This window comes from Lepeophtheirus salmonis, chromosome 13 (genome assembly GCF_016086655.4).
Source record: "Lepeophtheirus salmonis chromosome 13, UVic_Lsal_1.4, whole genome shotgun sequence".
Taxonomy (NCBI): Eukaryota; Metazoa; Arthropoda; class Copepoda; order Siphonostomatoida; family Caligidae; genus Lepeophtheirus; species Lepeophtheirus salmonis.
In genome coordinates, this window is record NC_052143.2 from 18,257,933 (window position 1) to 18,330,021 (window position 72,089).

At 32.4% G+C, this 72,089-nt stretch overlaps 1 protein-coding gene across 1 annotated transcript; it reads left to right on the plus strand.

Annotated features, from left to right (window-relative positions):
• Nucleotides 1-20,779: 20,779 nt before the first annotated feature.
• Nucleotides 20,780-39,886, plus strand: LOC121127999 (adipokinetic hormone/corazonin-related peptide receptor variant I). The gene is made up of 3 exons (XM_040723575.2): nt 20,780-21,441; nt 21,727-22,232; nt 38,413-39,886. Exons 1-3 carry the CDS (start codon nt 20,896-20,898, stop codon nt 38,741-38,743), a joined length of 1,383 nt encoding a protein of 460 aa, XP_040579509.2. The 5' UTR covers nt 20,780-20,895; the 3' UTR covers nt 38,744-39,886.
• Nucleotides 39,887-72,089: the final 32,203 nt, after the last annotated feature.

Genomic DNA, 72,089 nt, shown 5'->3' on the forward strand with positions numbered 1-72,089 from the left:
AGATTTGCACTACTTATATACGATTGATAAATATTTTTATTTACATATTGTTTATTGTTTTTATAGTTTTTAGATTGATTATTTATATGTTTATCAATTTGCGTCGGGTTTACCGGACAAATGTAAAAAAATTGTGAGTAAAAAAAGGATTACCTTTATGTAGTTTATTAAAAATATATATATTGCTTTTTGTTCATTTATTTATTTTTAGTTAGAAATGTATTTAAATAAAGATTAAAAGTGTCTAAATAGACAGTTTTAAAAATATATGTATACTTATTTATTTAATCACCTATGTGTAAAAAAATACAAACACATGATCCATAAATAATGTAAAAGGTAGTAAACGTGGACTGATATATCGGATTTAAATCGGAAAACTGATTTTTGGGGAAAAATATCGGTTATCTGTATCATACCGATCTCGGAGAAAATTCATGGAAACTTTGATATTTTATATGTTGCAATCAGAAAAATCGAACGAAAGGAAAATATATTGTTGTAATAAACCAAATACTAACACTTGCATGAATTAATCAGTAAATAGGATGACTAATATTCTTCTATAGTAAGCCTCTTGGTCATAACATTTGGTAAATATCTAAAAAAGTCTTTTAAATTGACAACCATTGGCTATGAAAAATTTGTTTCTCACACGTCCCCCATCTAAATCAAGTATAGCATAATCTAATAAAGGTTTTAACAAGATGACTTAGTAATATTTTCTTAAATTATTACGAATCTAAATTAAACAGTTGGATTTCAAAGCGTTATAAATGTTTGGACAATGGAAAGCTACTAAAAAATGTATAATTTTGTTTTTTGTCTTAAATATTGTATCCTTAGGATATCAATTTGTGACCTAGAGGTACGAAATAACGGATCGGATCGAAAACATTTTTTTATTACATAGAATTTCGTAAGAGTCGTTATTGGTGGCAAAAAATCTACGTCGCTACTATTACTTACGATAAAAAATGCAGAATTTGGATTTGGTTTATTAATTCAAAGGAGTTTTCGGAATGCTTAGGAAGTTAATTGTTCTGTTTTTTTCTTCCTAATTTCTTTTTCTTGTAGGCCAACCGTTGTTTTATTGTCTAGGACACCAATTAACATTTTCCTTTAATTTTTTTGATAAGAAAGGAAGTTTTGTTTCATAACAGGAATTGTTTTAGTTAATTGACATTTACATAATGACATTTTTTTTACATTTACGAGATGAAATATCATATAAAGAATACTATGTACACTAGAATATGTATCTTGAATACATGTAATACTTTCTGATTTTCCACTGTTTTTTTTTGTGTAGACAGTAGGAATTAAAGCTGTTTGGTAGATATCCCCATGACTTTGATACCTAAAATTTTACTTATTTCTTTCACAGTAGGTTCTTTTTTAGTTAAGGATATAGATTCCAACCTTTTATCATAAAATGCAGTTGATCATATCTTGGTAGTTGATTTTTAATAAAGTCACAAACACTTTTAAAAAGAAGAAAATAATATTTTGCACAAGTTGTTGAAGCCATTCTATACTTACACAAATCTTAAAACACTTCATAGTCAATTTTTTAATGGTAACCGGTTTTTATATTGTTGCACCACGTATTGAGAAGGTTTAATGCATTATTTGGAAATTAATAGTATGTTCATCGTTTCATGTTCAAATCATATTCTCTAGTTAACAAAGGATACTAGCTGTTTTTATAATCATTGTCTCATTTTCACTATACTATCTTTATTCATTGTTGGGGTTGTGCAAATATGTTAAACCATTTTTAATAGTCTACAGTCCAATCATTCTCAGATGTGTGTACTTGGAGAATTTCTAATAGGTAGGTGAGATTTAAAAAAATATATATTCATATACAACATAAAAAATTTTACGCTGGGTAGGGAATATGTGGCTGAAAACATATTTTGGAGGGGGTAAGTTAATTAAATAGTTTGAGAACCACTGGTTTAAAATTTTGATATTATTGTACATAAGATACCAATGAGAATACAATAGAATAGTTAATTCCCTTTTAAACTTTAATTTTTCAAATTACCATGCATTGTATACTAAAAAATGAAGTGTAATAAAATAATAAGAGACATTTGATACTTCAATCTCAATTTGGCACCTAAATTAAGATTTTCCAACACATCTGAAATTTGGTGCGTATGCTTATTTTTATACATAGTATTTAAATATAACAAGCCGTATTCGATTTTCTAACTTTTTGGTTGTCAGCCCGCCCTATGCAATATGTTGAAGATAAAAAAGATATTAAGCTAAATTTGGATCAACTTCAATTGATGTTATTTTCCAAATATATATATATTTTGTTGAAATAATTGAGAAATAAATTTTAATGTAAATTTAATAAGCTCAATTTGTTTTTACATAAGAAAATTAACTTGAAGTATAAGGATAGGCTTAGTTTTTTCTTTAAAAATGTAAATTTTAGGGCCGTTGAGCTACTTCTTAATATTTTTCAAAAACTCTTGAAACTTTTTTGAAATGTATGCTGTAAAATTATATCCATTTTTTAATCCAAGCCTTTTCCAAACTTTTCATATAAAATTGATTTTATTGTCAATCTATAAAAACATCCAGGTCGGATGTTTTGAAAATTGTACCAATTGTTATTTTCTGTAAAATTTAAAATATAGTAACTGTTAGGATATAATCTGCTTTTATGATGTGGTCGAGTCTTGAGAAGTTACTCTTCTTTCTAAATTTATTATCTCACAAACTCCACAATTCCACATTCGTAGATATGATGAAAGGAGGACTTCTTACAAAGTTTGCAATGCTTATTTCTTTCATCTGGTCTGTATTTAGTGGGGAAGACTGTAGATATAGAAAGATGATAAATATCTCATCCACTTCTTCCTTGAGGTTTTTAATGGGTTTAACTTTGGCGATTTCCATCCCATTTTCTGGACACCTGAATTTTCCCATCCCACCCTAATGAATTTTTTTGAAGACCAAAAATACCAGAGTGTATAATCTTTTCTTTTCCTCATGCTCCCTTCTGAGTATTCAGGGTATACAGTGCATTATAGAATGGAATGTGTGGGCCCATGCTTATACACATAAATGATTATATTAGATCTTATAAAGTTTATGGGATGAAGCTGTAGTAGGTAACTCCAGAGTGTTGCAACAGTTCATCTTTACTCTTGAAGTGGGCATTAACATTAACAGGTTCTTAAATACCTTAAAGTGGAAGATCCCAGACATGGATACACTCCAAGAGGAATACATACCTCTCAATAAGGCTCCTCTTTGAGTAAAGTAATTTTTTCCGCAAGTTGAAATCTCATATTTCGGGAACAAGTTTTTTTCATCTTTAATAGAAAAATATTACAACAAGACTTCAAAAATTTTAAAGATTTTTTACATTTTTTCAAATTATTAATCATTAAACTATATACAAATATAGTTTGTATTTGTTTTTCTAAATTAACCTAAACATAATTGGATTATCGAATCAATTGTTATTATACACTACAATTATTCATCTTTAAATTATTTCAAAATACCAGTGAATGTTTTGCTAAGCAAACATAAAAACAAGGGGATTATCGGATGAATTTTTATTTCATATTACCATTATTAATGATTAAATTATATCAAAATATAAGTGTATGCTTTACTTAACAAACTTTAATATAATTGGAGAATCGGATGAATAGTTATTGCAAACTACAAATGGTAAATAAAGTTTTCTGTGTCTGTCATAAACTTTTTGTTCATAGAGATGACTTTTGAAAATTCAAGATGGTGTTTCTTGAACATTTTTTTTGTGCAATTTGTTTATCTCTTTACAGTATTCACCTTGTTCATATTCAAGTAAAAGGGAGATTTAATAGAAGTTGTGTCATTATTTATTGAGTGACATCTTCTACGCTGCCTAATGGAAAAAAGTATTCTCGTAGTCAACTAAATTTGAGGGAAATATATGAGGTGGTAGCAGTTTTGCCAATTGATTTATACCTATGTTGCAGACCACCCCGATCTAAGAATCTTAGCTATGGAATTCCTATCTTATACTAGAACTAATATTCTTGGATATGTCAAACATTCCCTGAAAAATGAATGTATGACTCATAATTGACCAAAATCTGCTTAAAAAATATTGGGACGCTTCAAAATACAAAGTGGCTACAAAAAAACATATACGACTTTTTAAAATTTAATAAATAAATCTGTATAGCTAATTATTAAGTGAAAGTATTTATTAAATTTAATAATCAAGATTGAACATAAAATAAGTAATGGAAATTTGAGCCCTCAGCTCAAAGCCTCCCTCTCTTCCTTCTAGGATCCCCGAAAATAACAATCAAAGGGAATTAGAACTGGCGATGAGAGGAGTCTTTTGTCGAAATTTTGTTATGTTGTTCAGAGCAAAACTTTTGAGACTTTTATGGAGGTGTGACAAGGAGCATCATCTTGTTATCGAACATATGCTGTATTTAAAAATTGGTATAAATCCAGGAGTTGGGACTCCCGGAGCACCTGAATGTAGGGAATTGAGCTCATTCTTAGCCCATTGACAGGAAACAAGTGCAGTGGTATGACTTTACCATCTAATGAGACTGCAACCTAAACCATAGCGGAGGCTAGAAACTTGGTAGTACCAAGGCTCCATTCGGGATTTTTTTACTTGTAAGAACGTTCTGAACAGTTCTTTTGGTCACTTCGACGATTTATGCTATTTTCGCGGAATTGTTGGCGTAGAGTTGATCAATAGTTTATTACCTTTGGAGTCATTGCTTCAACATCTTTAGAAAAACTTCCACATATCACACTACTTTTAAAAGCTTGAAATGATCCTAATGACGTTTTTGGATTTGAAGAGTATCAACGATTTTAGATGTAAAAAGCAAACTACTTAACTGGAAACTTTTTTCTAGCCACCCTGTATATTATATGAAGTAAAAACATATATGGAACTTGAGTTATAAACATGAAAGAGACAGTTTATAAATTGTACAAAGTAGAATCTTTTAACATTAGTCTTTGTTATATATGTATATCCATAATTTATCTTCAAAAGCAAGAGCTAAAAAAAGCTTTAAATAACGGGCCAACCGTTATTGTTTACTTATTTTAACACAGACGTATTAAAGACCATGGATTAGGAAACAAGTTTATAACTTATTAATTGAAACCCAAAGAACATATTATAGTCAATGTATTCACCCTCAGAATTTATGGCGAACTCTAGGTTGTAGGTAGATGTTGTTGCATACCCTTCTCATACTCATGGATGTCCAGGCCTTGCTGACAGAGGTATTCAGGCCGTGGTTGCTTTTGTAACGTCTCCTGCAGGACTTGGATTACCCGTGCCAGTATATGGAATAGTCTAAGGGGTTGAGTCTGGGCTCTGCTGGGACAGAAGTCCTTTCCCCAAAAGTTCATGTTAGCCTTGAACCACTCTTGGATTTTATTTACAGTATGGGCAGGTGCTCTGACTTGTTGGAACATCCAAGGATAATTGGCAAGGATGGATTTGCTCCATATGAGAACTTTGGTGTCCAGAATTTTTAACGTACTCCTCAGCTTTCAACTAGTATTCTAAACGGAATCACAAAAAATTCATAGCCTTCCCGTTGGATGTAACCAGTCCTAATATGATCACTGAAACAGGGTGTTTATTGTTGGAGACACGTCAGTACTTCTCTGCTACATCCCAGAATGTCACAACTCGATTATTTTGCCTGTTGAAAACAGAGTAAACAGTAAAGGTCTTCTCATAAAAAAACAACAACTTTTCTGTGTGGTTCTGTCAAAAGAGACCCGAGAATATAAGATGATACTTTCTTTTACCTTTTTTACAGGCGTAGATACCGTTAATAGGGCTTGTTCATGTTTCAGGGTATCTCAGCAATGGAGAACTTTAGCTTTTTCTGGAAGAAGGACTACAGGGGACTACGGATACAGAGGATTTCCGATTTCTTGCCTTGTCCTGGAGAGTGTTTGAGGTCCTCCATACCTTCAACCGCCTTGATACATTGTCAATTGTCTTCCTTGAGGTCCCAGTCTGACACAGGATGGCCTTTTTGGACAATCCCCTGCGGAGGATCGCTGCGACCTCAGTCTTCATCTTGAACTGTGTGTTCAGGGTGGCAATTGGGACAGTGTTTTTTTAGCAATCGACAGTTAAATATATGATCTACAACATTGATCATATGAAAATTGTAAAAAAATGACTCTGAACTTCTCAAAATTTGAATAATAGAAAGAACTAAATTATATCGGTTCACCAGGTATTAAAAATAGCAAAAAAAGAAAAGAACCTTAAATGCTTTTTCTGAAGGCCATGAACTATTAAAGAAATTTTTTTTATTTTAATTTCTTTATTTTGGTTCTTCGATGATATAAATTCAGTCAAAATTCAAAAGCGCCTTTCTAAAATTGTCGACTATATAGAAATGTATGCAATTAAACAACAATTATTTGTTTGACATTTATGTATTATTTTATTCAATGTAACTACCCTCAGCGTCAATCACCTTCACCTGTCCCTGGAGCTCTTGCAGGCAATCTCCACATCCGCAGGTGAGATCCTTGCCCACTTCTTCTTCATGGTTGCCTTCAGGATGTCCACGCTATTATGGTGCTTTCAGCAGACATCCCTTTCCCTAGAAGAAGTAATCCAACGGATTGTAATCTGGGGAATTAGAGGGCCAGGTCTCGGTGACCAGAAATCGTAAAAGTTGGTCCTGATGAACTCTTGGCAAATCTTGGACGTGTGGCAGAGGATAGAGTCCTGTTGCCACGTGTAGGGCTCAGGGACGTTTGCCTTCACCAATAGAAGCACAACGGACCTCAATCACTCCACATACACAGTAGAATCGACATTTTATCTCTTCTTGAAAAAGAATGTTGGCATGACCTTCCCTGTTCTGGTTAGGAAGCCCAAGACCATGATGGAGCTGGAGGTCTTGGACTCGTACACATAGGGGGCATTGTCCTTGAACGTGGAGAGCTATATGTCATTTCGAGAGTTCCTTTTTCCTTCAATAATGAATATTTTCTCATATAAGAAAATGATGGTGTGACCTGCATTGGACGTCTTGAGTCTAGAGAGAAGAGTCATGCAGGAGGCCAACCTGACTTCGTTCTGTTTCTCAGTCACCAGATGACGCACAAACAACTGTTAGGAGGTCATACCAAACTCCCTAATGCCTTTTGGATGGTGCTGTGAGACACACAGTTCCTCCTGGCTAGTGTTGTCTGATTCAAGGATGGATAAGCGGCCACAGTCCTCTGCAGACTTGCCACAAACCTAGGAGTGACTTTACAATCACTTCAGGTACTATGTGGGTATTTTTCCTCCTTTTCCTCATTTTTAAACCAGGTGTAGATGTCTTAGACAGTGCTCCTGGTGTATCCCGTGAGCTTGAGATACTGCTCTATGGCCTGCACGAGTAAGTTCGATGACCATTGATCTTTTGGTTTGCTCCATCAGTCTAAGTGTTTATTTTGAAAAAATTGAAAGAAAACTATTCACAAGGCTTCAACCTCCTAATTGAGACAATCTGATGCTAACTCAATGCAAGGATACCAGTGTTATTATCAATTGAATGTTGTCCGGATTTACCTAGGCAAGCTTATAGCTAGGGATGAATCTTGAATAGAAAGTGAAAGTGACTTTGCATGACGCCGGGAAGAATCGTGCGCGAGAAGAAATATTCAAGTTTCTTTAAAAGAGCTAGGTTTTTTGGACAATACCTTGACATGATCGCCCCCCCTTGACATGGATTCAAGAAGAACTCCACATATTAATGGAACAAAGGAAATGTTTCCCTTATCAGCAAAATCAGCAAATTGACGAAGTTTAGTACACAGACTTGTATAATCTTGATTTTGTGCTTGTTTTATCTTGTTCAACAACATCTCCAGAACAATGCAGCCACTATGGATACTTCAGAGAGTCCACATTTGGGTGTGAGCTCTTGTTGTTTTCCCTCTCCAAAGTGCCCTATACAGGAAAGTCCAGTGGGGTCAAATTTGGTGAATAAGGGGGCTATAATTTGAAAATAGAGACGTTTTTTTTAATAATGCAGTTAGTCAACTAGATAAAAAACAAAACCCAAAGAATATAAATAATTTAAGTACATACACTTTTGAACAATTTTAATAATTGCATTACTTCAATTTTGTATCGTATTTTTTTTTACTGTCCCACCCATTTTGAACTCGTACATATCAATTAAAATGCTTCAAAATACTTTTGTAAATACTACAAAGCAGAAAATAATAATTTTTTACTTCAAAATAATCCGAAAAGCATGAGGTTAGGGTATTGAATATATATATTTTATTATTCTTATGGTAAAAAAATAACATTTTTGTTGGTAATTATTCTTATCTTTTAAATATAAATTATTTTATGTGAATTATTATGTCAGTTTAAACAGCACCTTTCAGTTTTTGATGAGTTTTTGTGTATTGTATAAAATAATTACTTCAATATTAAAATATTTGAGATAACGTTTTACTCCTCAGTCATCATATTGAAAAAAAGAAGATCCCCAGAAATCAAAAGGAAATACTTTTAATCAACAAAGTTAATTAAATTTACTAAGCCCGATTAAAAATGATTATATATAATAACGAAGACTAAACAAGGCATTATCAAGATAAATAAAGAATTGCATTTCTTCCCAGGGCTTTTAAGGTGGAGGCCATCATTAGTGAAGTGCAAGTTATAATTTATTATTCCAGATGTAGTAAAAAACCCATACCAACAAATTTGGAAGGTATAATAGAGAAAGAACTCGATGTTTGACTTAATTTTTCCGACAATAGTCGTTAATTCGGACTTTTGGGTACTAGTATGGAAGAAAAAAAGAACTTTGATTTTTATTGTCGTTTTTCTTATTATTGTTTTTTCATTAACTCATATCAGTTATGTGTAAGGAGTGTGTTATAATAACTTTGAATGTTTGTTTGTGTTTGTTTGTTAGAATTGTAAATAAAGGTATACCTATTGGGCTTTAAAAAATAAAATAAAAATAAATATTGTATTTAATCTGATTAAATGATTATGGAGAATGGGAAAAAATATTGGTGAAAAATGTATATTCAAAAGAAATGCAGTATTTGTATAAATTTTGTGGTATAAATTATCCCAGTTCACTAACAGAGATTTTTTTTGTATACTGGTGGGCTTATGTTTTATATCAATTAATTTCAAAAAGGATATGTACTCTACATAATAAAACTTTTCCCTTCTTTATACAAATAATTGTAGTTGATAACATTATTTAAAACCTTCTTAATAAATTACAGAATTTTTGAATAAGTCCAAATCTAATTAAGTAACTTCCCAAAACATATTTAATACAGGAAAGTTATGATTAATGAAAGATTCACATAGAAGCAAATATATAATATACACATGATACTTAAAGGCTATTTAAGCATCTGGGGAGGAAATATGCCCCAGGGAAATAACAAATAACTTTATATAGATATACATTCCTTCAGTTTTTTTTATAAAAAAAATACATAAATTGAACGAATAATATAACATTTATGTTTGAATATTTTTATTTGAGAATGTTGAGGTTTTGTTGTAGACGCAAAACATTTAAATTATGATGAAATAGATTGTACTTATAAGTTATAATAATGAAATTATGTATTACTTTATATTGATTTCATTTAGATAATTTCTAGGTATACTATGGAATCCAACAGCTCATTATCATTTTCTTAATTGTAAAAATTAAACTACAGACAACAAGATTTTTATGCATTGAAACTTATATAAAATACGCTGCAATTTGATAATGATAAAATTAATTTCCTTTCTGGGGCGGTATAGATTTACTTCGATCTAAATAATATTTTATGTTTCACGTATATTACTTTATTTTTTGAATAGGTCTAATGTTAAGTGTACACAGTACACCCTTTTTGTGTATTCATTAATTGTTCATCACTGATTCTGATAAGTTTTGGTGAGGGTGTTTATTCTAGATAAAAAAACACCTTCGGCTGGAATTTTAGACTTGTGGGAGCACAAAGGCTCATTTAGGAGTCCCATGAAGCTTGAACCTTTTCAAAGTTTCATCAGACTTCATTGGAACATAACTCCAATCACAGTTCACGAATAAAAGAAATATTTACTTTAAAATACTCACAAGAGCACGTGCTTTAGTCTAAAAAATTTTAAGCAATAGTATTTGTGCAAAAAACAACAACATGAAAATATTATTGTGAAATATTAAAATAGCGGCCTAGCCAATCAAAAAGTTCTATTATGCCAATCTTTTGTCAGGAGCTTAACAACTTACACCTTATGAGTACGCAAAAACTTCAAGTATGATATTTATTAAATCATCTTCATTTAGGCCAATAATTAGAATAGGTCATAATAGTAAACTCCTAATGTTTCTTTAAAAAAAAAGGATTTTTTTTCAAAATTATTGAATGTTAATTTTTTGGCATTAGGTACTTTTCTGAACCTCTTTATGGACAATTCCGATCCCTTATTACGTATTTAGGAGTTTCATTAGGAAAAAAAATCGTGTATTTTTTAAAATGTTAAACTTTTTACAAATTACGGATAGGGGAAAAAATAATTAAATTTATCATACATAATAAGTTGTTTATAAATTCAATTTTAAAAAAGTTAGTTAATTTTTCTACTCAGGATTAAATTAATTTCTGGATGGCTCATATTAAGCAATATGATGCCCTTCCTTAGTTAGTTATTTAAAATCAGTCTCTTCGCCCTTCGGCCTCTGATCTCAATCCAACTGCCTCACTGATATATATAAAAAAAATTACGACACTGAAAATAGGATATTTCTAATATTTTACTGGTTCGACTCACATAGGATAATAACTGCGTCCAGTTCCTAACTGACTTTCATATGCTTGTCCTAGAAATTGATGTATATATAAACCAGGGGTCGAGTCTAAGGTTGTGTCTTTTCTAATGGAACCGGGATGGATACTGATGACTCAAACTTCACTCAAAATATATGAACTCGAGTTCAATTATGTCATAAACAATGTTATTCAAAAACATACAAAAATGAAATATTAAGTGAAACAGTTACGTAATGGTTTCAGAATAAACTGTTGAATCCAAATTCTATATTTACAGACTTTTTGAAAGACTCATGATATAATTTAAATGTATGGGTAGATAAAATGCGGTTATTTTTAAATTGTTACTTTCGAGTAGATTTTCTGTAAGGACCTGCAAATTTGTATAATTTGTCGATTAATTTCATATCTTTTTTATTTCATACTTACACTTAAATACCAAAGCAGTTACGATAAATACATACCTAAATCAATATTTTAGTTTAAATTTAAAGCTTCTGGGTATGATTACTTACCAATAACACTCAAATTTACGAGAAATACGTATATATATCTGAGAAAATCAATACTGGAGTAAAAAAATATGGCTTTTATAGTAAATCTAAGGTAATTTATGAAAATACTAAAAAAAAGCCTCAAATTTAACTTTTAGATTGTCTTAAAATCCTTTCGAAAGCATTTAAAAGGTGTTTTTAAATTGACAAAAAATCAAATTAGTCCGTAAAGACAGAATTTTAAAGGAAAGTGGCGTATATATTGTATATAAAATGCTCTCAGCTCCTGAGGATATAACACATCATTATTTGTTATTCTGTTTGATATTAAAGCTTTAAAATTTAGCAAAACAAAATCTAAAGCCTTGGTTTCAGATGACACTCCTCTATTCCTTTTTAAAATCTTGAACAAAATCAAACTTTTGGAAACGTCATCATTTAAGTGACTAATCCTTTAATATTTAGCTTTACCAAGGACTTTAAAATACCCACAGTGAGACAATCCACGAATGTGAGTTCCATGAAAAAATTTGCCCCAACTCTCGCATGGCATAAAATCTTAGTTAGTTCAGTGGAGATATGAAATTGAACAGTAAACTTTCCGCCATTTGTTATTTATCTCAGAGGATTAAATATCATATTTCTTTAGTAATTTTCATTTTAAGATGACAAGTGGAAGGTATAATGTGGGCATTTGCTACTCTCGTAAGTGGAAACTTAAATCTTCTGTGCTCAAATGGTACAAAATTATGATAAATAGTCAGATTTTCATTATTGATTCCACATTCCTCCAGAGATGCAAGATGAAGAAAAAAAAATACTTTTCCCTAAAATTTGCCGGATTATATCTATTAATGAATCTTCTTGATGTAAAGGCTTGGATTACTAGATTATAAATTTTTTTATGAAAATCATTCAGGATATCAACTGTACTTAGTAGAACTTTCCTTTCATAAATTATCCTCTTAATATTAGAGGCTTTATAATTAACCCTCATTGAAAGCAACTTTATTTTTTTATTTTGATCATTTTCCACAATAACTTTCTTTGCCGTATGACTGAGCAAATTCTGAGATTCTGAAGGAGTTCATTGTGTTAGTAATGTAAGTCCATGTGAACAATTAACTTTCCCAAAGAATTCAATCAATTTTTTCTGGATCTATTTTGTTCTTGGGTGGATGAATCTAGAAGGTTAAATCCACCTTAAAAATTTATTTTCTGTCTTCCTCATAATTTTTCTTCACTTATAATATAACTGGGGGAATTTAAAATGTCTAGATTTCGAACCAATTTGGGCTTCAAGCTCCACTAAATAATAGTCTGAAGATGTTTCAGGTATGTAAAAGCTTTTTTCATTTGGGAGAACAAAAAAAGAAGACTAGAGCCAAGTCTATTCCTGATGATTGTTTCCCTCTTCTATAAGAAATATTTTAGTGAGGACTCCATTTCTTTATGCAGTCCATAAGATTGAACCTCAATATTAAATTCGAGTCTTAAAACCCTTGATGGGAAGAAAAATCGACTCACAATTCTTTTGATACAACTGCCATTTTTATCTAATTTTCTCTATATGACACTTCTTCTACGCGAGATAAAACAACATTAATATCTATCTCCTTCATACAGCTCTCTCCTCCCTATAAAAATACTTTGCTTATGAATAAAATTAAGATTATTGGCGAAAATGTGTAATATATAATTAAATAAAAAGAAAAAAAAGAATTTACTTAACCAATTCGAATATTTTACCTTTAAAAAAATATATCTGGTAAGAGCTATCGAAGGAAGAATTTTTACGAAGGAATATGCAATATGGAGTACAGTTTATACAGAATATTTTTGAGATTATTTCTATGTAATATGGTTCACTGGTTGTTTTTGCTCTTTTCAGAATTCTATTAAATATATGTAGTTTACATCGTAGTACTTTTCTGCAAATATACTTTTGAGAATCTAAGTAACTATTTTTCCGCTTTCCCTTGAATATAAAATGTAAAAAAAATAAAAATATCTCATGGTATGATAACTTTTTCTATAGGACGCACTTTAAGTCATTGACTGCTTAATTTTCCAGGGAATTTTCGTTGATTGGTACACCAGGAAATATTTTTTTTATATTACGTTAATAATTTCAGGTTTCTAAAGATTTAACTAGAATTAAAACATATCTGGCTAGCTAGTCTTTCAGCAAGATAGTTTGTATGGGACAGTTGGAGTTACTAAAAGTCATGGAAAAGACTGATAAATACTAAAGGTAGATGAGATTGTCCTGGGAGTCTATTTTTAAAATCCAACGACCTTTTAAATTTTGCTGCAAGATAAAATAGCATAGATGCATTTTATACATGCTTAAGGTCTGACCTACATCGGGCAGGTACTATCCAGGGAGGAAACAATGTTAAATAATTCCATGTTATTAATAAGGACGACAAGGTCGTTACTTGTTATTTACTTCCACTGATAGGTCAGCTTATCTTGCTCCTCCAACACCAATCTTCATGGTAGTAAAAGTTATTTCCAATTACGAAATCAAAACGACGATATTAATTGCTCCAATGTTGAGGACCCATCACTTAGAGTAAGGAAAAGACTGAGAAGAATAAATCCGAACAACAATATTGAGTCCATTTACCCAAAAAATATATTTTGAAAAACCATTTCATAGACTCAGACCAACAATGGCTTCCTTACAGAATATCAATATCCTCCAAGGCTGAGCCTAAAGATAGACTATGTTCCTTATATCCATGAGAGTTTGATAATTCTTCCATCATTTTAATTAGTTTCAAAAAATGATTTTGGTAATAGAAATTTTAAAGAGTTTATTAATAACAGAATACTACCAAACTATACTTGCTCCGATTGGCTCAATACTAAATCCCGGCAATTAGGGACTCATATACGATACAGCGCTTTATAATACAAGAGTTAAACTAATTCCTGTTCCGTGCGATCTACTAAAGTATATATTGATGTATATCAAAAAATTAAATACATTTTTTCTTTACGTCCATACTTACAAACATAATTTATTCGGGACAGTAAAATAACTTGATTATCATAGTGTGTATATAGATATGTAAACATGCCATTTTATCAAACAAAATTTTTTATAAAATATTATGTAAAATGGTTACGTATAAACTATGTGGTTTGTTCCCCTTTTAAAATTAATTTAATTTAAGAAGAAAAGAGTTTATTAGAATATAGTAATATCTAAGTCTAAATAAAATTTTATTAAGTACAGACACTAACTTAAAATTTGTATCAGTCTGTACTTTTTCAATCGTACTAATAAAATTCCATACTTTCTTGCTCGACAGTCTATCTAAATATATGTAGTGCCTCTAGTTTTATTTTTTTCTTGAGTTTACTTCTTTGTAAGTCTGTTTCTTGTCCTTTTTTGTTATTAATTTATCCGTTTACTATACAAAATAAAGCATATTTATTTTTTTGTCATATAAGGGTGAACGAGTTATCTAATGTTGGATTGGTAGGATGTTTTGAAGACATTATATTCATGACTCCGACAAAAATAATTAGAAAGTTTTCTTTTTATAGTTAAATTTATTTAAAACAGGGGTTTCCAAAAATTAAAAAAAATAAAATAAAAACATTTAAACAAAAAACATTTTAAATAATCAATATATCAGTTTGGTGAAATCCACATAAAAAAGTTGTATTTTCAAATTAAAAAAAACTCAGTTCATTTCAATAAAGGTGTGTGTGGGCTTTAATGCCTCGGCCCAGGAGATAATAAGAGGTCTTGATAGGATGAAATTTATTTTGGATGAAGTACAGAGTAGTTACCAACTTGCTAACCTTGGGTAGTTTATATCGTAAATATCCTCTTAAACAATCACTGGAGACATCCCAACATTCTTTATTCGAGTTTAAGTATATAATTAATATAATGGATAAAGTGATTCAAGTGGTTTTTTTTTTGGTTTTTTTTTCAATTTTATGTTGCATCTTGTGCATAAAGATTTTTCTTATTTTTATACTGGCCCATGTCATGTGGAAACTAATTACATAACAGCAAAAGTACAAGTTCAAGTGGACATGGAGTGACAACGTACCATTGCTGGTACTCTGTCAGTTACAGATGACTAAAAAAATTTGGGGTTCAGTTGGAGAAAGGTAAAAAACTCCTGATTGGTGGAAGAGTCGTCAAAAAACATCCGAATGAATTCAGCAAACTGCGCTGTATCACTACGATCCACATACTCATCGTACTGAATAGAGGACCATTTGTACCTATTTGTGTCTAACAACAGCTGTTTTACTGCATCTGCAGGCAGCTCAGACACTTTCCATGCCATGTTATGGGCACAAATCTGTACATCGGGATTAACAGACAAAATTTCCTCCTTATTTTTGAGATCCCTGAACAGTGTTTATTTTTAATATATCGTATAAAGTAAAAAAAAAAGTCAAAATAATAATATAATTACTCTACGTTCAAAATGTGAGGTGCGCCACTATTGAACTTGCTCTTATGAATATAGCTAGAAATATTTGTATGGAAAGTACTTTTGGCGAGCTACTTGGAAAGAGACATGTTGAAAACCCCTGAATGACATTTAATCTAATTCACATGTTAGAAATCTACAAATAGAAGACATCGATATCAACTGCATTTGTATTTTGTTTATATGTGAGGATTCCATTTGGTCTAAATTATGCTAAAAACTCGTTTTAAAGGATGATTGAAAGAGTGTTAGGAAGTATTAATGGACTTCTTTCCTGATATTGTGACATTATTTTGTTTTCCAAGACGGAAAGGGAGAATCATACACTTGTAGATGAGGTTTTAAAGATCTTACAAAGTAATGGATTGAGTTTGAACATTTAAAAAAAGTCACTTTTGCAAATCGGAGGTTGACATTCTTGTCTTCAATGTTTCTGGAAAAGATGTTGAGTCAATAAATGGAAAAATTTCCTAGTTTAAACAGTTTACAAGATCTTAAACTGTGAAAAAATTCAACAAATTGATTGGATTGGCTAATTAATATAGGCAGTTTGTTCCTCGTAAATGTAAATTATAAATTCCATTCTTTAAAGATATTAGCAATAAAATAAAAAAAACTCAAGATTTTTGTTGATACTTGGGATATTGGATCATCAGCTAGAAGAAAGATGTACTTTTTGTCCATTGGCCTTTTATAGTCGAGCATTGTGGAATAGAAAGCTAAAATAATTTGCATTTTCTCGTGATCTTTTACCAGTTAGTGAAGCAATTTGACCTTTTGGTCCCATTATTGAAGGAATACAAATAATGTATTCTACAGATCATAAATCATTTATTACAGCACAATTTGTCAAAGATCAAAAATGGACATTTAAACAAGCAAACATGATGGTGCAACTCTTCTCACGGCGGTTTAATGCAGTTGAAGTAAGACTTTGAGTCAAAGACCCAGTTCCAAGTATGGACCATGGAAAAACAGATCCCACAACGTCTTTGGTGTTGTAATCCATGTAGTAGAGAACTGATATTATAGATTAGGACAGACAATGGTGACTTAAACCAGGTCTATGTTAGAAACCAGCTTACACCTTGTAAGAAGATATTCCTCAGTATTGATGAAGTTCCCCAAGAGAAGGAAGTTACATTGCGACATACCACATCAATTATGTCAAATGAAAATGGGCTTTCAGTGGTACAATTACACAAACTCCTCCTGCTGCCTAACAAATAAGTCTATCTGCAGAAAAAAATAGGGACGAGCACATCATGCTACAGCAAACAGTATATTTGGTTAATGTGTTTATGCTTAGGATATATATATGTAAAATATTGAGGTAAAAAAATTCCAAGTTCAAAAAGATGATTTTTTATAATGATTACATTTGATGTTAAAGAATAATGTTAGTTTTGTCTAGATAAAGAAACTAAGATATGCTATATGAAACATACAACCATAAAATTTGAATATTATGACATAAAATCAACGATTCTAAAGTAAATGTTATTTTAGCATTACTTGTTGGTGTTGTCATACCCACATTTTATCACGATCATTCAAATTGTTCATCTGTTTGGCATATATTTTAGTGAAACAATACACCTGAACCTTCCAGTTGCAAAGAAGCCTCAGGACTGCCATTAATCTCTAGAAAAGTTGCATATACCTTTACAATGCCCTCTAAGTATAATAACAAAAATAGTTCAAGCCATTAAGTTGTGCTGAATAAAGAGGTTCCTTTTGATGGCTAGGGAAGTGGCGGCAGTGTGTTTTTACCCAGGTTTTGGACCAACAGTTCTTTTGAACACCACGGGAGCCAAGGTATATTATGGAATATTATAAGGGGTCTTTAATGCTGAAGGAAACTATGGCGATGGTTAGTTACCCAGCAAGTGGATAAGCAGTTCACTTCCACAACCGTTGTGCTGGGCTGTATTATATTACATTAGAAATGATTCGTGATACTCAGGATAGCGGCGATAATAGGTTTTAATCCCCCTAACTGAACAGCTGTCCACCTGCACAACCTGTTAGCCGAGGTATATTTTACAAAATAAAATAGGGTCTGTCATGACAATTTTTAGTTCCAATAACTTATATATATTTCAATGAAAGTGCACACAATTATCAAATCAAATTATATCATAATCAAATCCTTTATGATCAAATTGCTTGCAATGAATTGTTTAACAATCAAATTATCGGTAATCATTTACCTTAAATTGTAAATTAATGTAAAATGTCCAATACACTGGGAATTAGATAGATGCCCGGGAATTTAGCACTTTGCCCAGTCGAACCAGCATTTTTCAGATTGCCCGATAATTTTGCAAAATACCGAATTTTCGACATTGTCCTTAACATATCAAGTATTGTACCAAATTTGACACAAACAACTTTTTTGGGAAATTTTAGAGTAAATTACTTTTTTAAAAGATAATTTAAAAATCATGTCATTCAAATTTTTTTAGCCCTTAGTATTTTTATTTCTAAACAAATTCCTCCGAAGCTGAGGGACCAATGGATCTTTTGACCCTTTGACTTCAGTGCCAATGTTTCAGATAAATTATACTCCCATCTTTAATAATAATATGTAAATACAGGATCAAATCGAAGAACATTGAAATCGATCGTTGGATCAATGGTAATATTGAATAATTTAGCGTGGAGGAAATATTAGTTGATGTCAAGTCTTGTGATAACAAAATGAGGATATTAAATAGCAAAGGTAGAAACACTTTGATTTTCTAGACTTTACACAATATAATATACTTTTTTCCAACTATTATTTTAGACAATGAGTTGACAAAAAATATATATATATATGCTGCCAGAATGTTAAAATAAAAGAGCCCCAAACTAATTTGGTCATTTTGACAATTTGAACATTCTTTGGGAGAAGAGCAGCTGATATGTCATTGTGTTTTATTAATTTAATTGATGTACATATAATGTTTTTTTAAATCTTTCATAGTGCCCTGCTCCTGAAAAATAGTATCAACTTTTTTGAAGTACAGATACCCTTTATTACTTGTGCAGAAAGAAAAAGAAATAAACATCACATCTTGTATACGAATGCAAAATACTACGGCTGATAACTGATACACTGGCAACAGAATTAGGGAGCATTTTGGGTTTTTTTTGAAATTGAGGATTTATCAAAATTTGCATCAAAAAGTACAATAAACTAGCATTTTGAGGTCGGAAAACTGCATTATTATTTATATACACTCAAACAAATGGACACAAATAATATTTTATTTAAAAACGTTTTATGAATAGCAATAACCTATTCATAAATTTTAATTAACTATAATTTTGAATTTTTTGTATTATTTTATTGCTCATAATTTTATTATCTAATCTATATGTAAATTTATATATTTTTTACTTTACAGGGTACCCCGTCTATTTAATAACCAACATAATTTGTAATGGATTTTCTCCTAAACTAATCATCCAATTTTAATCAAAACAATGCCAAATGACTGGTTAATAGAAAAATATAATTATTGAATATAATAGCCTTCGACGAATATAACGGCCTCGCTTCGACCTCGGAAACTGGAGCATGTCTTGATGAAAGTATCCTTTGAAAGATCCCATAATTTGTCTGAGATCCTGAGCATTAGTCTGGATTTTGTGTTTGAGGTCCAATGAGTGTTGAGGTAAAACAAGCTGTTCCACAAAGTAAAAAAAAAAAAAAAAAATGACAACCACGTAAAATGTTTTCTTTGGAGTGTGCCATGAAGCAATGTCTTTCTGTTACCTCCATACTCTTTTATTTACTTTTTGACTCTCCTTACAAAGGATCTGTCCTTCCTTAAAGAGTTTGGAATCTCAAAATGGTCTTGTCTAGCAGGGATCACAACAAGGACACTCTGCCTTTTCCACGATTGTTGAATAAATACTTTCTTGATCAATGCTATTTTTTATAACTGACGAAAAGACTTCGTGCTCGCAGGCAAAACAACAAACAACGTTTAATCTGCCAGGATGCAGCTATTACATACGCTAAAATACAGTTATTTAACAACGGCTGCAAGCTGTAAAAACAATTTACCCGATTAAATCATTACTGGTTACAAAAACCAAATAGGTATGAAAATATTCATATAAACTATATAGGGATATTACATGAAAATGAATGATATGTTCGAAGGAGTATGGTTGTGTTCGATTACTTTGAGTAGGAATTTTTTGAAAAATTAAGTGATTTTCTTGGCTCAGAATAATTTTTGCAGATAATTCGAACAGGTTATGAATGCTTCTCAAAGGACGAACTTTTGTTGAAAGTGTTTCTGTACGATAAATTAACAACTTTTGGAGAATAACATTCACAATACTTTGAAGATAATTAAAACAATTGGGCAGCATGAACTTTTCATTAAAAATCTTCCTCAACACATTCTGTCAGGATCATTAAAGATGAGTTTGAGCAAAACCAAGAGCAAAGTTGAAGAAACATATCATTAAAACGGCCAAAAAAACGACAAGGTCGTCTAGAGCCATGTTTCTTTTGAATGTGTCCCAGAAACGCCTTCCTTGCCCCCCGATCTGCATGGGCTTGATTTATCAGAAGAAGACTACACCCGTAAGGTTTGAGCGGCCTTCATGAAGAAGGTGGAAGCCGTCATTGAAGCTATGGTACCCATAGTGAATAAAAATGTGGATTTCAGATATAATTCCTAAAAATAAACTTAATTTTGTTCTTTCTGTATTCACGAACAAGTTTTTAATAAAGTTTGAAAAAAACAATCTGCAGTTTAAGCTTAAATTTTACGAATGGGGTACACAAGTAAACATGCAATTACATATTGCTTAACTTTATCGTTTTGTGTTCTGTTTTATTAGTTCATATTAAAAAGTACATTATTTATCTAAAATCGAGTTAAGAGAGGCGCTTATTTGTATATGAAGACGGAAAAGCGGAGAAGAGAAAAAGTGTTTATTCTAAGTAATGAAACTGTCATTGAGAGGTTCTTGAGTATTAAACGTACGAAGAAATGCTTCAACAATTCTATTGAGTTGTCCAAAAGTTTTTAGTTTATTCAAAGCAACATTAAACACGACTTATACTAAAAATGGAGGATTTAAGCACTTTGAACGTAACGACGAGTAAATTATATCATTCAAATTTGTTAAATCAGTCCCTGAATGCGTCTTTGACCAATTTTCAAGAGTTTGTTTTTAATAGAAGACTTCTACTCAATGTAATAGCCTATTGTATCATGTTCATGATCGGAACTGTATCCAACATATCAGTGTTTGTAGCAGCCTATCGAAGAAGTCGAATCGGATCAAGTCAATTCCTTCGAACAAATGTGCACTCCATGGTTTTACATTTAACAGTTGCTGACCTCATTGTCACAATTATTGTGATACCCGTGGAAATATTCTGGAGGATTTCCGTGCAATGGTATATAGGGAACCTTTGTTGTAAGGGCTTCATGTTTCTACGAGCATTTGGATTTTATTTATCTTCTATGACCTTAGTTTGTTTAAGTTTAGATAGATATATAGCTATTTCTCAACCTTTAGCTACACTTGAGCCTCGGAGTAACCGGCTAAGAGGTCGAATCATGCTCCTTTGCGCGTGGATTATTGCTGGATTCTGTGCTTTACCTCAGGCAATATATACACTATACAATCATTCATAAGACTGCTTATACCTATGTTAATGAATTAAAGTTCCTGTTAAAAAGAAACCAAAAAAGGAAGTAAATAAAAAAGTGGAATGGATCGTTTTATTGACAAACTAAATTATAATTTTTTCACATAATTTATCTGAAATTAATACATGTCATTTGATCTTTTATTAAAAAAAAAACCAAAAACTATTCTTCGTACTACTAACAGAAAAGAGTATATAAATAGGCCGGAATGATTTTATAGTGATTTTTTTAATGTTGAAGGTGATTGTATTTCGAGTATTGAAGCATCCCAAACATGCATTTTATCAATGCACATCTATGGACTTCTTTGCTGAGCTGTACAAATCTGCAAATATAACAGAGCCCTTAATTACAACAGAGCAAGCCCAGAATCTATATTCCGTTTTTTTTCTTGGAGTGGTCTATTTTTTCCCTCTTCTTGTCATTATCATTACCTATTACAATGTTTGGAGAAAAGTTCTTGAAAATCCATGCTCTTCAGGTCAAAATACCACTCGACGAATCCCAATGCGCTACACATTTTCTAATAGAAAACAAAGAGTGAGTACTTCTGTTCAACAATCCGGTAACAATACTTACCGAAAAAGAAGCATTGAAAAAGATTTTGCTAATTTCAATGCTGAAACTCAAATTCAAAATGTTGAGAGCGAGAATGAAGATACTTTTATTGAGCTTAAGGTCAAAAGAATAAATCGTAGAAATAGGACCGGTTCGTGTATGCCAAGAAATGGAAGCCATCTTTCCAGGTAGGTTTTCCTTATTAATTGATTATTTCCTTTCCCCTTTAAAGTGTCTAGATACAAACACAAGAAGTAGTGTGTCTTTAAAATGAAGGTGCTAATAGTGTAAGTTTGCTATTTTGAGATCTGGTCAATGTTTTCAAAATCAAAAGATGCATAAATGGGTAGATCTCACAAAAAGTAATAAATATTTCTTTACATTATTTGTTAAATATTCCATCATTATGACTGTAAATCAATGTGAACACAAAATCTTCTTCGGCAAACAGGTACTTGTTACAAATACCTCTGGTCTAAAATACATATACAAAATGTGTTTATGTTTTGTGAACTTTATATAAAAATGCTACTTTGATTGTCGTTCCTATTTTTCATTTTGGAAAATTATAAGCTCCATTTAACAATTTTATTAAGAAATTAAATTTATATCTTCCATATATTTTGTCAATATTGCTGACTTTTCATGATTATAATCATCTCAATGGAATAAAAAAGTGTATTAAATTTGTATTTTACTAGATATTACTCATACCATTGTTTCTTTAAAAAAACAATCATAATTTTACGATGTCCGGTACTTTTGCTTTAAACTATTTGTCCTCAAAACATTCTGCCTCAAGAATATTTTGCCTTTATATATATATTTATATACAAATGAATGAGGTTTTAAAGGTCTTCATTATTGATTATTTCTTTTTGAAATAGATGTTCACTTATAATTTTTTAATTAAAATGTGTCATTTTTATTAAATAAAACGCATAAAATGGCTATATTTTTTTTGTTGAAATAGTGATACAATTATGCTCTTGCCTCATATTGTGCTTGTTCGTCAACCCATGAATATTTTCCCGTATGAATAATCTATTATTCCTTTTGAATTGTTGTGGTGCTTTTTATTATTGTTATTGAACTAATTTTATTACCTATTTTATCTCCGCTTCAATTCGTTACATTAAAACATGAAAAGGAACATCTATTTTAACCAAAAATATACAATAACGACGTATGAATCTCAATTATTTGTATATTAAGGCAAAATGTCCTATGAGAAAATAGTTTATTGCAACATTACGTAGCCCCGTTCTACCCATCATTAATTATTTTTTTCTATATCTTTCTGCAAAATTGTTATAAGGGTAAATAACCCTAGGTAAAATATTTTATGACAAAAGTACCTAGTGCCGTGGTTGCCTTGATCATTTGAAGAATGTTTGGCAGAAGGATAGATAAATTGTCATTATTTTTCATTAGATTAGCGGCGAGTACCTTCGTGATGAGAGGATTTTACTCCAACTCCAACAAGGACTTAAACTTGTAATTCCCCAACACATCCTCAGTCATACTCTTTGCCTTTAAATTACTATTGATTACGTGTTCTCTCCTTAAGAATATAAGAATAATGATAACAGCTTTGGAAGAAGAAAAAAAGCAAGTACAAACAACCTTCTGTTATAATCATATTTTTATCACTAATTTATTCCTGAACCCTCACACCTAAAAGCTGCCTTGTTTTTATATGCCCTTAATAAGATTTAAATGTAAATCTGACACTTGTTTGGTTCTAGTGCAATTTTCTTTATGGACAATTTACCGAATGGGTATTAGTAGGAAAATACTTTATGTATAATGTACTCGTATATGAATATCAAATTAAGTAAATAAACTTATTGCAGTATACTTTATTCTAAAAAGTGAACAGAACAAAGAAGGTAATAACTCTTGGCTCTATAACATCGTAGAAATATTATTTGATCTACGTTACTGTTTCATAAAGAATGCCCTTAGAATAATACCACACCAAAGAACACTAATTATTTTATTTAAATTACCTCTCCTAAAAATGTTCATAAGAACAATATTTATAATAAAAACAAAGTTGAACGGGACTTACATGCATATCTTATAACTATACTAATTTTGACATAATTTATTAGAACTTAGAATATAAATAGCATCCCCTCTTAAATAGTTAAAGCCAATTAGCACAAGATCTACCAATTCTACGTTGATTTTTGTGTCGCTTTACCCCTTAAATGCTTCTGTTGCACATAGTCAACATACAAAACAAAAAAAGGTTTCATATTATATTCAACAAAATTGTGTCCAATTACTACTTCTTTAATATTTGAAAGAGCCCGTTCGAAAAGTGTGATATTAATATTAATATGACGCTGAGTTAGTTATTTTTAAAGTATGTATATTAGGTACAAAATCAAAAATCTATTTTTTTTTCAGTCATATTATTTCTAGCAAACGTTTTTCTCTTTATAAAATTAGTTTCTGTTAAAAAAAAAATATATTAAGGGGCTAATTATACACAGAGTTCGAAATAAAAGTCCATTAATTACTAAATCATTGTTTATCACATGAAGATTATACAAAAACAAAGTTACATAGATAAAATGATTAATAGCGAATGAATTTGCCTGATTTCACGTTTTAAAGTTTGTATTGGTATGCAAAAATTGAAACCAAAGCCTTTGATCAAATCCTAGTAATATGGTTGTTACTATAAATTATCCTAATGATTTATTTGAAATTGTGAAGCAAAATAGGATGAATCCATTTACCATACGCCTAGTAAAAATCCTGGGGGATCTTGTATCCTTCCTGATATCTAAAAAATGTAAAAGCAAAATATATGTTTGGATTTTTATACTCATCATTAATTATGTAAAAAGTGTATTTTGACACAAGTTATTATTCATAGATAAGCATAAAAAAGTAAAATAGTTGATCAGAATAAAAATCTTTGGAATAAAATTTGATAACGGACAAATGATTCAACTAACATTTATACTAAAGTTTATAACTGTATTTATCTTTCATCTCAAAGGGAGGTGGAGGGATTTTTGAATAGTTATTTCCCTTCAATGGCAGATAGATCCATTAGTGTATCATTAGTTGAACAATCGCTTATTTTATAGGAATATTAATTAAAACTACATTGGACATTTAATTATAGTTCAAATTGATATATTCCATATCATTTCAACAAATTTTAATTTTAACTCTAATTTATATTTGTCACCAGAGGGCGTTTCTAGCTTTCATTTTTTAGGGGGGTGCTTGGTCCCAAACATTATCAACACCTTTAAATAATTACTTATAGAAATAGGTTTATTTTATAAATATAATAGCAGAGACTGCCTGCGTTGCAGAGCTGATTTAAAGGGAAATAGAAACAAAGAATGAATGAAAAAAAAGAGAGATAGAGAGATGTAGAAAGATACAGAAGGAGAAAAGACGAATGAACCGATAGAAATAAGGAGAGATAAATAGAAAAAGGGCAAGAAAATGACTTTTTATTTCAGTCAAAAAGAGGAATATTTTTGGTTATTTTATTACTTCTTGCTAAATTTCAGACTGATGTGTTTGACCATTTTGGATTTAATATGGGATAACATAAAAAACAGACTTATAATCATATTTTATATTTGATTAAAAATTGGAGGGTAAATCCACCGAAAAAGGGGAGAAGGAGGGGTCAGTGGAGCTTTAGATGCAAGCGGAGCAGGAGATGTCAGCAGAAGTGGAGATCAGACAATCATCCCCGTTCTCAAGTGCTTATATCTTCGGCAGAGGTGGAGACCTGCGTGGCAATATCCATCACCAGTCTGAACAGTACACCAATGATCTAAAATATCGAGAGGAATTTGATCAATTAGGGACTTATATGTTTCAAAATCAATGAACGACAACATCCCCAATGTGTGATATGCACTGATGTACTGGCACATGAGAGCCTCAAGCCCGCAAAAATGTTCTGAAACTTGAAAACCAAGCATCCGTCACTTGCTGATAAACCATCTAATTTTTTCTGCATAAAGGAGCAAAAGGTAAGAGGCTAGAAGCACGTCCTTACCGACAAAACAATAATCCGAGTCATAGCCCAAGGAGCATCATATGAGGTGGCATATTTAATTGCACAAGCTAAAAAGCAGCACACAATTGGCAAAATTTAATTCAACCTGCTGCTATAGCTTGAGTAGGGCTATTCATGGAGATATATTAGCCTGTGAGCTGGAATCAGTACCACTGTCAAACAGGACTATTGTCCGGTGTATCACAAACATGGCTCAGGACATAATTTGCCCGTTGGTTGACAGGATGAAAGAAGGAAAATATGCTTTACAACTAGATGAATCGAAAGATATATCTAACTTTACCCAGGTACTTATTTTTGTCCGCTACAGCCTTGACAGAAAAATAAATTAGGACATATTGTTTTGCTTCCCGCCTCAGAGAACGTGCATGGTGAGTACATTTTGTAAAGTTTGACAGCAAACTAGGAGAAAAGGGAATATATTGGGAAAATTGCATTGGTATGTGTATGGATGGGGCTTGAGTGATGCTGGAGAAGAAGAAAGGACTTAAAGCAAGAGCACTACAAGTCGCACTACACCTCAAGTTCACAAACTGCATGATTAAAAGGGAATCACTTCCAAGCAAAATCTTTGAACCAGACCTTAAACACGTTCTCGACACTTTGGTTAAAATTGTAAGCTATTGTCCCACCACCTCAAAAATCCTGCATGGATAACAAGGCTGGCGTATTTTTCTGGCATATTTACAAAATTAAATGGACTTAATCCAGCACTGCAAGGTGAACCCACTAACATTTTGTCAATGAATGACAGTATCTGCGTATTCAAGAGGTAACTCTAATGCTGGTGAGTTCGAGTGAGAGTGGGGAATCTAGATATATTTTCTGATTCTTTGCATCTTCTGATTCCATTTGGCTCCATTACTTGTGCAAAAAAAGTTCTCAGAACTTACCAAAATAAAAAATAAATACAGATGGCGGCTAATCGTGAAGGAGGATCAAAGAGTGGCCGTCTCTAAAATATAGTCTAGGATGGACTTGCTCTGCTCCAAGAATATTGCCCATCCATCTTATTAGGAGTCTTTTAGAAATGTAGACAGTAGGCTAAAATGCAATAATAAGGTGTTTGTTTCACGTTGTAAGCGCACAGATCCTGTGTTTGTCAGACAAGACTTACCTGTGTACTTGTTTATAATTGTATGTTCACTTAGCCCTGCCGCTTAAAGTTTCCCTGTTTACTGGTTGTATTTCACTTCACAAATTCTCAGAACTATGTGCCTATTTTAGTCCTGCCCACATATGTGTGTATATGTATGAAATGTATAAAATAAGAAGTACTCTACATATTATGAAATAAATAATACTGTATAGCAGCAGTCTTATAGACTAAAAAGATATAGTTTATTTTACTAAAATATTATAACTAAAAATAAGAGCAGGTCGGGCTGGAGGCGGACATTGAAACTCAGTAGAAACCACCAGTAGCTTCTGTTCTGTTCAAAAAGTTGTGGTGCTGATCTCTGAATAGCTGTAACAAGAGAGCCTCTGTGTTTTCACTGTTTCAACTGTTAAGAAGCAGTCAGTCATTGATAAGCTACTTCACTTGAACGAGCTCTGATCGGTCGAGTGAGTTGAGCCCCTGAACTGTGTGTGTGTGCACTATGTGGGAGAACAGATACATATGCATATATATGGAGGTAAAAAGGGAGGGAACTTATTCCTTTATCAAAAGCGGTAGGATCGAGAAGACTATTCACTCCAAAGTGTCTCAGCGGCCTTGGTATGATCGATATTGAGACACAATGGAGTATCTTATTGCTATTATGGATAAGAGAGGGGAAACTTCGCTTATATTTCCGCGGCAAAGAATAATGCTCTTGGGGAGAAAAATAAATTAAATGTTCAGCATGAAGAGAGATTCAAGGTCTAGTGAGAGTGAGTTTATCCAAATAAAAGTACCTGCAAATGTGAAGACATCTCTTAGATTGAAAACGATAGAAGATGTTTCAAAAACTCAGACTACTCACCCCCTGGTAATTATTGTTAAAAATCAACTTGAAGAATACATTTTCATACCAATTACAAGGCAAGGGAGTCCATATAATATGACGCTCGGACGCTCTGTGTTGATTGCAATCAAGTAAGGACAACATCCTACATTTTCTGGGACTGTGGAACTCTGAGTGTTATCATAGAGAACGTTGGGAAGGGTGTAAGAGAGAAAATAGGGAGATACCCTGATGCAGATGAGCTTTTGTACGGCTTCGAAGGAACCAACTTGGACTCCATTTGGCGTCAAAGGTGATATGAAGGATCCAGAGTCTTATGCCTGCAGTATGCTTCCACTGTGTGCTCCCTTCACCATGAATAGGGGAGTTGGCTCTCGACGAGTTTAAATCAACAAGAATATAGTCAGACTTTGAATTAATTGATTGTAGTGGGAATGTGGTGATTGGAATTGTTAATGTGTTTAATACTAGTGTTTTCTTTTTAAACATTGTGTATTTTTTTTTATTAAATTCATGTATGATGCAAATTGCGATGTGTCAGTTGAAATTATCTTCACTTTTAGTAATTGCTTAGCACAGTGGCCGTTCTGTTTTCGCTTCCATTCTCCTCTTTAGAGGTGTGGTTGGGGGGACAAAGTAAAAAAACATGGTAACCTTGACAATTTGAAGAATGTTTTGGGAAGAGAGAAGCATAGCTGTCATGACGAGGGGGGAGAGGAAATAGACAAGGAGACACAACCAAGAATAATAATGAAAATCCTGTATATTTTTTAGCTCTTCTGTTCTGTTTTTTTGGAATATGTAATCTGCCGAATTTATTTTCGTATTCTCAGCTTTTGTTATAAGTAATAAATCCTTACTGTTGAACTTCTTTCTATGCTACAATTAATTATATTCAAAACCTGATGGAATATTTATTTTTGGATATAGAATAAAAAAAAAATTAGCCTTATGGATTTGTTGTGGGTTATAATTGTAAATCCTTGTTTCTATTTAGAAGCACCGCATATGTCAAAAGAAAATTAAATAAGGGACACCATATGGCTTTTTTCTTTTATTATGACTGTAAAGTTTACAATTTTTCAGTAGGAATAAGTGTGTCTCAGTAGGGCTGATCAAAACAATTATTAAAAGGAATGGACGATAATTCGTTGAAGAATACCAATCCATCCCACACATTTTGGAAAAAAAATACTGCTAGCTTCAATTCTAGTTGACTCACCTCATATTTCATTCTCCCCCTCCTTCCTTGTCATAGCTGATTGTAGCTGATCTAATGAAACGTCATGCGTGGTAAGCTGCTCTCCGCCAAAACATTATTTAAATTGGCAGGGTTATCATATTAATTTTAGATTTCTTTTTTTTCAACATACCAAAATTCCTCGAGTTTAAAAAAAAGAAGAAATATATCTATAAAATTTTAGTAGGAAAATTGAACTAGATGCACACCCCGTAAATTAAGTAAGACCATCAAATAAGTTGAGCACACATAATTAAGTAACTATTTAAATTACTAATAAAATATTACATTTGGTATAATAAATCATGAAATGTTAAGTAATATTTTTTCTATTCACACAAATGTTCAGTACAGTTTCGTATATATCAATGATAGGTTGTAAATTATAGAAAAGGAAGGTCACTCCTCGGGAATTAAATAATAATAGCATAATCTTTAATTCCCAACTCCAATAAAATAGGCTGGCTAAAAAAAAAACACCCGATTTTCATGACCAGCTATGAGCTTTGTTTACTTATTAGTTGTTTGTTTATATATCCAAAGATAATGGCGCCACCTTACGTGTATTATTTTTTCTTACAGCTCTTATATTGTATATATAAAAAAATTATTTATATTTAGGATGGTGACTTTTTAACTTTTAAGCGGCATTTTCTTAGGATACAATTATTTATAAATATGTTTATTACTGATTTTTGTATCACTCAAAAGTTGCATCAAATCTACAAAACGGACGAATATTATCAAAAAGTTCTTGAAAGGTTGATTTTATTAGAAAAAACTAATTTCAGAGTTAGGATTAAGACGTCAAATACTACTATAATTAAATATTGAATACAATTTTTTTTTGAAAAAAGTCATTTTTTTTTACTTGTTGTATATTTCAATCTAAATTCAGAATGTGTTCTATTTGCTTTATTCAAGCAAAATAAGAAGTAAGCTTTGAAACCGATTCTGCATAATCAACCTAAAAAACTAAGTCCACGAGAAACAATGCTGTTATTTTTTCTTACTTTAGATTTACAAAAAATACGTCTTTTTATCTTGCATTGTATCAATAAATATAGATTTGGGTTAAATTCAAACTACAACAAAACCCTGCAGAGTCCCGAAGAATGGTATTATAATTTTTTAAATCTTTTTTTAATTCTTCAGTTGGAGTTGCACTGATTAATTATAAACAAACATTATACTATTATAATGACTCTATCTGATCTAAGAGTTGTCCTTGAAGTACATTTACATTAATTCTTCTTTTTGGACTACCGAGTATTGAACATATGGACGTTGAGTTCAAGAGATTAACTTCTCCCGAGTTTGTTGTCCATTGAGCTACGTTGTTCCATGAAAGTGACATTGTTTTTATAATACCAATGGTGGAATTTAGATAATAAAATAATTTTCAACTAAAACACGTAAATACTAACCTTAGCTGATACTAATACTAATCCAGACTGATCAAATTCAGAATAAACTTTTGGTATTTTATTGTTATAAACTTCAACCTATCATTACTTTGTTAAGTTTTTTTCAACACAAACTCAATTGTGGTAATTAAGGGAGCATATAGATGTGATCCTAAGTCACAAAATTTGAGTTGTACAAAAGGGATGATTAAAAAATGACTCAGAAACGATACAATATTTAATTTTTATTTACTGCTGTATGCCTTTAATTCTCACATTGACCCAAAATTACATCTACAGTTTTAATTATTTTTGGATTTTCCGTTAGTCAACATTCTTATTACTTAAGCAGTTAGTGAACTCGGTAAAAAAAAACCAAATATTTTCACATGATAAACATTTGAACGATTCAAATAATTAAGTTAATTAAATTTTGTATCTTTTTTGCACTATTCCATTAATACTACATTCGAAGTACTTCTATAAATATATGGCGCCTGAAAAAAATAACTTTTTATTATAAAATAATCTTAACAACATGATTTTGGTTTTTCGACATGAATGGTTATTCTTCTGGTAAAAATATTACAAAAAATATTTCTGTAAAATATTTGTTACTGAAAATGCAAATTTTGGAAATCAAATGATTACCTAGTAGATGTTGCTGATGTTGCATGTATAATATAAAATAAAAGCTACAATATTTAATTTGTATTTACTGTTGTATGCCTTTAATTCTCACATTGACCAAAAGAAAAAAATTATGAGAAATCTAAATAAACGATATTGAAGCAAAACAAGTAATCAAATTAATTTAATCTAAAATTTTAAAACCACTGAATATACGAACCTGTCCTAAACGTGACATTTTCAATATAAATAAATAATTGAATATAATCAGATGTAATGTTCAAGTGCAAACTGAAAAGTTAGTTAATTAAAATTTATTGCTGTCTACCGTAGACATACATGTGAAAAGAATATTAAAAAAATAATGAAGTAAAGAACACGACCACACATTTTAGTATTTGTGCTACTACAGTAGATCGTTAATACAACATAGTTAGGCACATAAATTATTATCAACAATTCTCTTCATTTTTAAAAATTTCATAAATTTTAGAACAGGAACTTTTTCATTTTCTTCTTGCATTACTTGATATCTTTCATACGAGAGTGCAGGACGTCTGTTTTTAAGATGGTCTGCACTCTGTGATTCTTCCATACATACATTGCATGTTACATTTTTCAATTTACTCAAGAAGACAAGAAATAGACCGTGGCTTGTGTAAGCTCTGCAGAAGAAACCACGTATTACCTGCTTAATGAAGCTTTTATGTACTCCAACTAACTTTAGGTTTTTATTCATAGAGCTTATTTTTGCTAAGTTATCTCCAAACTCATTTCCTGTCATACCATAATCACTTTTACCATTAAATTATATAATTTTCTCAGTCTTTCCTCTATTCAATATTTGTTTGCACTTTTTGACTTCATCACTTGTAGCAGAGGGATTGAGAATAGCAGCAATTGCTAATTGAATTATAAGGGGTTCTCTTGCTTGAAAAGAGCTTCTACTGGTTGTATGATGGCAGATACTTCTGCTTGAAAGAGCGATGAATTGTTGTTCAACGAGGTTGATGATTGGTTAATTGACATATCATCTCGATTGATAGCCTTTACAGCACCTGTACTGCCTTGTTCATCTTTGGATCAGTCTAGGTGTATGACTGTGTCACGGTTGTCGATCCAGATAACATTGATTTTGATGAAGTCACTTGGTTGATTCAATTTAGCTTGATCAAGTATTTTATGACAGGATAAACAATGCCCATGACGCCTTGGAAGATTACCAACGCTATGCCAGGTGTCTAATAAGAAATGCCATGTTCTACATCTTAACTCTGTTGTTTGTTCTTGTATGTAGAGGTCAAGGGGAGTGACACCCAAAAAAGCGTATTTTCCTGCAGTTGGGGCTAATTAAAGGCTATTAGTCATACACTGGAGTCCCTGTCTTTGAATGGTGTTAAATGTCTGCATTCCACATTTCTTTGCAGTAATGTTGTGTCTCCAAAGAAGACACCCATAGGTGATGATAGGTCTGATCATGGCTTTGTAAAGCTAGAACACTTTACCTGAGGTAAACCCCCACTTTTTCCCCATGATTGGCGTATCTATGTTCCATATATGGGCACTCTTGGATATTTTTTCTTTAAGGAGTTCGGTCCGAATAAGTTTTTTATCAAAAGGCACACACAGGTACTTCATTGGTATGACATAATCCATTATTTTTCCACTAATATATAATATTGGAAATTATTTAGATCTTAATTTGTATACCTTTGCAAAGATTATAGCACTTGATTTTGATGGATTGAAGGTAAGACCATTTTCTCTACCCCTTTCACGAACCTCTATTATTGCTTCCTGCATTGCATTGGCAAGAGTGTAAGGATATTTTCCAGCTATTAGTAGGAGGATATCATCAGCATAGCCTAGAGTTGTGACTGAACCTTCCTTAAACTTGGTCAAAAGGGGGTCATAATAATGTTCGAGACCACGGGAGATAGCATTTTCTCCATGAGGACTACCTTGTGTTGGATGGACATGATTTTTTTTTACCATTTAGTTCATCTGTGACTACTCAATTGTTGAGAAGATATATATACCAAAATATCATGTTCTCTGGTATTTAGCATTCCCATTGCTATGTCTTCTAAGTGAAATTGTATATAGTCAAAAGTACCAATGTAGTCAAAACTTACTACAAGTGTGCATAGTTGATTATAAATGGATTTTTCGATCAAGTCTGTTGCTTGTGACAAGGCCAACTCGGTAGATAGGCCCTTTGTATAGGCATGTTACGAATGAAGTGTCAAAACTACTTCTTCGACTTTTCACTTTACAGTTCCTTTGAAACTCTTAAAGATGTAGTTTGAGAAGGTTTCGTCTCTCGCCCGCTCCTTGATGTGTAGTTAGTGCTGATAATTACTTTGTAAAGTATTAGATGATGTTATACCCAAGAAGTTGCAGTACGACTGGTTTCATTCCATCAGACCCTTAATTCTTGCGTGGTTCAAAGGAGTTCAAATATTCTCCGATCCCACTCACGTCCACAAAGTCAATATCGAAGTTGCTTGCTTGCAACGGTCTATCACAAGTAGTATTGATTCTGGAATCCAGGAGATTTGTAAAGATTCAGCAGGTAATTAAGAGTATCCTCTGTCTGTTTTGAGGAGGAATTAATTTGAGTCAGCAATTGATTTATATACTCTGATTAGTTTGGCAATATCTTTACGAATTTCAGCTTTGCTGCAGGAATGCTTCATAATTCTTTCATCTCTTATATGAATGGCGTACGATACAAATTTTTAGTAGTTACATACTCTTCTCTGTGTGAGTAGAAGTTACGATTTGGTTCAAGTTGGCTAGGCTTTGATCCTACTTTATTTTTTAATTGTGTATCCATTTAGATTAAGACTTTTTGTGTTGTATTGTTACTGAGGTATGGTTTTGTTATTAAAGCTAATGAGGTATTTAGTTTAAGTTTTGAGTTTGCTGCAATGTTAGGTGTTGATGTATGAGCAACTGATCTTTATGATTTAATTGATTGATGTTCTCGTGAAGTTTCTCATTATCAATGGCTACTTTTCTCTTTGCATCATCTCCCTCCGGACTCTATAAAATTATTTTATGCATATCATCAGTCTTCATTGGTTTTTTGAGAGCGTTAGATTTGTTTCTTAGTACTATTTGTCAGTATTCTCTAAAGCCTCTTTCTCGTTCTGAAATCTTACTGGTACCGTCTTGTTCTAACATCCCGAGATTATCATTTAACAGCCTGGTATCGCGTATCTCTTCACTATTCGTCTTCAAACTCCTCTCCATTTTTTTTGGTGAATCAGATATTTCCTTTGAAGCATATGATTACCTATTAGTTTGAGTTTCAAAACTCAGTGATGAAACAATAGCTTCCCCTGATAAAACTCCATATAACACTAGATTGGTATCATGGCCCCTGCCATTTTGATTAAATTCATATACCCAAACCTCTCCCTTGGTTACTTCAGCTACTTCTTGAGCAAAATTGGATGTTGATAATTTACCATTCTTTATTTTTGAGTGGCAATTTACTTCCTTGGTTTTGTACATTCATTGCAGTTTTTCAAATACAATTTTCCTCACTATACATTACAAAGATTTATGACCTATCTTTGATCCTGGTTACATTTGAAAACATTTGCTCTTCAGGTAGTTTCCTTTCTTGTCTATTTTTTCTATTGTTTCATGAACATTTTTAACTGCTATTGATTCTTCTCAATAGTACCAGAATTTCGAGAATGATTTATTCGGTTTCGAAGCCAAGTTCAATTACTATTTGAGCTATTGTCTCCATATATATACTAATGCCATACACCTTTTCTTCTTCCGTTCTACACTGAAAAGTATTGGTTATAAAATATAGATTTAGAATAATAATAAATATATTTATAAATCTCGAGGTGTATAATATCCTTATTCACTAACGGAGGTCTAACCACATGCCAATTTATCTATTTACCCTCCTCTTTATAATTGTTTTAATCGTTGATTTATTCAACTTTAATTGTATTTTGTAAATTATTGCACTATTTAATAAGTAATTACTAAACTTTGGATGTGGGTGAAGTAATTTGTCAAAGGCAAGTAAATTTCCGGTCTTTATCGTGTTTTTTTTTTTGAAAAAAAGTTTTGTAAGTGCAATGGAGATTGCATTGTGCTGATCCACAGTTGAATTCTTACAAATCTTCAAGAGAACATTTCAGGGTCTTTGATTTTTAAAAAAAATCTGATTTATTTTGTTAAAATCCGACTTTTTTGATTAAAATCGATTTTTATGTAGCAAATTTTAACAGCAGTAATACAATATATAATTGTTAATCAATTAACTAGAGCACACATTCTAATGCATGTATTCACACATTCACAACACTAGATACCAGAGGTGAGGAGTCAGAGTCGAACTGTCTGGATTAATATGTGTGGTCTGCAACCTGGAAGAAAATAACACGACAATTGGGGCTGTTGCGGCAAAATTATTCTTTCAAGTAAATTTTAAAATTATATACCTACGTTAGCAAAACTTCCAGTTTGTTCTTGTTCATTTCGGTTCTCACGCCAAATAAAGGATGAGTATAAAGTACTATTCATAGTCCAGTTCCAACCTATAATAATGTATTCCCTTTGAAAAATGATTAACTCAGTGCCTCAGGTCCTGTTGAGTCACACAACAAGAATATCAAAGGTACGAATCAACCCTTCTGGAGGAAAGTATGTTCCAGTTTGGCAATACTGTTTGAAAAATTACATCAAGTAGCCAAATTTTTTCATTTGACACTGTAGACACATCAGGATATCCTCAGATGCTCATAACCTTCTACAACTTGCACAATCTTCTATCAAGAAGTGGGAAAGGTACAAATGCACTATTTCTTATGAAGTTAACATTTGGATAGAGTTACCAAGGCCCATCTTCTTGCTTCTTGCTTGATCCTTCAATGCGGGGGAAGGAATTTAATGAAAAAGAGATAAATATGACAATGGAATACACCAATATGAACTATCCAGCACTTATTCCTATCATCAAAAAGTTCCATTTCAGCTAATTAATGGTGGGAATCTCATGCAAGTTTTATGGGCAATCGCGGCAGTGACATTTTCTCTGCAGTTTATGAACATACGACTGCCATATTCATGTCATCTGGTGTAGTCTTTTCATCATTTGGACTTGTAAATTCTAAGCTGAGCAACCACCATGTTACAGAGAAGGCAGCAAAACATTTTTTTCTTTTCAAGTCCATCAATGGGCACATTTCTAACAACGATAATTATCAATATTTGAAAGTATGTTTTTCCCAATTATTTCAGATGAAGTAATGGTTTTCAATTTTTAATTCATGTCTGTATAAATAAACAAATGACAAGGATACTTCATAAAAATATGTTAGATTCAGTTAGACTCAGAAGAAATGTAACTTAAAAGGACAATATATTTAATTTACAATGAAAGAAGAATAATGTCACTTATGTAAGAAAGCTCAGAAAAAAGTTAAAACAGGCAAAAAATTTAAATTTACAATAAAATAGACATTATTTTAGTTTTATAAGTACACGCAGAAAAAAATTTAGTTAATAAATACAAAATATACTTAATTCATTATCAAAAAATAATCATATCAGTTGTATAAGTCGACAAGGTCATTTTTCTTTTATTATGCTGTATAAAAAAAAATAACCATTGTACATCAAAATGTCTGCTTATTCTTTAAATTTTTCCTAATTTTTTATTTATATATTATAAAAGTATGATTTAAATCATTGTTTTATATAAAATGCCACCATAAATTTAAGATGGATAATACAGCAATATAAAACTTTATTTTCCACTTGGGAGTTATTACATGAATGGAAAAATGTTTATTTAATGGTAATGCCAAGAATTCACATAATCAATACATTTGTAAAACATTCTAGAATGTGTTATTTTTAAATTTGTTAAAATGTCACAAATGTTTGGTCAAAATCTTTTTTTTTCTTTTTTTCTTGCCTTAAAGTTTTGAAAAGTAATAATTTGATATGATTGCTTTCTAGATTCTCGTGAAAATAGTCCAGGATACATCTTTTTATTTTCTATAACTTTTTCAAGATTACGTAACTTACTCTAGGATATATTTACTTATTTTTAATGTGAGTTACATTACAAAATAGTTCAAAGGAAAAGTAATGTTTATATAACATGTTGTATATCCATATTTTCCATCATTTTTCCTGACAAAACATAAAAATTTTCTTGTAATATTTTCATTTTGTTGATTTCTTTAAAGTTTTAGACTATCAATTAGTCCTTTTTGATTAAAAAATTATAATTAGTAAAGTGTAAAAATAAATAATTCAAAGGTAATCATCACGTATGTTTTTATTTTGTTGTGGACGATATATATTTTATTGCTACATAACTTTTTTAAAGCAATATAATTTCTAATATACAAATAACAGTTTCTACACTGTCAATTATTATTATACGATCTACATATTATATATGGTTATTATTTTTTTTCAGTAATATGCGTCTAATAATAAAGTAGCCTCAATATAGATTTTTTTCCAAGTCCAAGTATATTTCAATGGTTGTTATAAGAATTAATTTATGAGTGTGCTCCTTGTTAGGCCTAATAATTTGATTTTCGATCGTTAAATAAAAACAAAACTTTCAGATTTTCTGTATCTGAACAATATTTATTATCATTTTTGTGGTACAATGAAGACAGAGACGTTTAGTATATTCTTGCTCAGAATTGAATAAAACAGACAATGTTGCCTCAGTGGTTTACGTTTTTTTTTTCAACTAAAAATGCTTTGCGTTGATTCAATCTACGTGGCTTTATTTATAATTTGATATCTAAAGTCCATTTTTTTAAATTTTGATCATTATATATAATGAGTTGGTCATATTGACATAAGATTAATAATGAATAAAATCACATTTTCTGAAAAAATACTACTTGATATTGTTATCAACACTTAACTTTGACTATTTTTTTTTAAAATTGTATCGATGAAAATAAATTGATGCTTTATTAATTTTACATATGAAAAAATTAAAGACTCAAAAATAACAGAATGGTAAAGTTTTAGTAAACATTCAATTTTTTTTTTGTTTTTCAGATCCTCAAATGACTTAAACAACAGTTATATTCGTCGTAATAGAAGAAATAGTTTCACAAACTCATCACAAAGCTCCGCCCTCAAAATGAGTTGTATCCATGTTGTTGCTTTTGTTGGATGTTGGACTCCATATTTGATTATGAGCCTTTGGCATGTACTGGATCCAGAGACTGTCAAAGGTGTTTCATCAGAAATACAGGATGTTCTATTTTTAACAGCTGTACTCAACTCCTGCATTAATCCTTTAGTCTATGGAAGCTTTTATTTTAGGATTTTTAATCGTAAGCCTAAAAGAGGAAATGATTCTACTGGAAATATGAGATCTCGTTGAAAATAAAGAAATTATTTAAATCTTTTAATAAAAATGTATTGTTACTACTATTAAGTGTTAATCCTGATTGTTTAATAATAATGAAATTTTATTTTTTTGGATTGTGAAAGATATATTTTAATGATGTTTTCAGTTGATCTAAAGTATAAAATCCCTTACTATTTCTTTATTCTCACATCACCTACATATTAATATTTTTTATATTTATGTAGAAGTTATAAAATATTTACTTGACAATTAAAAGTTTATTTGAAATACTGATATATAGAAGAACATCTTACACTAAGAGGCTTAGTAATATTTTCCACATTTGTTCCGATTATATTTGTAAGTATACTTATTACTAAAGGCTTAAACCAAGTAGCGAAACGTGACCGTTAGCCTGAAGAGATACAATAAGGCGGCATTTTAACCCTTTTTGCAGGATGTTGATTTTTATATGACGTCACTCTGTCATTTTTCTTATTGAATTCGAATAAATATATTAAAGAAAAAATGGATGTAGCACGCCTCACACTCTAAAATTGCTGAGGGGCAATAACAAATTATTTTATTCATTGATTTTTCCTTTTTTGAATTTCCCACCATGGAGAAGAGGCCGGAGCTTTCAAGTATACATCTATGATTAATTGATTGTTATTGTAATTATAAATGTATAATTTAAGATACAGTGGTCAATTAGTGTCGGAGGGGGGAACTTTGACTCGAGACTTTACTTGGACTCCATAGTTTAATTATAAAATATATATTTTTACATTAATGATACTGACAAAAAATTACACAGAATAAACATCATCATCTTTGAACTCGAATAAACACATTAGTGGGTTAAAAAAACTACATATGATAAAAATCTTCTGTTGCTAAGCTTAGTCTGTCTTCCATACCTTGAATGGACATCTTGTAAAAAGTAAAATATATTAGTTAACATCATAACTTCTAATTATATCTCCAAATAATAACTAAACAGTACTTTTAGCAGAAAAAAAAGTTTCTGTGAACCAATACATTTTTCAGCTATTCATCATGTGTGTCCTCGTTTCACTACTTGGTTTAAAGCTTTACTCATAACCAATAATTTCCTGTCATTGTATCATTGCGTGTATATAGTAACAATAAAGCCTTAAAGGTGTGGAAACACAATATGTGGTCTTTGTATTAATCAATTGGACCCATTTGGATCACTTGAGAGTTTACAAGATTTCATGAGCTCTCAATTCTGAGCAGTCCACAGAGTTGTGGCCCAAAACTTACAGTAGCATTTAATTATGATTTTATAACGCAGTCATTTCACAGCCAAAACAAAGAAAAAAAGGTTTTGTTTGTATCCCATGTCTCTAAGTCTAAAGATATAGGAGGGAAAAAAAAGAAAAGAAAAGACAACGCTAATGCGATCTCCTTTGCGCTGGTATCAGTACTGAAAAGGCTGTAAAGACTATTTATATCTCCATCTGGACTGATTATAACATCAAAAAGTACATTCAGCCAAGAAGAACCAACACTTTAGCATTAACAGTGCAGCTAAATTCTGGCCAGGCTTTCGAGTCTGACCTCAACCACCCAGATTTCGCAGTTTCTGGGGGGTTGGAGAAATTTGTCTCTTATACCTCTCATCAATACTAGGATTATCCTTTAGCTACCATAATGACAGTGTGATACACGGACGTATTCAAGAACTGTCAATCTGATCACCGGGGTGTAGAGGCTACTTTGCTTGTGAAGGAGGACATCTTGAATAAAAAATTATAGTTTTGAAATGTACCACTAATTGGTTTTGAGTTGTTGTTTTTCTGGATTCTATAAAAATAATGTTTTTCGTAATTTATACCTATATGGGTCATTCCATGCGAAAATTTTCCCGAGGAAACGGATTTGACTCAAATTTACTATGTGGTATTTTTGATAGTAGACCAGCTTAGAAGTGAAATTTTGGATCTCTAACTCAATTTAACTCTTAGTTATGATGCCATCAAGATAAATAAATTAGTAATTTGATGAGTATTTAATTACCGATATATTGTTAAACAAAGCAATTTTAGTTAAGTATAATACATAATTTAAGGTATGTGTTATTCTATTTCCTTTTCTAAAATATTTTAACCATACGAGGTATTTTCAAAAAGTAAGGTTACTTTGTATTTTTAGGAAGAAATACTAATTTATTCATCAATATTTAGGTTGGTCCATATGTGCCAACACTTTTTTTATGTATAGTTTGTTTGTTAGAGGCATAACAGTTAAAAGTATTTTGTAAAGGGATTTTTTGCTATTGAAAAACATGGATCAAAGAATTTGCATCAAATATTTTGTAAAAAAAATGAAATTAAGAGATCCAATACACTTAAAACATTGACAACGGCATACGGTGAAGCTGTTCTGAGTAAAAAAAATGTTTACAATTGGCGAAATTCTTGGAAGTTGGCCGGGAAGATGCAAATAAAGAGCCTTGTTCTGGACGCCCAAGTACGTCAACAACCGACAACTACCGTGGCGTAGTGTATCAGGAGTTCTTACTATATGGTTGTAAGGTCAATAAAGGTATTATCTTGAAGTTATGTGCCACTTGCAAGAAGTAATACGATCAAAACGTCCGGAATTGTTGAAAATAAGCTGTATATCTACTGTCAATAAATAATACCTTATAATGAATTTGAGTGACATCCCGTTTCTCATGAAAATTTATAGTGGAACGAGGTATATATGTATATTAATATATTCTTCACAAGGAGGTTTGATTGAGTAACTTCATTTGTTTCGATCATATTATGAATGTAATTCACATTGTTTTGTTATCATTACGTGAATATAGTTATAATAAATTCTTAAAAGTTTGGATACAGACAAATAACTACCTTCCGATATTTACATTTATATGCAAATTTAGTTATGACACTTTTTTATTAGCTGCATGAAGTATGGGAAAACTAAAGTCCGAAAATTTAAATTATTGCTTCACGTTTAGTTTCTAGTATTCCAACACATTTTTGAGACGTCAAACTATTGTGTCTTGACAAGGTGTGTAAGACACACTCTATAATAGCAGGGAATCCAGGCCGACCAATAGAAAGACGAGTAATGTGAAGGAATAATACAAAGGTAGATTTATAAGGAACACGTATATATTATCTTCAAATACATCATATAGACAACTCTGACGTCAACAATACTGATAGGGTATTGAAACTATGAATAATAAAATAAGTACCTTACATATATATAATATATCTTAAATATGATTAAATTTGAATAAGAACAATAAGAAAAGAGGGGGGAGAAGAAAAGAAAGATGATATAACTACACTACGTCACCCCCCCCCCAATGGTACCAAATCCATGGAGGTGCTTTACAAAATTATGCTTCATAAATAGAAACCTATTGATCAGCTCTATCCATAACCAGGTGCTGATAAACTATTTAAAATCATTTATACACGGGCACCATATAGACCAAAATTCTTTTATAACAGCAAAGCCATACATTTGATCTCCACCGCCATTCCATGCTTCCAGCAAGGGCACCTTAGAAAGGAGAACACCTCTCATGGAGGTTTTAGGAATAAAATCACCCTGCCCATTCCTGGGACAAATAACAATCTTCTCCAGAGGTGCACATTCACCAACCACTGGGCTGAATAGGAGAGTAGGAGCATCGGAGAATCGAAACACTTTAAGGATCAAATCAACACTCGGTGATGGGGTTTCAGACACACACCTCAAGTTTTGAAATTATTCAGGGTTAACTTGCATTTTTCACGAAGCCCAGACTGAGGTAGAAAACATATTGTTGTGACTTTCGGAGACGGACTAGGAGTCTCTCCTTCGACAAAAAAGGGTTGTCCACTCCAACAAGGTAAGCTTCGGCAACGATCCCACAGCAGAGAGGTCACGTTTCCAGATCCCATCCTTGTCGGTTGACAATGCTGTGACTATAAATATGTAAATTATATTAATAAAGGGGATCCTGGACGACCTAGAAGGAAGAAAGGAAGATGTAGAAACACTACACAAACGAAACCCGCAATCAAATGTATACGATAATTGTTATGAACTAAATGTATCCCAGCTAATGCAAATCAAATAAAGAATATGGTCCCATAACTTTCTGTTGAAAATGCAGTTATTGGTCGAAAAACTTATGGCCTTTGCCATGACTACTTTATATCAGTATATGGGTGCTAAACAATGACAAATTTAAGTGTCCTCAATCAGCGAATGCCCGAGAAATGGAAAAATACTTGAGTGAGGTTTAAATTTTTTTAAAGATTGTTTGTCACTTCGAGACTCGTTGAATCTTGTTATTATGAGCGAAGGGTTTAATTTTGGGAAAAATATGAGTTTTACTTTTTTTGTACGATATATCAAAATAACAAGAATTAAGTATTAAATAATTAAAAGATATGTTGAAAAATATTTCATTAATCAAAAATATGTAGGATTTAAATTTACAGTCGGTAGTTAATTTATTCAACTTTATGTACTTCCATATTACTTACTTATTGAAATAGGAGGTAGAGATTTAAATTCCCAAAAATTTAAGAATAATTCTATATAACAATATATTGCCCAAAATAAATTCAGGATTTCACAAATCTTTTAATCTTAAAACACGTGGTCCATATTAAAGTCAATGATTCAAACCAACAAATTTTATCTTCGAACTTGGCCCTGAGCCTGAAACAGGCCTTGATAATGGAAGCCTGAAAGGGGTCAAAAGTGTTATGTGCACGTTTATTGGAATCTCTCCCGAAGATGCTTAACACATAGGTTGTCAAGGGGATCAGATCCAGCGAGCTATTGGAGACATTTCCTTTGCCCAAAAAATAAAAGTTTTTAAAAATGTTGGTTCTTTCGATATAAATCCAGTTTTAATTACTCAATTTGGACAAACTATACCAATTTAAAATTATAGTACGCTACCAGATCTGTTATTATCAGTTAAAGTTCTCTACTCTAATTATCTATTAAGTTATTTGCATACTTGGGTGTATGACAGAAACGGATGCACTCAACTATGACCGCACTGCGTTCATATACGTGTGGTACCTCTAATCATTATTAATTATTATTATTTTATCATATAACTTTCTGAAGTTTACCAGTTTGTGATGATCTGTTTCTTTATCCTTTTTATTATTAATTTATACATGTACTGCTAATAATAAAGGAGTTGTGATCGAGTGAAGAGGTTATTATTAATATATATTTAATTATGTTCACAAGTGAATTATGAGTTGAGTGTCTTGAAGACTCTTCATACGGAGGATATAGCAAGGACTTTGTATTTTTTCTTAAACGTTTTTGTAAGCTGAATCTGATATAAATCTCAGGATTGCCAAGATATGGAGGTCGAAACTTGTTCTGTATTTTGAATTTCCAACCTGTGCCTATATTGTGACCATTATTAGATAGTTTTCTGTGGAAATTTAAACCTTACACTATTCTTCTTTACATAATATTTATAATAAGTCTGTTTTCCTTCTATTACAATCAGTTAGTATAAACAAATAAATCAACTTATGAGTTTAACAAAAGTATCATTTCGCGTGACTATTTAATCTTTTTAAATATTATTTTAATTGATGGGATGGAGTTGCACAGATCAAGTATACTGGGCCGACCTTTATTATTTACTCATCTCTATTATTCAAATTTTGAGAGGTTAGGAGTCATCTTTTTATAATGTTCTGATGAACAATGTTGTAGAAAACATAATGAGCTGTCGATTCCAAAGAAAAACATTGTAAGAGAAGAGGATAGAGATTGCAGTGCTCCTTTGCGTGAAATTGTTCCGGAAAGACATATCGAGGAGTCGATTGGGGCCGCAAAGAAAATGATTCACAATGCCTCCATGCGGTTTAAAGTCCAAGAGCATACAGGAAGCACTCCGTGTCCGTCAACCGCTTGAAATCATTGCTGGAGTAAAAGCCGATTTCCTCAATTGCTGACATGGCCCCGAAAATGGACAAGTACCCATCAGCGGTGTACATGGCTCTAAAAAAGATAAAAGGAAAGTGGTAGTGGCATATTGCGCGGCCTCTGTTGACAGAAGAGTAGAGAAAAGTCAGTGTGAAGCGAACAAAAAATATCCGGAACCATCTCAAAGAAATCCGTGGACTCGCTGTTGTGATCTTTTCTGATTAGAAGACCTTCACTGTTGATTTTGTCTTCAACAGGCAGAGTTATCACCCTGCTATAATTTTGATGTTAAGGTTGGTAACATACAGCAGGAAGGTCTTAAATCCTGCATGGTTTCCTTTAGGATACAGGCTGGAGACTGATGAGTACGTCAACATTCTATACCCCAAAATTCTCCCATCCAGCAAATCCATTGTTGGCAATTCTCCCTGAGTTTTTCAACATGATGAAACACCTGCCCAGAGAACAAAGAAACCCCAAGACTGGCTTCAAGCAAGTATGAACTTCTGGGCAAAATACTTTTGGCTGCTGGAGAACCCAGACCTCAAACCCCTAGACTATTCCATCTAGGAGTACGTGGAGTACAAGGCCTGCAAGAGACACTGCAACAGCACACACGCCCTGAACAAACATGTTTTTTGGGTTTCAACTCGTAATTAAAAAAACTTTTTTTATCTAATTCAACCAGAATCCTACCACTTTAATTTTTGTGTGCTACATTGCGTAAATACTAACATTGGGATTTAATAGCCTTGCATAGAAAATTAACACTATATTTTCAGTTTTGAAATTTGATTTGAATAACAATTTTTATGTCAAATGAAATATAATATAGAAACTAAAAAGGAAATTTTAGATTTGCTATTCAATCCATCTTGGAGTTTTGTGCTCCTTTGAATGATTAATTTTATCAAAATTCGTTTTGAAGACTCATTTGACGGATTCATGTATTCATAGTTTGATAGCCTTTAAGTTTTGATACAAAAAACTTTCAACAACTTTTTTTATTTTGATATACAAATTATGCTTGACATTATCATTTGATCTTAAATATTTCAAAAATAATTTTTTATGATGTTGGTATAACTTTATTCAGATTAGGATCAAATCGCATTAGAAAAAGGAATATTAAAGTAGTCTATGGGTTTCGGAGATATGAGAGATTTAATTAGTTCATAAGAACAAAATTCAACATAAACCAAATTTTACATTTGATTAGTTGTTTGAGGTATAATCCTGATAAAGTTTTACAAATCCTGTCATTTTCAAGCAATTCACGTGTATATAATAATAGGATTATTGGTATCAATAGGTATATTTAATAAATTATAAACTTTTTTGGGTGTCTTCAAAAACTTTCTTTTTATTGGGGGTGAGGGCAACTTGAGCCCAAAAATAAGGAACTTTCAAAGCTTCTTACAAAATAAAGGGTTTAAATAAATCCTTAGTTGTATTAGTCAAACAAAAAATTGAACAATTACAATCACCTACCATCTTCATAACTAAACAATTTATGCATAATAATTTGTAGATGGAAAGGGTTTTATGTCCAATATAAGATGCTTAATTTGTTCACACATATTTTTTTCCACGAATAATGTTTCTGAGGAGTAATACTTATATAACATCGTCAATCCTTAAATAGTACTCTCAAAGTTTTTTAATTATTAACTTAATAACTTGTTTTCAAAATGTATGGGATTTAAACTATTTATACAACCAATGATCTCATAAAACCATTGTTAAAAATTGAGAAATTATTTAAAACTACACCATTTATCAGAATGTATGTTTATATTACAAATCACAATATTTATGTAACTAATTCATTTTAAATACCTGATTTTGTTAAAATAAATAAAAAAACACTTTACGTGGAATGTCACATAAACAGAGTGTGCAAGCTGTCTGTCCCGCGAAAAGTATTTTTTTCAAACACAATTTTCTCTTCAGCCGGTTATCAGATAAAAATATTAAATTCAAAAAAATAAAATCCAACCTCATTCAATGTCTCTATTTTAGGCCAAAAGGGAAAGCAGGCCTTCACCACTTGGGCCCTTGGTAAAAAAAACCGGACTTTAAAAAACCCGGAATTCCTTCTGGATCTGAGTGATAAGTTTGTCTCTGAGGGTGCAGGGGGTTCGGTTAGTTTGTCGTTAGATCGTGCCTCATACAAAAAAAAAATCTATTGGTTTCATATCAAGTGTGTTTGGAGACCAAAATTTCGTCAAGATGAAGTCCTTAAAATTGTCTAGGAGACATTTGAGATTATTTTTTCGAGGGCTGGTAAGAGCCCAGTACTGATAACATATATAAGGTTTCCATGAATTGTTTTGCAGTTGTTCCAAAACACATCCGAACGCCGTGTCAGAAGCAACGACAGAAATAGCTAAATATGCGCTGGGAATAGGATGTACAAGAAAGGCAGCAGAAGCTAATGCTGACTTAGCATGATTAAACAATTATTTTAACTCCATAGTACGCTCAATCTTGTATTTGATGATAGATTCTTTTGTCCTGGGAGATCTTATTAAGAATTGAAAAAAGGTCATAGAAGTTTAGCCAAACCAGGAATAAATTAATGATAAAATGTTAAAAACCTTATAAATTCTTGGACTTTTGCAAAATTGGACGGAAATGAAAAAAATAGAGTTGGTGTGACCTTGTCGGCGAGAGATGTGATCCCTGATTACTTTATATTATGACCAAGAAAGGCATTTTTTGTTTCGCCTGATTTACATATTGGTAGATTAATGGCTAATTCGTGGTAGTGAAGTCTTTAGAAAAGCATAGTCAAGTGTATTAGATGTTGTTTTTTTAGAAAAAATGCGATTAAGAAGTCGTTTAAAAGAACAAAGATAAAAACATACCAATTTAGAACAAGAGCTATTTGTCTTAGGAATGCCTGTGTAGAATTTTTAAGAGCGAAAAGGATTCTTAAGAATTTGAATTGACCAAAAGGGGTAATGATGGCTGTTTTTGCTATATCAACAGGATATAATGGAATCTTATTATAATCCTTGACTAATTAGACTTTAGAAAAAATTGAACAGCCCACTAAATGAGTTGTAAAATCTTGTATGTTTGGAAGAGGTTATCAATCTGGAACTGGGATGTTATTGAATCTACGAAAATAGAATCAGGGGGCCCAATTGCCATAAGTTTTTGGCTCAATATATCATAAGGATACCCAAGTACTATTTGAACGTTAAACAATGTATTTTGTTCGCATTTGAAGAAATTGTTCCCGCCCTATTTTAATGTCTTGTCGGGAAAGCTGACGAGCCTAAGTAGAAAGAAGTGTTCCAGTTATCTCGATGCTGTGATCAATGCTGTGTTTTGGTTTCTTCGTTGAAAACTCTGGTTAGTAATATCAAAGTTTGACAAAAGTTTGCGGTAATTATGGGAAGCAATGATATCAAACCAAAATGAGGGGATTTTTTAAAGTTATTTAAGTTTTTACAAGAAAATTATGTGAAATTGGAGGCATCAACGAGTCTACGATGGAGAAGGTCAGGATGGAGGGAAAAAGCACGGAGAAAACTGCCCAAACGTGCGGTTGAGATACTCTTGCTTTGATAAATCTCCCAGGAACAATATGGTAGTTAATATTAAGTTTTAGCTGAACGCGTTTGTACGCTGGAATGGATGGGCCATTACTGGCTTTCAGAAAGAAGGATGGTTTTTTATTTATTGACGTATTAGAAGGAATTATACTGATTTCCGTCCTGTATCATCAAGTAAGTTTTTCCGATAAATTTTATCGTAACTTTTATACCAACGGGGAGGAGTTAATCTTTGAGAGCCAATTCCTACTATTTTTGACTGTCTTGGGAGTTTCCCAATTGTTCATGGAGTTTCCATGTAAAAGGAGTCCTGCATCTCCTGGCATTTGTTCCATAATATTGATGTTGATAGCAAGGGGTTTTATTGGTTTTACTTATAGAACTGATATATTTTCCACTCTGCATAATAAAGATCGGCAGGATGTGGTAATTCCTATGGGTCTGTAAAATCATATTGCTTTAGTTGGAGACAGGTTGGAAACGGCGGTGCTGTCAGGAAGAAACCTCTAGATAAATATAAATTCTATCAAGAGATTTATCATTTTTTTTAACAATGCCGATAGGGTACGCTCGTCAGATTTATCCTTAAATATAAATATGCCTATTATATACATATTTGCTCGTTTCACGGTAAAATAATGGTGATAAAAGGTTGGCGACATAATTGTTGAGGAAATACCTTTGTGTTGGAAAGTCATGGTAAATATTTGTTTGTAAATTCATTGTAAAGCAACATCATTTAGCTAAAAGATTTTGATTAATTTCAGGTAAAACATTAACTTTGGTTGCAATTTCAGTTCAATTATATCATATTCAGCCAAGTGAAGGTGAAGGTGAACTATGTACAGGGGCACAATGCAGGTTAAATTCCTCTGCGGCCCCGCATAAAAGACCCTGTCGTATATCCCATTATATATTCTGGCTGGTTTTTTATAGCTCTAAGAAGGATATTTTACACACAAAGATTTATGAAAGATTTTTTTTAAATCATCATTTAATCCACAATACTTTCAGTATGCCCTTTAAATATTACAACAGGTTCAATTTCATTTGTCATTTTCATCAAAGTATTTTCCGTTTTTATTGATATTTACGAATGCAAAATGGATAGAAAAGGTAAAAAAAATGATTTAAAATTTCAATCAAAAAATTATTGAAATTGGTGTAATATATATTATGTAGCAGTACGACGAGCAGTATAAAGCACCGCTTAGTCCCGCAGAAAAAAAATAGAGTTTTTTCTTTAAAAAATTGAGTTTTTAACTTCCCCAAGGAGTATCCTTTCAAACCACCTAATGTAGACTTTGCTACACGGATTTATTATCCCAAAATTAACTTAATTGGAAGCATTTGTCTCGATATTCTCCTCTTATAATAGAGTCCTACGATTATTGTTGTTAAAGTTTTTCTCTCTATTTGCTCTGTCATTTTTAGTCCAAAACCTGATGATACGCTTGTTCCCGATATTGTGAGGCTTTTTAAAACTAACAGATCCATGTGCATGGAAATGGCTAGAGAATGGACCAAAAAATACAGCAGTTAAATCAGTTAAAAAATAGAACAATCTTTTAACGAATGTATTATATACAGACTCACATCCATCATCCAAATATATATATATGTAATAAAAACTAGAAGGTGATTAATGAATTTTTCCTCACTTTGTGTGTTTGAAACAAATAACTAATAAATGGTGAACCTATTCTAAAAATAAATAAAGAAACCCGTTAATTATGAAATTAAATACATTTTATTTTTGGAGATTTTCACTAACTGCGTTATAAAAAAGATTGTTCACTAAAGGTGGGTTAAATACATCTGAGAGTGAGAACAATGTCGGTCAATTTATTTTTCAAATTTCAATGTGTTTTTTCATATTACCAAATAGTATAATTTTGAGTCCTTTTTAAAATCTTGATCTGATCTCCCTTCTACCATGGTCTTGATACAATTTGAAGTTAAGTGGTTTTTTCATACATAATCAACTATATCAACAGCCTTCTGAAAGTATGGCCAATTTTGTGTTTTTTAAGTTATGTTAGATCTTAATATTTCAAAACTAAAGAGCCTCTTACTGTTAACATATATCATCTTCTCATAATTTAAAAAAAAAAATTGGTGAGTAAATTTTTCTATAATCTGCTTACGAATAGAAACTAAATGGAGTTAATAACGCATGTATTTCAATTTATAAAACAGAGCAAAACATAAGGGAGAGTGGATTTGGTAGACAATAAACCCTGGATTTGAGCTTAATTTAAGTATCCTTAATTATTAATTTTTATAAAATTAAAAAGTTTAAATTTTGCTAATATTTTGCTTTTAGTTTATATTAAAATAAAAAAGATGCCCAAATATATATATAGTTGATAGTTATGTGCATATTTTCCCACTTTTGACCTTTGATTGGTCCCAGTATATTCTTAAAGGTACTGTCCCAGACAAACATTGCACTTACTTCACTTATGTTATAAAATTTCAGTATCATATGAGAAAAAACAGAAGGCTATTGTCGTTTTTAAGAAATATATATATCTCTATTTTTTAAAGTGCGTTAATTTTATAATTTAAAAAAAATAGTGAAATTGGGTCAAAATTGAAAAAAATAGAATCAATGAAAACTTTTCTGTATGAATGCCATTTTTGATCTTATAACTAGCAATGGTGTAGTATTCAGAAAATATTACAACTGTTTACATATAGCATGGAGTGTGACTAAGAGCTGGATTATATATAGTGCTTGCTAATGTGTATCTTATACATATTTTTGATCTAGGAAATAACAATGTAGTCGTATTCATAAAATATATCAGGCATTTTACATGTAACATAGAGAGTATTTATGTACAGGGTGCACTGTATATAGTACTCCCTGATGTAAGCCGTATACACCTTTATTAAATAAGAAATAACCTTGTAGCCTTATTAATGGAATATTATACGCGTTTAGATGTAACATCAAGGTTGTATACAGGAAAGACTGCATTTGTTGGTTTAAAAAATTTTACCAACGAACATGGGTAGGTAAAGTACACTCAGTGAGCACTCAATAGACTAAATTACATCTTGGATACTCCATGTCGGATCCCTTCCTGAATAGAGGACGAAATATCACATGTGATAACTTTTTCACATCAGTAAAACTCGCTGGGTCATTATTGTCTAAGAAAAGAAGTATATTTGGTACCATGAATCGAATTCGTTAAAAAGTACCGAAAAGTATAAAAACGAAAAAAACTACCTCTGTATTCTACCATTTTATTCAAAAAAGACAACATGACCCTTACAGTGTATCAAGGAAAATCCGTTAAATTGTTTTAATTATAAGCACTGTTCACAAAAACTTATCTGGAGTGGATAATGTTAATCAAATGACAAGACTATACACAACAAAAGTTAGTTCCAGACGTTGGCCTTGAAAAGTATTTTATAATTTGATTGATTTTGTATTATTAAATAGTATAATTTTGTATCGTGAAGTAAGTGGGTCAAGCATAAGCAAAAGGTAATTTTTTTGGCTTTAATAAAGGAATTGAGCTCCTACAATAGAAGTCAAGAAGAACATTTAGAACAGCCTATTGACGAAAATCTTTAGCCAGAAACCATTGAGTTGTCTGGAAATCGGAAAAGAATAACGTGCCAAATAAGACAATGTAATTTAAATAAAACAAATAATATACTATATATGTAAAAAGTACTTATGTGGTAAATGTACTAATAATGTACACAACCTCGTTATATGTAAAAACTGTTAAATTATGGACAATATAAAATTGAAATAAATAAATATATACACTAGTTACTATTGATAACTTATCAAAAGTTATCATGAAACACCAAAACAGATTTATAGGTCAAAATGACCTCTTCGTAGTTGAAGGGGGTATACAGGGTGTCCACGATAAATTGGAACTATCTTAAAATTCAACCTGCTTGATAAAAATGGAATTTTGAGTGTATTTGTTAATATGAAAAAGTTCGACATGATATTAAACAATAATTTATTCAATATGTCCTCCCTCAGCAGCCACCATCTTCTCCATCCTACCCCGAAAGGATTTGCATGCCCTGATGACTTCTGCGGAATCGACAGCATTTCACTCCCTCGTAATGGAGCCCTTCAGGGCCGCGATGCTCTTGTGGCTGACCTTGCACACCTCCCTCTCCAACTTCCCCTACCAGTAGTAATCACACGGATTGAGGTCGGGTGAGTTGGAGGGCCAGGTGTTGCGATCCCAGAAAGTGATGTCGTGGGAGTTGAAAAGGTTAGTGGTCCTCATGGCGATGTGTGCGGGCGCTGAGTCTTGTTGGAATATGAACTCCCTCCCAGCGGCCGTATCCTTCATCCAGGGGATGACGAACTCCTCCATGACTTCGCAGTACCTTATTGCGTTAACCCTTTCCTTCGGATTGAAGAAGAAAGGAGGCATCACCTCGCCGGTGCTGCAGATGACACCCAGGGTCATCTCAGAGGCCAGGAACTTTGTGGTGAAGACCGCAGGGACCTCTTCTCTCTCCTTGGTAAGCCACCTATCATTCTGGACGTTGTAAATTCTGCCCACAGTCCAGTTCTTCTCGTTGGAGAAGATGATTCTTCCTTTATTGCTTTTCAGGTCATTGAGGAGACGCTTACTGTTGGTGAGCCTGGTGACCTTCATGGATGCCGTGAGGATGTGTTGTTTGGCCATTCGATATGACCTGTACCTCAGGTCCTCATTCACAGCCTTGGAGACCAGCTGCTTGCTCACTTCACGGTTCTTGACCAACCTGGACAAGGAAGTCCCCGGCGAAGCCTTGATGGACTTCCGGAGGCCTTCAAGAAAGCGGGGAGTGCGGATTCGGTCACTTCTCATGTTGTGGGCCTTGCAACAGACCTTCCCCTCAACCTCCCAGGCATTGAAGACCCGGTACACCGTGGTCTTGGGGTAGTTAAGAAGCTTGTAGATAGCAGAGGGCTTGTGTCCCGCGCGAGTCAATTCGAGGATGGCGTCTCTCCTTGCTTGTTCCATGATGAATATTGTTTGTTGTCAAAACAATTGTGGTGGAAGTTATAGGGTATTGTTCACACAACCTTTTATATTATTTTGATTTAACCCCGAATATCCACATTATGGATCTGGAGGAAGTTTAAAGTAGTTCCAATTTATCGTGGACACCCTGTACATTTGCACGTCTACCTATTGTTAGCAGCTTAGAAGATCTTTCCACAGATTATGTTTGACAAGGAAATTCAATCATTCATAATTTCGTATGCTTTGCCATGATTTGAAAGTCTCCTTAGAAATATTTCAAAGGAGTTTAATTTGAAAAAAATTGTCTTGGATTATAAGATTTAATTTGATTATTTTATTTATCTAGATTTTGTATAATTGATTTTAAGAATAAAACACTTTTAAAAAAAGTTTTATATTATAATTGACATACGGTTTAAATCTGTAAAAACGCACATTAAAAAAAAAATCAAGAGTGGTAGAGTTCTCTAAATGATGCATAATTTTTAAGCTCCTGCGTTTTTGTAGCTTATAAAAATCCATGGACGGGACACCCTACAGCCTAAACGTCTAAATCATACAAACATTGACTGAATGAGAGTATCGAAGGGAATTGCTAAGAAAAATGCTTCAAATAGTTCATGATTGTGATACCAAACTACTTGTAATTTGAAGAAAAGGAAATATGGTGAAAAATCTAATTATAATTTACACAAATAACACATAGTGATGACGCTAGTTGTAACGACCTTTTAGTTTTGGGCATAAGAAATTTGCAACTTTTTTGTTTGATGAACTTTTATTGTACTTACGACCAGTTAAAACAAGACTTAAAATAATGAAGGAAGTCTTATGTGTTATGGTTGATTTTTATGTGTGTGTGTACTAACAAGATTTAAGATGTAACCGATTGGCAACAAATTTTATAGTATCCTTTAAGCTTTGGCCGACAACCAACTTATTCATATTCTAAAGTCATGTCACGAACATGAATAACTCACCATTATTAAATATACATATACTTTAATTAAGAGTTTATTGCTATTTACCATAGTGTATACATATATTATAAAATAGTACAGAATTGCATACATTACAAAACTATACGTACATACCATTGTGAAGAACACAACCACCCAAAGGTGGGTATATGTGCTATTACAGGAGAAATTGATCTTAAGTCCTAATTAACTAAAATAATTATTATGAATAATTTGTTTCATTTTTGTACATTTAATAAATTTAAGAATACGAAGATCTTTATCCCCTTCTTGCATAGCGTGGTGTCTCTCATATGAGAGCGATGGACATCTCTGTTAATAAGGTGGTCTACGCTTTGTGGGTATTCCGTGCAAAAATTACTTATTATACTTGTATTTTTACATTTCCTCAGATGGGACAAAAATGGCCATTGACATGTGTAGGTTTAAGCAAGTAAGTTCATGTTTTGACGCGAAAGTTTGGCACTCTTCTGTTTTGGTTTTTTCAACATGTGATCTGTGTGTTACATTCTTTTTTATTTCCTGTATCTGTTGCACCAAACTTTGAAAAAGAATCAATCACTATCTTCTTTATGTAGCTAGGCGGTGCTTCAACACACAAACAATTTTTACTTTCAGTACCACTCATTGCAAGATAGTCTTCAAATTCGTTTCCTGAAATATCTGAATGGCCTTTGTACCAATCGACATAAATGTTTATTTGACATTTTCTGATGTTTAATATTTTTTTGCATTTCTTAAGTGTATCACTTTTTGTAAACAGATTTAGAATTGCAGCAATTTCCGATGAAGAATCCAATATAATTATTACGGTCTTGATGGTGTGTCCTGGTTAAGAAGATGTACCACTGATTGTGCGATGACGATGACTTCTGCTTGGAAGATAGAGGCTTCGTTATTTAATGATGTTGATGATTGATAAATAGGCAGGTCACCTCGAGTGTTAGCCCATCCTGCACTTGTATTGCCTTCCTCATCTTTGGATCCGTCTTTATATATAATTGTATAAGGCTGTTCAACTTTACAGTTGTCTACCCAGAAATAATTGCCTGCGATATAGTCAATTAATTTATTCAATTCAACTTGATCAAGTATTTATCGACAAGGAAACGATGCTCACGACACTTTGGAAGATCACCGACGCAATCTCAGGTGCTCCGGACGAAATGATTTTTTTCTCAATCTTGACTTTGTTGCTTGTGCTTGTATGCAAAGGTCGAAGGGAGTGATGCACAACTCTGCCTCTATTCCTGTTGTTGGTGTTGATTGGAGAGTATTAGTCATACCCAAAAGTGTTTTTCTCAGAATGGTTTTTAATTTCCTTATTCCACCTTTCATTGCAATAACGGCGTGCCCCATACAAGACACCCATGTGTCTGATGCATTGTAGAGCAAGATAACTTTATGTAAGATTAACCGCCACTTTTGCCCTATTACTGCCTATGCTATGTTCCATATACGGGAACATTTCACAGCTTTTTCTTCCAGGTGTTCGGTTCAAGTAAGTCCTTAGTATAACACCACATCTAGGTACTTCATTTTTGTGACATATTGCATAACTTTTCCACCCATACATAATTTGTAAAGTATTTGGATATGAATGTTCATGCTTTTTAGAAGACTATAGCATATGATTTTGATTGATTGAAGGTGAGACCATTTGTTTGTGTTCCTTAGCCAAATTTATTACATCCTGCATCCCATTGACAATGGCGCCAGTATGTTTACCACTTATTAATGGAAGGATATCATTTGCATAACCTACAACTTGGACTGTACGTTCTTTAAACTCGGTCATCAGGGTATCCATAATTATATTCCACACCATTGGGCATAAAACTCACCCCTGAGTTCTACCACACGTTGGATTGAAGTTGAATTTTTCACCTTTTAATTCTACCGTGACTGTTAGTGTTTTGAGAAGGTCCATATACCAATATTTGATGATTCCAGTCATTCCCAGCTTAGTCATTACTGTGTTTGCTTAGTGAAATTGTGTGTTATCAAATACACATGTGCAGTCAAAACGGATTGTAAGTGTGGACTGTTTCTGATTAATTGATTTTTCAATTAAATCTGTTGCTTGTGACAAGGTCATTTCAGTTGATAAACCCTTTGTGTAAGCATGTTACGAGTGAAATCAAGGGATAACTTCTTCTACTTTCCATTGTACAATTCTTTAGAGTCCTTTAAGGATGTAGTTTGAGAGGGTAATTGGTCTAAAGCTGAAATTGTCTTTACCCGGTTTTGGGAAAAATACAACTTTCATTTCTCGCCAGGTCCTTGGTGCATAGCCACTGCTGAGAATTACCGTAAAGCTTAGATATGTAATAGATTATGTTTTCCACAAGTTGTTGTAGTACAACTGCTTAAGTCCACCTGGTACTGAGCTTTTAAATGGTTCGAAGGATTCAATGATTCTTTGACCGTATGAACTTCCACAAAGCCCATGTCAAAGTTGGTTTCTTGTAATGGTCTATTACAGGCGGTATTGATTCTGCAGTCAGGGAAATGACTTTCCATTAGTATTTTCAAGGCTTGAGCCAAAGATTGTGCGTATTCTTTATCTGTTTTGAGGAGATCAATTAAGTCTTTGCTTGGTTTCTGAACTTAATCACTTTTGCAATATCTTTAGCACTTTCAGCTTTACTTCAGAATGGTATCAAGTTATCTTTCTTCTCTTTTCTGAGTACTCTGCGATATTGGTTTTTTGATTTTTAGGTACTCTTCCCTGTGGCTTTTGTTGTTGTTCTTAATGGGAAAGCAATGTCAAGTGCCTTCATAATAACATCATATATTGATTCCACACATTGATATGTCACATTTGCGTTGGGAAGTATTCCGAGTAATTATACTTTTTCTATGTGGCATACCAGCTTGTACTTTCCAAAGTTAAAAACTATGTATTGAAGATCTGATATTGATGGTCGCAGATTTACATGCCATCCTGTAATATCAAACTTTTTAAAAGCATGTTGATTCATAATTGTAATGTCAATAGTTCAACTTGCTCGTTGAGTGACAAAAAATAGGTGCATTTCCTTTATTTAAAATTATATTCATCTATTAGGTTTTCAAGAATTTATCCTCTAGTTTCAATGTATTTACTGCCCCAAAGATGATTGTGAACATTATAATCCCTATCCATAAGAAGAGGTTATTTTTTGGTGTCATAATGTTCAATTTGACGTAACTGTGGTTTTTTCTCAACTAATACCAATTAGTTGAGATAGGTATGCTGCACAAATATACGTTATAACCTTTTCTATTTTTAGAATTATGAGAAAATATCTTTGTCAGATAATTCTGGAACAAACCATGCATGCAAATGATCAGGAGTTCGAATGCATACTCTTGTTTGGGACCCATGTTTGCAATGGATAGTATATCCACACGAGCAAGGTTTTTTGTCAAGCTGTTACTGAGGTATGGCTGTGTTATTAAGGCTATTTGAGATTTCGTGAGTTTTAATTCAGAATAACTGCATTATAGTGTTGAGTATTGATATAAGAGCAGCTAATCATTTTTGTTTCTTTTGTTTGGCGCTATCCCATAATTGGTATTCGGCAGCACAATAGAAAAATATATTTATTTTGGACTGCTTTATCATAATTACTTTTTGAATTAATAGTTGAATTTTTTGAAGAGTTTTTCGAATCTGCAGCTTGATTTAGCAATTCTACTCCAGGGTCATCTGACATTCTCCGTTCCTCAGTAGCAATTTCTTGGACACTCCCAGTTTACTTGGCCTTTCGAGTATTTTTCAATTATTTTTATAGGTGTCAGCATCAACACTGACATTTACCATTTCATCCGTGCAACTACTTGCACTATCATAAACAATTGTATTTGTTTTGTATTGATTAGACTTATTAACACAGATTTCACAATTTTGATCTTGGTGTATCACTTTTTCTACAGTTTCCTCACTTTCTTGAGTTACGAGCGCGTTGCAAGGATCCTGAAAGTGCACCTTTTCTACTGAAGCCACTTTTAGGGTGAAGTCAATAGCATGCAAATCTTCAAATGCTCCTTGATCCACATCAAGGTGAAGGACTTTTCATAACTGTGTTATTTCAGATTTGGTCAGTTCGACCAAATCTGATCTAATCTGAGCTAGTACCTCATCGTCAATATTTTCTGTGGCCCTCTTATGAAACTAGTTTGCCTTTTCTTGGTATGTTTTTCCTCTCTCATTTTCTCCCCATCTTCCCGTAAAGATGGTAAGAGAGGTGTATCGTATAAAATAACCTTTCGGACGTATTGTTCTGAAGCGTCATCACTAACATACATCAACGCTCTTTTGTTGGTGTAGCGGTGACCTTCATAATTAGGTAAAAGTTTTGGGAAGATTCTGTGGTGAATAAGATACTTTATGGTCTTTTGGATGGAGAAGTTTCCTTAGAATGCCCCTCCTTTCTCGTTTCTTACATCGAGGGTATTGATTGTCAGTTTTTTCATGTGCAGAGAGTTGGACATTCTGATTATTATTTTTTGGATGAAGTTAGGCTTACTCTTATCCCACTTGTTGTATGCGACGGAATCCAATTTCAGGTTGACATCATTTCTATTTTTATTTGGCTCTGCAGCTAAACTTTTTGTTTATTATTATTAAAGTTTTTACGTCCTTCTTCCTCCAACGTCAGAGGTTTAGTAACAAATGGCAAAAATCTTCGGCTCAATTAGAGAGTCTGATTTTTATTTTAAGAAACGCCCCATATATATTCCAGAAGAAAAATAAAATAAAATTGTCCTAGCTTCAAGATACTGGCGGAAAGAGATGAATTAGGTACAATGCTGGTTCAGAAGAGCAAGGATATAACTTAACTGAATATGAACTTTAAACCCCTCTAAAAATATGTCTAATCAATACTTTCTTTAATAATATTTATTTATTTATTGGTGACTTAATTTTATAAAACTGACTATCGGGAATCAAAGCCAACGGGTTGTTCTACTTCCAAAATAAAATATTTTTTATATTTATTTCCAAGGAATAAAACACTAAAGGAAAAAATGGTTATGCACTATTGAAAAAAAAATTCCATATAGTTTGTAGTATTTCTTGGTTAAAGCAAGGGAGTCAAGGGAAAGAGTGGACCGACAAAAATCACCCACAACGATTTTAATAAAAGGGAAAGAAATACACGACCATAACTACAGTTGACATGTTTGTAATAAAAAAACTAATTTTAGATATTAGAAAATGAAAAACAGTTTCTTTTTTAATTTCTACTATTTTGAAGGTCGTCGTGGTGTTCACTTCTTCTTCTGAAGAAAGTATTCGCGACAATCTTTGGTGTTAATTGTTGTTTTTAACTATATCGATAATTATTCAAAGCTTCTCATTATCACTATGTCTCTATGTTTAAAAAATGGTCTTTTTATTTGTAATAAAATATTTGAAGAACTATTTGAATCCTCATCATCACTTTCTTGATGCACTTCATCTTCCTAATTTGTAAAATTGTAGGCACAGTTTGGAAATCATAATAAAAATAAGATCAATCCCTCTAATCGTTGCTATTATTAATAGCTAAAGTAAAAAGTTCTAAGCATTTTTTCACATGATATTGCAAATAAAACCCAAGAGTTAGGATTATCCGATTTACATGGTTCTCAATGGTTTTCATGCAAAATCTTCAGTTCCTGGGCAATAGAATAAGTGCATCACTTTTCTGTTTCATTCGATTCTGTTTTGGACCATATACCCCACCTTTTTTTTGGCCACCTGCTCCGCCTTGGTCATAGTACCACTGAAGAATGTATTGAATTTTCTCTTTTAAGATATCAATTTTGGAACGCTTTAAAAAGGCCATGATGCCCTTAAAAAAACATTGTTCTAAAAAAGCTTTTGACAAACAAACGACTACTTCTTACTGGCGGAGGTTCTCTTTGAATTTTTTGGTAAGGATTGAAACTCCACAAGCCCACATTATACTATTACCACCTGTCAGAGCTTCCAACGGCACATCAGGGGCATTATAAAAATGGCAGTTACATTCAAGATTAGATTAATGTTGTCCCCTCCCCTTATTTCCAAAATATAACTAAATAAAATTCCAGATTCTTCCCCTTGCAGAATTTACAATGTACATTTAATTAAAAGAATAAATTCATGGAGGCTGCATAGTTGGGAGGTTTTGGAGTAGTACTCAACAATCCTAGTGGACAAATAAATACCTTGTATAAATATTGACGATGTAGTCTTCGTTTGCTTCTTTGTTTTAAAGCTTTTGTTATTTTATCCTCATCAAAAAAAATCTCTTATATAAATTTAAGGGCAATAGTTGAAGAGGAAGGATTTGTTCAATGGGATTCTATTTGAAGGGGGAAATTTCTTTTTTATGTCTTTGTAGTATGATGTAAAATAAAAGTTTTCCCCTCATCGATATTATATTCTTTATATCCTATAATATCTTAACATATATTTTATGCAGCAATTACTTCACTTCGATCCTAAAGTGATATCCAATTGGTGGAAAAAAAACCCAATGCTTGTACCTTTAATTTTAGCTATTTTTTTTTTACAAAAAAATATTCAATTATTTAGACATTACCATCATAATTATGTGATTTTATTCCATATTTATAGCATCATCTCGTTTTATTTTAAAAGATTTTGTCAAACGTGATCGTAAAGAGTTTTGTTATAGAAATATATTTGTTATAATCTAAATTAAAGGGGGAAATATAAATCTAATAAAAACATATATTAATAAAAAAAATATTTTAATCAATGTCAGTCAATAAGTCTATTGAAAAGTATTTCATTTTAATCTGAACTAAGCCAAATGAGCTTGAACATGGTAGACATCAAAGAGAGATTTATTCAACAAATATTGGATATATGTACAGCTCATCTTCTGTCATTATTTATTCACAGAGGACTTGAGGTTGACAATGCTGCTGTGAAAAAATTGGGATGCTTGGACTCCACTTTCCACCAGTTGTTGTAGTACAATGGATTAAGGTCTGTGCTCTGGGGTGTCCAAAAGGTGGAAGAAAATTAAATCAGAATTGTCGTTTCTTTTGTGTAAATAATTACCTCTCCTCAAACCTCTTTGACTTCCATACAACAGCATTGACTGCTTTTCAAGCTATAGATCGTTATAGGGATATCTTTTTTCCGGATACAGTCATATACATGGTAGGTTAGACTCAAAAGAGTGTTCGACAGCTTCGACGACGATCCTTGAAGATCGCTTGCAAACGAAGTAGATAGTGTGGGGTCACCTCAAGCTGATTGTCGATGTTTTTCACAATTAAATTACAATTACCATTAAAAATCTTTTTTTTTTACTTCTTTGTCTTGAAGTGAAATATTTTCGTTTACAATATCTTGTTCGAATAAAAAGAATGAAAGCTTTTTTAACATGCGGCACTTTATGATTGAAACTCTTAACACGTCTCACAAATACAGTCAAATAGGTAGTGCAAGACTTATTCATTACTTGGTGGTTTTTCACTAGGGATTATAAACCGGAAGATCAGAGAGATAATTATTGAAAAGAGCCCACCAACATTTGTTATAAATAATCAAAGTTCAAAATATGTGGTTCGACTAAGTGTTAAAAGATTTATATTATTTCCCAAAATGGATGACCAGATAGAAATGAGAGATTGCATAGAAAGCGAAACATTACAAAAATAAACATATATATTCACCAATAAACGACAAAAAGGATTCATGTATAGACTAAGACTATGATGCATTTTTACAGACATGTCCCGTACCGATCCTAAAGAGAGAAAATTATATTTTGCAATGAATAATTATTGGATTTTCGTTCCTTCTATTCTACTCATGCAGAAGGAGAGATTTGAATACTTTAAAAAAAAAAGACTCAGTCCCTCAGCTCATTTTATATTAAGGGTTTTTCATTAGGGGCGTATCAATTTTTTTTCTGTTAGAGAAAAACTGACATCATATTTTCTTTCTTCCTTTAACTTTATTAATATACATTATATTATGGGCGAATACACTTAATCAGCAATTGCAAATTATCCAAATTACTTATCAAAATAACTATTCAATGCCGATGCTGATTTTCATCCCAAAATTTCCCGAAAAAATATTTTTCAATGCTGAAATCGCTAGAGAAATCGATTTTATACATAAATGTATAAGCTTATAATTTCTATTGAAAAAATAAATTTGGTAGTATCCTTACTCGTTTCTGTTTTTTTTATTAAAAAAGTTATCAATGAAAAACCTATATAAGGATACATGGAGGATTGAGTGGCTTACCTCCAAAGTATATGCAATCATATGCACAGTGAAGTACAAGAATCCAGAACTCTTGTTGTGGTTCCATAATAACGTTTATCAAACTATTCGAATCCTCAACTTCTTCTCCATCGATGGAAAATCGAAGATTTAAAAATATTGTCAAGCTTCCATTCTGTTCAGCGTTCCAATCACAACTTATACACTGTAAGAAAGTAAATCGTACAGCAAAATCGACACCAAAAGGGGAAATATAACCGATTTGATTCAGGCCCACCACAGAAACAAGAAAATAAAAACTGAACTGTCGACTAGTCGAGAAACTCCAAGAACATCAACTTCGTACTCTATCAATGGCGGTCAATCCCGCTAATTTTTTATGGGGAATGATACTGGGAATCGTGGCATCAGACAGGACGGGGATGCCCTCGTTTTGGTTTCTGAAAGTACTGGAAATTTGGAACAAGGAATACCGGTAAGTCTTTTAGGAGTTGGTCTTACCCTGGGTGAAGTCAAACTATCGAGAAATAACTATATGTTCCAGAAGTACTCCGCTCCCATATTTTTAGTGGTTCATTTGATTACATTCACGGTTAAGTATTGAGCCTCAGACACATGATTCAGAATTATTGACGTGGTCAAGATCATATGTTTGAGTTAAAGAAGAGTACTAGAAAGGGTTATGTTCGATAAGAGCCTTCAAAAAGTGCCTACTCAGCTCCCTATGCCACTGCCACAAAAAAGGCCTCCACTGCGTTCGCCTTTGAAACATATTAAAAAAAGTAAAAAGAATACACTTTTATTTCTTGACATTTTGGTAATTACTATTAGAACAGAACCCTCCAATCTCACTTATACCGTTTACCGTTGGGGGAAAAAAATCCGTTCCATGTGCAAGCCTGAACATATTTTATAGAAAAACGGCTAGATATATTTTCTTCTGACTATGTTCACTTAATCAGGACTTGGACCCATTTAACCTTTTTCCGGTCATTTTTTGGAAAGTTTGGATTCATCGTTCCTTCTTTCACTTTTTTTCCGTTCATTTTTTAACTCTGTGAAAAATAATAAATAAAGTTTTGTAGGAACGATAAAAATTAATGTCACTATATGGCAACAAATCCAGTGCAGTCAGAACTTGTTTATACGTTATAAGCGTCAATGAACTTTGCTTTAAAAATCTAAATATAAACTCCTTTTTTTTATATGATATGCTGGCTATGATTAGCTATACACACTCATGCGAACTTCATATAATGTCACATATATAAATTTTTTAATTTTATTTATGTTAAAAAATTAGTGAGGAAAACGAAGACTTTCGTATTTAAAATTTATGTAACATAAAATATAATTGAATAAAAATTTGAATGTAAACTAGGTTTCAGATTCTGCTGTCGTAGAACAAATACCTCGTTATGTGGTCTTGTTCGTTTTCTTATATTTGTACTATTCTATTTTATGTATGTATGGCAAGCAGTAATAAATATTTAACTAAGTAACTAATTTAAAAAAAAATAATTAAGCTATAATTAATTCTCTCAAAATTGACTATGGATTAGATTTGTATTCATCGGTAAATTATTGTCAATTTATATAAACAAATTATTATTTCTAATTCATTGAGTGTGCTGCAAAATGGGCCTAAATTGATTTTCATAATAAAAGAACGAGAAATATGATAGACTTAATATGAAAGAGCATATTGGGAACGATATAAGTATTTTAAATCAAATAAGGATTTCAAGCTATAGTAAAATTCTTGGATGTTTTAACTTATTCAACAGATTTGACTGCAAAGCCAATAATATAGTCATAGTTTTACATGAAATATTGGACTGTATGTATACATGATGTTAAAAAAAGAAATTGGGATTTTTCCACATCTTGATTTTCCTTCAAGATAGTTTTTATGTTAAATTACCAAAACGTGTACTTACTTTTTCTATTCTAATATGAAGTGATGAGCTTTATCAACACGTGTTCGGCAAAATATTCCTCCACAGTCAGAAAGACAGACAAATTTTACTAAATTTTAATAGAAATAGTAGAAAAATTAAAGATAGAGCGCTTGCTAAAGGTTTTTCCTAAAAAAAAACTCATATATATTTGCATTCTGGGTCACTGAAGATGAGAGTCCTATTCTTAATAAAAAAGACCTGACAATTTTTTTAATTTATATGATATGTTTGCTGAAATGATACTCATCTTATAATAATAAGGCACTTCTGTATATACCAATGATTACATATAATTCTTAAATAGTAAACATTGCTGTAACATCATTTTTTTACTCATTCAGGATTCCTTGTTTAAAAAAATTAGTCTTATGAGCTATAACTGATGCAAAATTATCTTCAATTAATTTGATAAATATATTCATAGAAAATTGCACTCTAACCTAATCTAGAATACCCATTTCATGCACGACAATTCCATAGTCGAGTGATTTGCAAAGAATGTGTTGTGAGACATTTCAAAGAAAGTAATCGATTGATATATATTTTATTATAATCAACCTTTTTTTATTAATTTTAAATAATTTAATCATAATTTTTATATTTTCATAATTACATTTATGTTTGTTGTTTGATTTTTATTCAATAATATGGTTTTTTTTGTTATTTCCAAATTATAATAGCAATCAAATGAGTTTCAAAATAACTAACATTGCATAATTTTATTATTATTTCCTTATATTTGCAATTGTAAAGAGAGAGAAAAAACATCGTTATTGCAGAATCCAGACTAAGCTATTTTAAATTCTTGAAACAAGCTTTATTTTGTCGTATTTACATTTTAAATATATTAAATATCAGTAATCTTAAAGTGTTTAAGAAAAGTACAAATAAATGTCTTGAAGTCAGGAGTGACACATTTTTTACTTTTGATTAATCAAAAAGCTCAAGTGTTGATTACAAATAAATATTTTTTTTACCCTATCTTATTTTACCTTAGTTATTAACCTCCTTTGAGAATAAAATATCCTAGTAACATCTTGTGTGTGTCCAATTTGTGCTCTATTTTCTTATGCAAATACTTATTTTTCCTGTATTCTATTTCTAGGTGTGATAACTTTATTAGTTTATTAATTTCTATAATTAATTTTTGAGGTTTCTAATAATGTTTTATATGGATTCTTATCATTTATCTATCCCAACTGTAAACAAAACAAAGGGAAGTGGAGTAAATATGTTTTATTTTCTAAATTTAATAACAACCTATACAAGGTACACCATAGGACCCAATAAAATCCCTTTTTATGAAAAAGTAAAAAAAGGGCGTTTAAATGGATTACTTTTGATAAAAAAATACGATGAACTAAGTTTGAACAATTTCTATGAATATTTAGAGGTAGCTCAACGGCCATAATGTTTATAAATTTTACATATTTTTGAAAAAAAAGTCATTTTGTTTTAATACTATTTGTATAATATACATTACATCTTGTTAGCACAATTAACAATTTAGTTCAGTTGTTATTTTTATCATAAATTTACCAATAATTTTTATACATAGTTATGATAAATCCTTTTTACGTGTCTAAAATAATGATAAAAATATTTAAATAAAATGTAGTCTTTTTGCCTATCTTTTTGTTTGTCTACGTATACCAGCCAAGCCAATGAGAGTCTATGTACAAAAATTTGCAAATACGATTTTTAATTTAGATTACCGAAAATAACATCACATTTGTACACCTTAACCTTCATGACCTTTTTTGAGGAAAAATACCAATAAAGCCTAGTTTTATAAATAAATAAAAATTGTATCAAATAAAAAAAAATATCGCAATGAAAACTTAGTAAGAGCTTATTTTACAAATAAATGGCCAACAAGGTTATTTGATGCCGAGAGAAAGGAGAGGGTAAAGAATATAAATATAAATTTTTAAGTTCATAAGTAATATTGTATTTTAGCACATTGCCTTAGATTAAATGATTTAATAATAAAACAAAAGTGTTCATTTTAAATTCTAAAATATTTTTTTTCGAGTATTAGAATATTAGTACGACTATTTACTTAATAATTTTATATATTTTTTATTTTATTATAATAATATTTAAAAAAAGCAAATGTATATTTTTTTTTCAGTGCGTTTCAATCTTTTATAGACTGCCACTACTTGTAGATAAAATTTCAACTATGATTCGTCATTCGTTAACAAGCCACTATATTCTAGTAGCACAACTCTCCATTCGGAAAGATCATTAAAAACATTGAGAGAACCAATATTTATGATACCGGCATGAAATCCTTTCATCCCATTAGGTATGATCAGTTTCTACATGTCCTTAAAGAAGCTCCATAATTTTCTATTATATATTTTCTTATTTGTGACAAAGTCTACTAAATATTTATGTTGATGTTTTTCATAGAACTGTTCTTCCACTTTTTTATTTACTTTTAAATAGCTCAGCATTCACCTTTTAGATGACAAACTTAATCAACAATCAAAAAATGCAATTCGACAATTACCATAAATATCTGGAATGTTAACATGATTTTGATTGGAAAATTTGACTATTAATAGTTGAGTATTTTATTAATGATTTCATTAAATTAAAATCTTTGTGAGGAGCGTTTTAGGGCTTAAGATGTATTAGTCCAATATTTTATGTATATTCTTACTATAAAAACCCATATATATCGCAATCGTTGTTCTTACTCCGAATGTTGGGGTTGTTTTCAGGTAACGCCGGCTCCCAAAACGGGATGCAACCCACTACAGATACTTAAGTAACTACTAAGATCTCCTCATAACCCCCCCCCCTATTGTGCCCCCAATGTTGGGGGTGTTTTTGGGGTTAAGTAGTTCTGAGTTCTTTTTGGTTTTAAAATTTGCAGTTAACATATTACTATGATGTGATATTAATCATTATTAGGTTTTGGCCCCTGGGAGGTTGCATCCCGTTTCCCAAAAGCACTCCCAACACTTGGGGTTCAATTGTGAGATTATGAGGGGCTCTTAGTAGTTTCTTCGAGTATCGACAGTGGGTTTCATCCCGTTTTGGGATCCGGTGGTACTCAAAAGCACCCCTAACATTCAGTGTACAATTGGGTGGTTGTGAGGGGCTCTTAGTAGTTTCTTCAAGTATCGGCGATGGGTTGCATGCCGTTTTGGGACTTGATGGTACCCAAAAATACTCCCAACATTTAGGGTACAATTGGGGAGTTGTGAGGGATCTTATTAGTTTTCTTAAGTATCTGCAGTGGGTTGTATCCCGTTTTGGTAGCCGGCGGTACCTGAAAACAATCCCAACATTTGGAGTACAAAATGACATAAGTCATAAAGTTTATACGCCGTTTCCTCATAAATTTATACAAATTCCTGTTAAACGAGTTTGTTTTATACGAAGTTACCTAACATTATTTAGAAAAATTTCATTTTTCCGGGAGGTACTTGAAAGAGTGGCCCAAAGAAATTGCATATATGATTCAATTTGTTCACAGAAAGAGGTAATTTTTTATATGGAATTTATTATATTCCTTTCAGGTCTCACTTATAATCCCATATCTCTTTTTTTTACTGAGTATACAGCAGGGGTGTCAAACTCATTTCACATCGTGAGCCACATACGAGCGTTATGTGTTCGTTCAGGATCAGGTTATTAAAATTATAGCTCTAAATAACCACAATATCATTTATTTCCTTTGTTCTTATGTTAAAAAGAGAAGGTACATTGTATAACTTAATTAAAATTTTATTTTATAACACTTCTAGAATACATTTCACTTCATTGCAAAATATTTAATTTAAAAAGTAAAAAAAAACCCTTTACATGAGATTTTATAAAGATTATGAAAAAATAATGTCATTAAATTGCGCATTTTAATAAATTAAACAATAAGTAGACATTCTTAAGGAGGTGCAATCTTTTTATCTCAACATTATCTGCAAATTCAAATAGCAAGGCATAATTTTAAAAACTTGAATTTTTCTGGACTAGTTTTTGCTCCTGAAACTTGGCATATTTTTGCCTGAACGAGTGCATCAACATCAAGTTTAATGTCATGACTAGCTGTAACTTTTATTATGTCATTTAAGTGATTACTAGTTATCTTAGAACTCAATTTTGTTTCATATCTGAGAAGATTTGTTCACAGGGGTAAGTTGCTCCAAACATCCATTGAATTTTATCCACAAGAGCTGTTAATTTTGGGTACCCTGGTATTAGATACTGATAAAGTATGTCCTGGTCAATTGAGTTAAATTATTCCTTCAAATCTGAGTCACATTGCAGATCAATTATTTCTAGGTGGATGTCGACCGGAAGACTTATGGCTTTAACTGTGAAAGGTGAGCTAATAACTGAAAATTTCCTCTCAAGTTCATCAAATACCTGAAATCGTTTGTTCAAATCTGCTAGTATTCCTGCTATCTTGTCTTTGTATTGCTTCAAGTATATATTAGATCTTTCTTCGAACACTCTGTGTGTGGGAAATGAGCAGGATCGCCACTTTCCATTTGGGTCTTCCACAAAGCCAGCTTCAATTTAAATACGTTTATTTTGTCATAAAACTGTCGACATTTTTTTCCCCCACTTTTGCAACATTTTTTAAGGCTGTTCAAGTGTCTAGTAATATCAACCAAAAATCTTGTAGCAATTCCTGAGATTGTAATTCCAGAACCGTTTTTCCTTTTAACCATCTCACTATACTGTGATATGGCAGGCTGTGTGTAATGTTCCTGTCACGAAATAAGGTCTCAAACTGTCGATGGTTTAGCCCTCTGCCTCGGATAAATTTTACAGTTCGAACAACCGCCTACATAACGTGGTCCATTTACAAAGACTTGCAACATAATGCCTGCTGGTACAAAATAAAATGGAATGCCCAGAAGCGATCTCCTCCATTGTGTACTTGCACTTTCTCTTTGAACTTTGTCACGACCCCTGCCTTTTTTCTGATCATAGATGGTGCAGTTCTGTAGCAATGCCGACAAGACGTAACCAGTCCACTCCCACTCTGTCCAGTCCAGCTACGACAGACGCAAAAATGTCTTCAGCTGTTGTTGTGTCCATCATTGGCATCAACTCAACAAATTCTTCAGTAACTGTCACTACGTATACATATCACCAATTGAGCCGCATCCATGATGTCAGTGCTCTCGTCAATTGCAACGGAAAATGCAATGAAACAACCAACTCTTTGCTTCAATTGACTGGTGAAATCTTCTGACAGTTCCAAAATCCTCTCAGCTATCATGTTCCCCGTCAGAGTGATATTGGCAATGGCTTCTCGCTTCTCGGAACACTTTAATATGCATCCTTTAACAAAACCACCATTAGAAAACGGCTTTGATACTAATACTATTTCATTGGCCATTACGTATCTGGCCTTTACTGAAGCTTCACTTACTTTTTTAATCTGGACAAAGGCTGACTGCTGTTTCCTCAGACCCGCAAAAAAATCATTTTCCTTATCTGTTCTCATTTTTCTTTTAATGTTTCATATTTCACGTTGTGGTGACTTTCCTAGTGGCGCCGAATATTATATTCCTTGCATACCGAAGCAGGTCGCAAACAGTGCCGTATGCCAGGAAGATTTTTCGGTCCGCTTTACAAGCGTGAACGGTTGATTTTCAGTGGTGAACGTGGGATATTTAAACAGGGCAAATGCTACAGCATAGATTAAATCTTGCAAGAATATCGTCCAATGGACTGTCTGACCATTATTTTCTTCAGGCAAACATTGGAAAAAATAAAATGAAAAGGAAGAACTTTAGACGGAAAGTCAATGCCGACCTATTCATAAAGGAAGGAGTATAATGGAGTATAAAATGCACGGTGCAAGAATGGGAGAAATTTTTTGAACTATACAATTAAGTCAAACAATTTATTATGAGGGTCTTCATGATTCTGACCATCCCTAGAGATACAGCGTGTACAGCATCGTAGCGGAGACTCCAGCGGGTAGCAGACTGGTTCTTCAGGGTCATCACTTTGGCATGCTCCTCATCTTTACTTGTTATCTTCACCGACTTTTATATTGCTGACCTCTTTGGTGACCCTTCAATGAAGTTGTATAAAATTTGTACTGTCCCCATTGTATTTCTCAACAGGGTTATATCTGAGAGAAGATCCTTGACTACAAGATTGAGGACATGGGCGTAGCAGTGGATGTAGACACGCAGTGGGGCTGCTTCCTTCCACCTGGCGGCAAGACCCTTCTTGATGCCAGATATGTTGGAGGCCCCGCCGCGGCCACGGAGACAGTGCAGGCGGGGTTAAGGCCGAGATCCTTGACAGCCTCGTGAAGCTTCTCAAACAAATATTTGCCGTCAGTCTGGGTAACTTTTACAAACTTGAGGAAGCTCTCTTTCTTGATGCCTTCACTCGTCAGATATCCCAGTGACAGACTGAACTACTCCGTGTTTTCCATATCGGATGTCTCATCAACAATCACAGAGAACCAGTAGTCATCATCACCGGCACAAGTCTTGACATCTTCAATTATATTTTCGTTACTTTGGATGCTATAATCTCTATCAGCTCATTTTGGATGTCAGGTGAAGTCCATTTGGCAAAACCTACCCCAGCTGAACCAAATTTTTTGACTTCGGCCTCCAGTTTATCTTTGAGAATATGATTGTTGTGTGAACGCAGGGACAAAAGCTCCAAGAAGTTTCCTCGATTGTTTTCATTAGATTCCGTCAACTTTTCTCTTGTTTCGGAATCGCCCCTAAAAGCCAATCCCTGCTTTGTGAGAAACCCAACAGTTTGGAAAAGATACCTCAAATAAGCTCGCCACTTCACGACTTCCTCAGCATGTTGAGACTGAACATGGCCGAGAACCGAGGTATTCTTTCTCTTTGATGTGAGGAAATTGATCCACTTTCCATCGACAGTTTGTGTTTTTTGTTGTTAGAATGAACTTTCAACGAGGAACTGTTTTTCCATGTTTTGAACTCAAATTTCCCAAAGTTGGAAATGGAAAATTTGGAACAGGCGAAACACTTGGCTGACTTTTCAACCACGTCATATTCTAACCACGGGAACTTACGAAACCAATCATATTGAAAGTCTCTGGAGTATTTGTCATCTATCTGAGGACTGTATGTTTGTAACTTGGGCTGTAGAGGATGATCTCTCTCGACTTTAGGCACAGTTTCCCGCTCAGTCTCCACTCTGGTTCTGGTCTGGATGTCCTTCCGCTTTGGCTCCCGCCCGGTAAGTATCAGGTCACCCAGCTGGCTCGTGAAGACGACAGGGTACTCTGGGCCTCCGTCCAAAAACTCCATCTCCTCAGTTTTGCTCTTCTCACCTCCCTGGACATTGTCGCTAGTCTCAGAGTCCTCTGCAGAGGGAATATTGTTGTTGTTGACTACAGAGAGCTGCTCGGGAGAGAAGATTGGTCCGATATCGAGATTAGGAAGTCTTATTCCATGAGAAATCCGTCCGTTGGGGTAATTTGATGAGTCGCCATTATTTTCTGTGTCTGCAGTTACTTTCTCTTCAGCAGAAACGGACTTTTCAGATCTTGGTTCAGGCAGTAAGGCCTCAACTGGAGCAGGGTCATCGGGACAGGAGGAGGCAGTGACTGAGGATGAGTGTAGCAGAGGAAGTTTTCTTAACAGCAAAGTTCAATGTTTTCTGCTTCTTTATGATCAATTTTCACTTGATACTTGCAGCTGGGGTC

Bases quoted from the DNA above. Each gene is read 5' to 3' on its own strand.
- LOC121127999 (XM_040723575.2), top strand. From the start codon at position 20,896: ATGGAGGATTTAAGCACTTTGAACGTAACGACGAGTAAATTATATCAT. The intron at 21,442-21,726 runs GCAATATATACA...TTAATGTTGAAG, and splicing joins GATTCTGTGCTTTACCTCAG to GTGATTGTATTTCGAGTATT. The intron at 22,233-38,412 runs GTAGGTTTTCCT...TTTGTTTTTCAG, and splicing joins AATGGAAGCCATCTTTCCAG to ATCCTCAAATGACTTAAACA.